This window comes from Coregonus lavaretus (genome assembly GCF_964263955.1).
Source record: "Coregonus lavaretus genome assembly, chromosome: 39".
Taxonomy (NCBI): domain Eukaryota; kingdom Metazoa; phylum Chordata; class Actinopteri; order Salmoniformes; family Salmonidae; genus Coregonus; species Coregonus lavaretus.
This window is the reverse complement of record NC_140026.1, coordinates 4,484,814-4,556,902: the sequence shown is the minus strand read 5'-3', so window position 1 is coordinate 4,556,902 and position 72,089 is coordinate 4,484,814. Positions and strand designations below refer to the sequence as shown.

The following is a 72,089-nucleotide window of genomic DNA, read 5'->3' as shown; positions in this document are numbered from 1 at the left end:
CTGGTCGATGAAATTCCCCACGGAACCGGAGTCCACTAGAGCCATAGAGACAACACCTGAGGGACAGCCAACCAGTGAAATATAAACCAGGAAGGGATTGGCGGAAAACGATGATGAAGGAATACTCACGCCTACCCTGGGAGACAGATGATCACCTCTACATTGGTTCAGGCTCTGCCTCAGGAAGGCCAAGGGGGGAGGGGCGAGGGGTGCGCCGACGCTCCTGAAGAAGGTTGTCCAGGCGGATGGCCATCACGATGAGCGCGTCCAGGTAAAGGTTGTTATCCCGGCGCGCCAACTCCGTCTGGACCTCCTCGCGCAGTCCTCCTTGCGGAGCGCCGGCTCATTCTATCTGCTGGAGGCTGCCACAGTCCGGAAGGCGAGGGCGTACTCCGCAGGGCTCTGGGCACCCTGCCGGAGTTGGAGTAGTCGCTCACCTCCCGCATTACCCTCCGGTGGATGGTCGAAGACCGCTCTGAACAGAGCCATAAACCCCTTGAAGGAATCCAGCTATTCCTTTCCTCTCTCCCAGACGGCCGTAGCCCATTCCAAAGCCCGGTCAGCAGGGAAATGACCATGGCAACCCTGGACCTCTCGGTGGTCTGCGCTCCCGTCTGATGGGCGAAATAGAGGGAGCACTGGAGTAGGAAGCCACGGCATTTGGATGGAGTCCTGTTATTCTTGTCCGGGAGGGACAGTTGGGCATCGCTGACCTGGGCGGACTGCTGGGTAGGATGGGGGACTGGCTCGCTGGGACAACTCATGGTAGAAGGCCCTCCGCTATTTGAAGGTGAATTCTGTAACAGAGACGCAGGGAGTCAGGAAGCAGGTGCAGTTGGTGAGTTTCATAATAATGCAACAAAACAAGAGAAGCATCTGGACATGAAAGCAGAACCAATACTGCCTGATGAGTGAGGCTACAGAGTGCTAGATAAAGGGGAAGTAATCAAGGTGTTGATGAAGTACAGGTGTGCATTATGATGGGGCGCAGGTGTGTGTAATGATGGTTGCCAGGTGTGCGTAAAACTGCTGACGTTGAGCACCAGAGTGGGAGAGCGGGAGTAGGCGTGACAGCAGGGCTTAGGGGCCGTCCCGTAAGGGAGGTACACAGATACGCGGCGACAGTCCTGTGCCACCCCATAGAACACCATGCGGGTGGGGGAAGGCCCTCTAACTCAGCTGGTGCAGGGCAGCTGAGCCCCATCCTTAGCCGCTGAGTGCAATGCCGGAGGCTGGCCACGGCTGAAGCAGGTGGCTCGCTTACTGCAGCGGAGGAATGTGGCATGCTGGCCACAGCTGTCGTTGGCAACTCACTGGCTGTGGCTGAGGCTGGGGACTCTTTCACCACTGCTGAAAGCAATGGCTCCCATGGTGGAACACGGGATCCCTGGGGATCATCAGGGATCTGGAGGCAGGGGCCGGCTGGGCAACAGAGACGAGGTCAGGTGGGAAGGGCTGAGGGTCATCTAAGGCAGGAGGTGGGCGGCCCCCCCAGAACTAGAGACAGCAGGCCCCCCGGTAAAGGGAACGGTGGTTCCCCCAGGTCAGGGAGCTGAGGGCCTAGCAGATCAGAGAGCTGAGGGCCTAGCAGGGCAGGGGACTTGGAACCCACTACTAAATCTGACGACTGCAAATTAGGTATGGTGGGAGGCTGCAAACCTAGCCGAGCAGGGAACGTATAGTCCAGCGCTAGTATAGATGACTGGGTGCAGGCTGAGGGCTGTGAACTGTCTAACTGCACACCTAGAGGAGCAGATAACTCTGGGTCTAGCGGGATGGGAGACCCATGACCTAGAACTAGGGCAGGTGGTTTGGCAGGTAGCACTGAGGGAGCTGACTGCTTGCCAACTGAGGCTGGGGGCTGCAGACCAACTGAGGGCAGATGCTGCAGACCTAGTGGGGCAGAGAACCTATAGCCTGGCGGAGCAGTGGACTGAGGGCAGAGTAGAGCTGGAGACAGATAAACTAGAACGGCTGAAGGCTGGGAGCCTAGTGTTGATAAATGTAAGCTTAACAGGGAGAACGTCTCTGGACTTGACAGGGAAACTGACTCTGGACCTGACAGGGAAACCGACTCTGGACCTGACAGGGAGAACAACTCTGGACCTGACAGGGAAACTGACTGTGAACCTGACAGGGAGAACGAATCTGAACCTGACAGGGAAAACGACTCTGAACCTGACAGGGTGAACGACTCTGAACCTGACAGGGAGAACGACTCTGGACCTGCCAGGGAAACTGACACTGGACTTAGAATAGAATAGTAGAGCTCTGGGCCTACTAGAGAAACTGGTACCTTTAAGCCTAGAGAGGCAGGAGCCTGATGACCCACCTGGGCTTGGGACTGAGGGCCGACAAATGCTGGAGACAACAGACCTAGTGCAGCTGGAGACTGAGGACCTAGTGCTAGGGACTGAGGGCAGACGAGGGCTGAGGACGGAGAACGTAGCACAGGTAACTTGTGGCCAACTAAGGCAGGGGGCTGCGATCTGAGCAGGGCATGAAACTGCAGACCTGTAGACGGGGCAGCTAGAGCCTAGCATGGCAGAGGGCTATAAGCCTGGTGGGCTAGGACGCTGCGTACACAATAAGGAGAGGGTTTACGGTTCATGCAGGGCAGGATACACTGGACCTACTTGAGGGTTAAGACATACTTGGTCTACTGGGAAGACAGGGAACTCTAAACCTGACCCTACGAGGAAGGAGGAGAACTCCAACCCTACCGGGTGGAAAAGGAACTCTAACCCTACCGGGAAGGAAGGGAATTGTAACCCTACCGGGAAGGAAGGGAATTCTGACCCAACAGGAAGAAAGGGAACTGGACAACTAGTACAGGGGAGAGCTCAGGTGTGACTTCTGGCAGGTCCCCTGAGATGAGGTCTGGAGGTAGCAGGACCCTCGGGCGGGAAATAGCACAGTGCTAGCAGGTGGGGCCAGGAGGGACTCCAGGCCTGGGACCGGAAGGTCCCACCAGGCTGTGACTGGAGAGGCCCCAATGTCTGGGCTGTACTTGACCTCTGCAGTAGCTTCAGGCTGTGGCTCCATCGAAGGACCAGGCGACAAATTCAGCGTGGGCTTGGGCTCTGGGCCAGGAGCAGTGAGGGACTCCTGAGGGAGAGCAGGTGGAGTCTTTGTGGCCGAAGGTTCCAGGGTAGCAGAAAGTCAAACCTCGGGCACCCAAGCATCTGCCTCGACTAGCAGGGGATCCCCACTGGGAGGAGAGGACGACTCCGCAACAGCAACCAGAACAGGCCCCATGGCAATGGCACGCTGTGGCTCCATGACTGGATGTGGCTCCATGACTGTGGCTAGTCGAGGAGCTGGCTGATGAGGGTGCAGACCTTGGTGTTGTGGACTGTGCACTCTGGAGTTGTCTTCATCTGCTTGGGAGATAGGCCAATCTGGGGAGCAGAAGTGGACCCGACGCTCCCGTGCCTCTGGCCGGGGGGGCCTATAGGGACGTGAGTCGGGAGAGCAGCTGGACCACCTCGGGGGAGGGGGTGGGGGGTGCTCCCAACACTCTGGCAGATATGACATAGGCTCCAGCTGGGGGGGCCTGGAGCTACAAAGATCTGTTGAATAGCTGGGCCACCTCGGGACGTAGTGGTGGTTCCAATGGTCCCGTGGAGGTGGTGAACAATCAGGCCTGGAGGGCCTGGAGTAGTGCCTCTCAGGGGAGAAGCCGGTCCAACTTGAGTACCGGCAGTGCTGGCGCTCCCGTGACGGTGACGGTGACGATGTCTCTAGCCGGGGAGGCCTAGAGCGGTGGTGGTCAGGAGAGTAGTGGAGGTACCTGTGCTCCTGCGGCGGTGACTCAGGCCGGGAGGGCATAGAGTACGCCCTCCTGATCTCTTGCTGCTCGTGACGCAGGTACTCGTATTCCCTCATCAGCTCCCAACTGGTAAGGGTGTGGTCACTCCCTGACCACTTAGGATGCCTGGAGCTGGGCTGGTAGTCTATTAAATGAGAGAGGTGTGTAGGGCCTCGCAACTCATCTTCCTCAGGTGTATGACGGCTTCGTGGTGCGGTGTGGGCTGAGGTGGGTGGTGACAGGCGTTTAATACGTCTTAGGGATGCAGGAAAACTCGTCTGCATCTTGGGGCGTGGAAACAACTCCTTTTCTGGGTACTCCAGCATCTCAACTATAGCAGATCAGAATCCGGCAATACGAAGGACCATGTAAAGACTATTGGTCGCTAAATCCGGAGAAATGATGGACCATGTAAAAAACTGTTGGTCACTAAATCCGGCTAGAAGCCTGGTATGCCCTCACCGGTCTAAGCGATTGGCTGTGAATGCCCTCACCCGCTATATTCTTATAACTGATTGGTTTGGTTCTGTCCTCTATAGTGCTCTCCGATTAGAACATGATGTTAAGGCCTATCACTGTACTCTTGATAGTCACCACCACACACACACAGACACATCTGTTTCCATGATTTTGGTAATTCCGAATGACTTGAAATCTTATTGTTGTGGTTCTATGAGACAAAGATAAGCACACATGTAAACAGTATTAGTTAAGGGTTATAACTATGCAATATACATATACAGTGAGGGAAAATAGTATTTGATCCCCTGCTGATTTTGTACGTTTGCCAACTGACAAAGACATGATCAGTCAATAATTTTAATGGTAGGTTTATTTTGAACAGTGAGAGACAGAATAACAACAAAAAAATCCAGATAAACGCATGTCAAAAATGTTATGAATTGATTTGCATTTTAATTAGGGAAATAAGTATTTGACCCTTCTGCAAAACATGACTTAGTACTTGGTGGCAAAACCCTTGTTGGCAATCACAGAAGTCAGACGTCTTTTATACAGGTAATGAGCTGAGATTAGGAGCACACTCTTAAAGGGAGTGCTCCTAATCTTAGCTTGTTACCTGTATAAAAGACACCTGTCCACAGAAGCAATCAATCAATCAGATTCCAAACTCTCCACCATGGCCTAGACCAAAGAGCTCTCCAAGGATGTCAGGGACAAGATTGTAGACCTACCCAAGGCTGGAATGGGCTACAAGACCATCGCCAAGCAGCTTGGTGAGAAGGTGACAACAGTTGGTGCGATTATTCGCAAATGGAAGAAACACAAAAGAACTGTCAATCTCCCTCGGCCTGGGGCTCCATGCAAGATCTCACCTCGTGGAGTTGCAATGATCATGAGAATTGTGAGGAATCAGCCCAGAACTACACGGGAGGATCTTGTCAATGATCTCAAGGCAGCTGGGACCATAGTCACCAAGAAAACAATTGGTAACACACTACGCCGTGAAGGACTGAAATCCTGCAGCGCCCGCAAGGTCCCCCTGCTCAAGAAAGCACATATACATGCCCGTCTGAAGTTTGCCAATGAACATCTGAATGATTCAGAGGAGAACTGGGTGAAAGTGTTGTGGTCAAATGAGACCAAAATGGAGCTCTTTGGCATCAACTCAACTCGCCGTGTTTGGAGGAGGAGGAATGCTGCCTATGACACCAATTTCACCATCCCCACCATCAAACATGGAGGTGGAAACATTATGCTTTGGGGCTGTTTTTCTGCTAAGGGGACAGGACAACTTCACCGCATCAAAGGGACGATGGACGGGCCATGTACCGTCAAATCTTGGGTGAGAACCTACTTCCCTCAGCCAGGGCATTGAAAATGGGTCATGGATGGGTATTCCAGCATGACAATGACCCAAAACACACGGCCAAGGCAACAAAGGAGTGGCTCAAGAAGAAGCACATTAAGGTCCTGGAGTGGCCTAGCCAGTCTCCAGACCTTAATCCCATAGAAAATCTGTGGAGGGAGCTGAAGGTTCGAGTTGCCAAACGTCAGCCTCGAAACCTTAATGACTTGGAGAAGATCTGCAAAGAGGAGTGGAACAAAATCCCTCCTGAGATGTGTGCAAACCTGGTGGCCAACTACAAGAAACGTCTGACCTCTGTGATTGCCAACAAGGGTTTTGCCACCAAGTACTAAGTCATGTTTTGCAGAGGGGTCAAATACTTATTTCCCTCATTAAAATGCAAATCAATTAATAACATTTTTGACATGCGTTTTTCTAGATTTTTTTTTTGTTATTCTGTCTCTCACTGTTCAAATAAACCTACCATTAAAATTATAGACTGATCATGTCTTTGTCAGTGGGCAAACGTACAAAATCAGCAGGGGATCAAATACTTTTTTCCCTCACTGTACAAATGGCATTACACTTAAAACATGTCTATAAAAGGCTATAAACAAAGCATCAATTTAAACGTAAACTTAAGCATTCACCTCTTGGAGAGAGAGAGAGAGAGAGAGAGAGAGAGAGAGAAACTAATTACTTGGATTGATAAAGGGTCAAGATTTATGGCACTCTCCAGCCTTGTGTGAGAATCTGCCAGACTCTTAGAACTGTCTGGGATAACTCTAGAAGCTCGCCCATGGCAGCGCAATAAAACACCTTAATAAAGGCTACTATGTAAAACTCTGTGGTAGCGTGTGCATGCAAAAGACTATGTTTACCAATACAACAATTGAAGTGAGGGATAACTGAGGTAGGCTGAGCAGCCAAACTAACGGGACTTAAGGGAAAATGAAGGGACTGTGAGGGGAAGTTAGGTACAGAGGAGTGGAGCAGGACAGACTTTTTTACAGTCCCTAAACAAGATCAATAGGGGAGCTTTTGAGCTGCATGTCTCAATGTCTTCACTGTTCTTTTATGTGCAATGATGCACCTGGCCTTTCCGCTGGCCTATCAGCTATTCCTATTTGTTCTTGTGTTTCATATTAAAAATGTATGCAGCTTTGAATGCTTTTATGTGTGGTATGATTGCTAATTAGCCTATTATAAAACAAGGTTTCTTCAATTTTAGATTGATAAAGTACTATAGAATTAATCAATATAATGAAAATGCATTCGTGCATGTCTGTCTGTGTACATGTAGCTGGCTATGTGAAAGTGAAACTCAAGCTTATACCATATTTAATTGTTGCATATGTCTGACATACATTCTGATTGAACAGATCTTCTTAGAAAGTTTAAATATTATTGTATTATCCAAGTGTAGGCCTATTCAAATAATAAATATTAATCAAAAAGTCCATAGACTAAAAATATATATTTAAAAAATCAACTTTCAATTATGAGCAGACTTTCACTTAAGAACCGAGTAGGCTATGGTAAAAAGAAAAGGCACTCAATATCCGATCACTTAACCTAAACATTTTCATACCTTTTTGGTCTATGTAACCCATAACAATTAGCATATTGCAGATCTGGATAGAAGGCAGGATAGACAGTTAGACTGCATGTAAACCAGGGAAAAAACGCACTAACCTCCCCTGTGCCCTTTAAAAACCACACAACCCGCCCCAAAGCAAATAAAAACGTTTGACAACGCTCCCCTATTTCTTTGTTTCCTTATTCTCCTCGATCGACTTACTTGTCTTTCTAAACGACAAGTAATAGTCAGGCTACTTTATAATATGGAATACCCTGTTTTCTTCGAGTGCCAGACTCTGGACACATCACAGAAAGAGAAGATAAAAAAGTACTTTGAAATTCGCCGTAAATCCGGTGGCGGAAATTGTGGACCAGTAGAATCAGTTGGTGATAACGTTTACAAGATTGCGTTTATTGACCAGAAAGGTATGAAAATGTTTCGGCGAAGTGATCGGATATTGAGTGCCTTTTTTACCATATAGCCTACTCGAAATTTGGTTCATAAGTGAAAGCCGGTACACAATTTCATTTCATAATTGTTTTATTTATTCTATGGCCTATTTGATTAATATGTATTCTTTGAATAGCGCTACACTTGGATAAAACAATAATATTTAAACTTTCTATGAGGATATGTTAAATCATTATGTTATGCAACAAATAAATATGGTGTAGTCTTAAGTTTAACTTTCACATAGACAGGTTGCACACATGCAGACAGACATGCACAAATGCATTCCTTAGGCATTTCATTAGGCTATATTGATTAATTCAGCAGTACTTTATCAATCAAAAAATTAAGACGTTTTAATAACTTCTAAGATTAATTAAGAACGTTATAGATGTACATACAGTATATGACTTTATAGATCATATCACAACTCCTCTAGTTTATGCCGTAGATGCCTGACTTTGTAGGTGCAAATTGTTTTAGAATTTTAAAAACCATTTATTGCAATTCTATTCACAGGGGGAATCCATATTTATGAACAGAACACACAACTATTTTTCTTAGGTTTTGCCACAATATATGATATTCAAAATGTGTTTTAATGACTAGATCACCATTCTACTCCCTTCCCTGAAAACCCCACCCATAGTGGTTAAATGTCAGGTCTGAAACCCTACCAACTCTGTAACACACAAATATCCTGCTTCTCTCCTGACAATCCCACCCACAGTGATCGATTGACAGGCCAAACTGTTAAGAATGTGGCCAGAATAACCCATGACAATGAGTAAATTAAATCGACATACACACACACACAGGTCCCATAAATTACTGCAAATGTTTTATGGGCTACACACTCTCTCTCTCTCTCTCTCTCTCTCTCTCTCTCTCTCTCTCTCTCTCTCTCTCTCTCTCTCTCTCTCACAGTTTCACCATGAACATTTTTTAAACTTGGCTCAGCAGCATACATATTTGATGCCTTGGCAGCAGCTAATGGGGATCCATAATAAACACACACATACAGGTCCTATAAGTTAAAAGCTAGATAGGTTGCTTGGGCTACACATCCCCCACTTTTCTCTTTCTCTCTTTTCCCCATACCACACATTCACTCACTCTCACACACACTCAGACACACCCTCAGACACACACAGACACACACACACACACTTGGCTTTAATACACTAGCTAGCTAGCTAGTCAGTCAATCTACTTGTGACTCATCACACAGACACACACACACACACACACACACACACACACACACACACACGCACATAACTCACTCACTGCCAACTAAACTTGACTAAATAGTTGAATGGCAAGCACTTAACAGTGTTGAGTTAATTAATCTTGTCATGTCTCTTGACCATCTCCTCAGGGGTAAAAAACATTTAGCAGGGCTTCCCTTCGTTGGACTTGCAAGTGCACCTGAACTCACAAGCCTTTTACATTTCTTGCCCAGCATCACTGACATATTCCCCCTCGACCGACTGAAGTACCGTAATTGACGGATCCACCATTAATGGATGGTCTTCCTCAGTTGCCTCCTCAAGGGGCTCGGTCTCGACTGCGTCTGAGTCGGTGTCTGTGCTGTCTGTGGAGTCGCTGAGGGAGACTGTCACACCCTGGCTCTGGGACTCTATATGTTGAGCCAGGGTGTGTTCATTCTGTTGTGTTTATTTCTATGTTGGCTGGAGTGACTCCCAATCAGAGGCAACGAGTGTCAGCTGTCGTTGGTTGTCTCTGATTGGGAGCCATATTTAAACTGTCTGTTTTCCCTTTGTGTTTGTGGGTTTTTGTTCCAGTTGGTTTGGTCATTGTTACCGAGGACGTTACGAGTCGTTTGTTGTTTTGTTGATTGTTGTTTCTATTATCACTAAAGATAATAAAGTTAACCATGTTCGTTCATCACGCTGCGCCTTGGTCTATTCCCTACGACGATCGTGACAGAAAAACCCACCATACAAGGACCAAGCAGCGTGTCCGGGGGCAGATCTTGGACTGGACATGGGAGGAAGCGCCGGGAAAGGAGATGGAGAGGTTGGCGATGGCCCAGGTGGGCAAAGTGTGGTCCTGGGAGGACATGCTCGGGGGAAAAGGGCCATGGGCTAGGATTAAGGCCCTGGCAAGAGAGGAGCAGCGGCGTCAGCAGTGTCAACGTCGGACAGGCGAGAGGCAACCCCAGAATTTTTTTAGGGGGGGGCACACGGCATGGACGACGGGGCTGACGGAGGCAGAAAAGGGGCGGATTCAGAAGGCCACCAGGTTACGGGGGCCACTGGTCAAAGTCGGGAAGGAAGGTGTAGATGCACGGCGAGAGGTACTGGGGTGTGTTACCAGTCCGGTCCGGCCCGTTCCAGATCCCGAGGTAGAGCCAGTGGTGTGTGTCCCCAGTACGGTCCGGCCTGTTCCGGCCCCTCGCACCAAGTGTACGGTGCGCGTCACCAGCCCGGTCCGGCCTGTCCCTGCTCCTCGCACCAAGCCTACGGTGTGCGTCGCCAGCCCGGTCCGGCCTGTCCCTGCTCCACGCACCAAGCCTACGGTGTGCGTCGCCAGCCCAGTTCGGCCTGTCCCTGCTCCACGCACCAAGCCTACGGTGTGCGTCGCCAGCCCGGTCCGGCCTGTCCCTGCTCCACGCACCAAGCCTACGGTGTGCGTCGCCAGCCCGGTCCGGCCTGTCCCTGCTCTACGCACCAAGCCTACGGTGTGCGTCGCCAGCCCAGTCCGGCCTGTCCCTGCTCCACGCACCAAGCCTACGGTGTGCGTCGCCAGCCCGGTCCGGCCTGTCCCTGCTCCACGCACCAAGCCTACGGTGTGCGTCGCCAGCCTGGTCCGGCCTGTCCCTGCTCCACGCACCAAGCCTACGGTGTGCGTCGCCAGCCCAGTTCGGCCTGTCCCTGCTCCACGCACCAAGCCTACGGTGTGCGTCGCCAGCCCAGTCCGGCCTGTCCCTGCTCTACGCACCAAGCCTACGGTGTGCGTCTCCAGCCCAGTCCGGCCTGTCCCTGCTCCACGCACCAAGCCTACGGTGTGCGTCGCCAGCCCGGTCCGGCCTGTCCCTGCTCCACGCACCAAGCCTACGGTGTGCGTCGCCAGCCCAGGCCGGCCTGTCCCTGCTCCACGCACCAAGCCTACGGGGTGCGTCGCCAGCCCAGCCCGGCCTGTCCCTGCTCCACGCACCAAGCCTACGGTGTGCGTCGTCAGCCTGGTAATGCCCGTTCCTCCTCCACGCACCAAGCCAGGGTTGTGAGTCGTCAGCCTGGTAAGGCCCGTTCCTCCTCCACGCACCAAGCCAGGGGTGCGCGTCGTCAGCCTGGTAAGGCCCGTTCCTCCTCCACGCACCAAGCCAGGGGTGCGCGTCGTCAGTCCAGCACAACCCGTGCCTGGGTCACCGGTGCCTGGTAAGGTACCGGTCAACTGCTCCACTACGGAGCTGAAGCTAACCGCTCCTGCTAAGTCCAGTTCAGCTCCAGCCAGCGGGGCCAGACTGGACCAGGGGCGCAATGGGGGGTTTATTGGAGGGTGGTGGGCAAGGCCGGAGCCAGAACCGCCGCCGAGGAGGTATGCCCACCCAGCCCTCCCCTGTTTTGTTCAAGTTGAGGCGCGGTCGCAGTCCGCGCCTTTAGGGGGGGGGGGGGGGTACTGTCACACCCTGGCTCTGGGACTCTATATGTTGAGCCAGGGTGTGTTCATTCTGTTGTGTTTATTTCTATGTTGGGTAGAGTGACTCCCAATCAGAGGCAACGAGTGTCAGCTGTCGTTGGTTGTCTCTGATTGGGAGCCATATTTAAATTGTCTGTTTTCCCTTTGTGTTTGTGGGTTCTTGTTCCGTGTTGGTCATTGTTACCGTGGACTTAACGAGTCGTTTCTTGTTTTGTTTATTGTGGTCTATTATCACTAAAGATAATAAAGTTTAACCATGTTCGTTCATCACGCTGCGCCTTGGTCTATTCCCTACGACGATCGTGACAGAGACGCTCTCCAGCTCAGGTGTCAAAAAGTAGTCGCCAGTAAGTTGACGCCACTGATTGTCTGAAGCAGCTCCCAGCACAATATTACTATCTAGCGATGTATCTCTCCCGGGAATCCATCGATGAAGTAGCAAGCTAAGCTACCTAGTGAGCTAAGGTATGGGAAGTAGTGAGAGTGTGACTATTTATGGTGTTTTTTTGACAGTAGAGCGAGAGACAATGTAGCCTGAGGTAAACTTTTTGTTTTCCCGCGGATTCTATGCTACAGTAGCTTTGATTGGGCGAACAGGAAAACCATCCAAATGAATTAATATATATGATCAAATATAGCTAGCAAGGTTGTAATTCATTCATGATTTCAAAATAGGGGAGGGATTTGAAGTTAAGATAGTGCCGCAAAAGCCTGATGTGTTACAAGCTAGCATCCACCGAACCGATGTGAAAGTGCTCCGTTGCTATGTTTCGTCCTACATTTATAAGATAAAAAACTATATTTATACTTTGGCAATAAGACAAAGATTATGAACGCAAATACATTGTTTTGTAAAACCAGATAAAAAACCCAAACAGCGAAAAATCTACATTTAGATTTTTTTTAAAATGTATATGCAAATTAGCCATAGTGACTTCTGACTGATTATGATAGATTATGATATTTGACAACAAATGGTGAAAAAACAGAAATATCATCAAAAGTATTAGGAATAACAAAAGTGTCTTAGCAAGCACTTTACTTGACCGTTATGCTTTTCCTCCAACATTTACTTTTTTACGGCACAATTGTTTGAAGCACTGTCACAGTTTCCCCATGAATTTTAATTACGTGGCTCAGCAGCACAGTACAGTACCTTCGGAAAGTATTCAGACCCCTTGACCTTTTCCACATTTTCTTACGTTACAGCCTTATTCTAATATGGATTAAATAAATAAAACATCCTCAGCAATCTACACACAATACCACATCATGACAAAGCAAAAAAAGGTTTTTAGAAATGTTTGCACAATTATTAAAAATAAAAAACAGAAATACCTTCTTTACATAAGTATTCAGACCCTTTGCTATGAGACTCGAAATTGAGCTCAGGTGCATCCTGTTTCCATTGATCCTCCTTGAGACGTTTCTACAACTTGATTGGAGTCCACCTGTGGTAAATTAAATTGATTGGACATGATTTGGAAAGGCACACACCTGTCTATATAAGGTCCTACAGTTGACAGTGCATGTCAGAGCAAAAAACAAGCTATGAGGTCAAAGGAAATGTCAATAGAGCTCAGTGTCTAGGCACAGATCTTGGGAAGGGTACCAAAATATTTCTGCAGCATTGAAGGTCACCAAGAACCACCAAGACTCTTCCTACAACTGGCTGCCCGGCCAAACTGAGCAATCGGGGGAGAAGGGCCTTGGTCAGGTAGGTGACCAAGAACCTGATGGTCACTCTGACAGAGCTCTAGAGTTCCTCTTTGGGGAATGGGAGAACATTCCAGATGGACAACCATCTCTGCAGCACTCCACAAATCAGGCCTTTATTGTAGAGTGGCCAGACGGAAGCCACTCCTCGGTAAAAGGCACATGATAGGCCGCTTGGAGTTTGCCAAAAGGCACCAAAAGGACTCTCAGACCATGAGAAACCAGATTCTCTGGTCTGAAGAAATCAAGATTGAACTCTTTGGCCTGAACGCCAAGCGTCACATCTGGAGTAAACCTGGCACCATTCCTACGGTGAAGCATGGTGGTGGCAGCATAATGCTGTGGGAATGTTTTTCAGCGGCAGGGAGTGGGAGACTAGTCAGGATCGAGTGAAAGATGAACGGAGCAAAGTACAGAGAGATCCTTGATGGAAACCTGCTCCAGAGCACTCAGGACCTCAGACTGGGGCGAAGGTTCACCTTCCAACAGGACAATGACCCTAAGCACACAGCCAAGACAACACAGGAGTGGCTTCGGGACAAGTCTCTGAATGGCCAGCCACAGCCCGGACTTGAACATGATCGAACATCTCTGGAGAGACCTGTTTTTGCTTTGTCATTATGGTGTATTGTATGTAGATTGATGAGGGGGAAAAAAAACAATTTAATCAATTTTAGAATAAGGCTGTAACGTAACAAATTGTGGAAAAAGTCAAGGGGTCTGAATACTTTCCGAAGGTACTGTATTATTAAGCCTAGTGATTATTTCTTATTATCTACTTGATAGCTACTCATAGAGCTCAACAGCTTGTAGTCCCAAAACCCGGAAATGAGTTACTTCTGGTTCTTTCAACCATTCCTATGGGGAAAATAAATTGAGAAAGAATAGGGTTTTGGTATGAATGCTGAAAATAAGGTCTGAGGTTAACACAGGCTTAAGAGGCCTTATACGTTTTGTTCTATAGTATGAGATAATATCAGTCAGTTAACATGACCATTATGAACTCTTTAGTGTGCTTTATGAGCTTTTTTTGATTACATAAATGCTTCAAGATTCACAAAAACTCAATTAATTTCCCCATAGGCTTTGTCCAACGAACTATGGTGGATTTAGTGCCTACCTGCAGTTTTCTGCAAAGGTGCAACCTTTGGTAGGCTGATGGAAGGCTACTCAGACTTATTGGGAGAATCTCAATTGCATACTCCTCGCGTCCTCTCTCCCCACCTAATTTTAAAAAACTCACTGGACGAGAAAGCCAGAGATCCCTCCCCTCTGACCGTCTCCTCCAATGGTTTCTGAGAAGGAGGCGAGGAGAGAGGATGCAAGCAATTGAGATTCTCCCAGAGGCTGCATACAGCAAAGCCTAATCAGACATTTCGTGCTCATCATGGTTCTTACAGGCTTGTGGTGCACGTCGCTCAAATGATATTGAACAACACCCTGCGTGCATCAGACATAAAATAACAATACAAATGTAACAACAAAATAGGTAAAACAAATATTTTGCAGGTGCCTTTTCATTTTAAACACCAGCGGTGCAACCAATGATATTGGAAGATATAGAAATGCATTTAGTATTGTCTACATTTGTTTTTGACACTTTTATTCTATTATATAAATAAATAATGCATACTTTTAAATTATATTATGTGAGCTAAAAAGAAAAAAAAAGAAGAAGAAGTATATAAAAACAGTTTCCTTAAAGTATATTTTTAGAGAGTACTAATGTTCCTGTCCCCACTACAACAACATCAATACTTAAATACATGTAATTTTGTCCTTGAAACATTTAATTGAAATACTGTAGAATTCCATGTATTCCTATGGAGGACTGCTCGTACTGGGGAATGCCAATATGGCCGACTGGTGGCTTCAAAGCCTCTCAATGGCCAACACATAGGATCAGTAATCCAGGGGTTATATACATCATTGTGTGCAACTAGTACAGAAAGCACTGAACCAAAACAGTGGTGTGGGAGCAAAGCAAAACTTTCCAGTGGGTAAAACTATTCACCTTGAGGCGATGTGGGGAGGGGGTGCAAAATGCAATCTGTTAGTTATTATATAATATATAAAATTGACATATATATTTTAATACAGACTAGCTCAAAACATGACTAATCATTGAAAAGGACAAATTACCCAATGGATCATAATACTTTTCTGTTAAGAAAGTGGGGGTGCAAAAACATATGTTTGCAACCTATTTTGCTCCATTGCTCAGGCGTCTATGGCCTATGCCTCTAACTCTTCAAGTTCTGGACTAAATGCAAAATGATTCATAAATACAGTTAAAACATTTTTTTGTTATTATTGTTATTATTGTTGTTGTTATTACTACTACAGAAAAATACCACCCCAGTCACTACAATGGAGAATCATCAGATATCCCAGAAAGCAGCTGGATGCAATAATATATCCATAAACATATTTAAGTAGAAAAATAATGACGTATTGTAATCAGTATCACAGTGGAATTACCCTGCAAATAACCTGCAATTGTTTTCCATCTCTAGATTCGCCACTCCCTCCCGGTGGAGACATTGCCACCTGGTGGTCAAGAACATGTACTTCATTGTCTGAGCTTATGTAAGCAAAAGATCAACACCATCTGTCGTCCGGGACAGGCCAAGCTCCGTCTTCTAGGGGAAGTGATAGAGAAGGATCTAGGTAAGGTTGTTCCAGGGGTGAGGGTGACGCGCCTTGACTCAGCTCAGATGGTGCTGGAGGGCTTCTCAAGTGAAGTCCGGATAGCCAGACAGTTGGTTCAAGATAAAATCTCTACGGTGATGGAGCGGGTGGTGCCTGAGGTGTCCCTCCACCTCCTGTTCTTTCTGAGGAAGGAGTATGGGAGGCCTGAGCACCTGAGCAGCCTGCTGGGGTTTGAAGGCCAGGTGGAGGTAGAGCTGGGGGACACAGAGCTCCGTCTATTCGCCCTCTCCTCTGGGAAACTGGACCAGGCTGAGAAGGATCTGCTGGGTGAGTTTGGGGAGGAGAAGATTGACCTGCCCAACGGTGTCCTCCCAGCTGAACTGAAGTCCAAACTTGAGAAGAAGGTGAAGGAGATGAACCAGAGAAGCCGCCGGGTGGTGGCCAGGTACGGTCCTGGGTGTAGAGTGCAGCTGCTGGGCCACCTGAAGCAGGTTCAGGAGCTGAGGGAGGAGATCGGGGACTTTCTGATAGGCCAGTCCATTGGAAGAGTTGTGGGACGCCCTCAACAGAACCATGGTGGCGTAGTCGGTGAAGCAGGCGCCGGACCAAGATGTGAGGAGACGGTCGCAGCCACCAGCTATTGCCTCCAGGGAGGGGTGTGGGTAGTAGTTTGTCAGGGTGACATCACCAAGGAACAGGCGGACGCACTGGTGAACGCAGCCAATAAGGATCTGGATCACGCTGGAGGTGTGGCTGCAGCTCTGAGCCGGGCGGGGGGACCTGAGGTACAGCGGGCCAGCAGGGATCTGGTTAGGCAGATAGGGAGAGTACCCACAGGTACAGTGGTAGAGACCACAGGAGGGAAGCTGCCTTGTAAGATGCTGCTGCATGCGGTGGGACCAGTAGGGGGAAGCTTAGGTGGGAATGAGCGCCCTCTGCTGGAGAAGACAGTAAAGGCAGCCCTGGATCTGGCAGAGACCATGGAGCTCCAGACCCTGGCCATGCCCTGCATCAGCTCAGGGATTTTCGGCGTTCCTCTGAAGGTGTGCTCTGAGGCCATAGTCTCTGCAGTGAGGGACTTTGGGAGGGAACAGCACATCCTTACCAAGGTCACTCTGATTGATGTGAGTGGAGAGGCAGTGAAAGCCATGCAGGAGGCCTGTGATAGGCTGTTTCAGGGGAAGAGGGAGTTTTCTGGGTGGGAGGGAGAGTCTAGCACCACCAACACTACCACTACACATGCTCCTCAGAGAGACACCACTTCTGCCTCCGCAAGGGAAGCAGCCACTCCAGAGGTCTGTGTCCAGGTGGAGATCATCCAGGGAAGCATAGAGAAGCAGCAGGTGAGAGAGAGACACTGACATGGCCACATTCTTGATTCAACAACATTCTGTGAATTATGTTGACTTCATACTGACTCAATGTTCCCGTTCTCTTTTACACTTTCTCTTCCTTTTTCTGTTACCCTTTTTCTTTATTTCTTTATCTCTTTCTTTCCTCTTATTTGTCTCTCTGTCTGTCTCTCTGAAGGTGGATGCCCTGGTGTCCCCCATGGTTGGTAGTGACCCTCTCTCCTCCCGTGTTGGTAATGTCTTGCTGGAAGCAGCTGGACAGGCGCTGATGACAGCGTTTCTGAGGGAATCAGGGGGACAGACTGCACCTGGTGACAACGTCCTGGTGGATGGACTGTCTGGTCTCGGCTCTGGCCGTGTCTTCTTCCTCAGCTGTGCACACTGGGACAACAACCCCCAAGGACAAGCAGTACAGGTGTGTGTGTGTGTGTGTGTGTGTGTGTGTGTGTTATGACCTTGAACCTCCATTAACACTTGATCTCTGGTCCTCTCTCAGGCTCTGAGGCAGGGTGTGAGGAAAGTCCTGACCTCTTGTGAGAAGCAGGGCTTCCGTTCCGTTGCCTTCCCTGTAGTTGGAACTGGTGAGGTTCTCCAGTTCCCTCACAACGTGGCAACGCAGGTTCTGCTAGAAGAGATCCGTCGGTACGAGCAGAACCGAGCGAGCAGAACCCCCTTCCTTATCCGCATTGTCGTCCATCCCAATGACAGAGATTCTACCAAGGTGAGGAGGGACGTTTAAAGAAGGTCTCAAACAATTACACAAAATGCCCATTAACTTAAATTAGTGTTGCACAGTATACCGGTACCACGGTAATATCACGGTTCCAAAATGTCATGATTCTTATTATACTAACATTTTAGAATACCTTAGTTATATAATACTACTGACCTTTTCAGCCCTACCAATCTAAAGAACCTTCTGGCGCCTGTTATAAAATGTTTATAAAGTCTGTTTTGTTCATAAATTCAGTTGAATTTAAGCTAAAGCCACTAGTCTCTTGTATGTGCTGGTCCAATAATATCCACTTCTCTTTCATGCACGTATCACCTTTGTTAGCTGTAATCAGCCAGCCGCTTCCCCTAACAGCCCTCACTCACCTGCTTCTCTCCGTCCGCTCTTCATGCGCGTCTAGTCCTCCGTCAGTTAAAAAATATATAATTTAGCCCTGATGGCGAGCGGGGATGCAGACCCAGACCCTGATGAGTCTTCTGTTGTTAGATATGTACACTTATTACATTGGAGCAGCGTGCAAAGCGAGCAATGTTGTTACATTGTATAATTTCATCGCCTGTTATAACCAAGAGCAACGTTGTTCCGTCGTGTTACCTAGCTAGCTAACAACCTGTAAGCCTCAACTATATCAAAATCCATTTATTTCTGGTGCTCCTTCAATTCTGTTTGGTGCCTAATGTTGTAAAAGTTGGGAGCAGTGTGTGTATGTGTGTTTGTGGGAGAGAGCGAGAGAGTGGTGTGTATGTGTGTTTGTGGGAGAGAGCGAGAGAGTGGTGTGTATGTGTGTTTGTGGGAGAGAGCGAGAGAGTGGTGTGTATGTGTGTTTGTGGGAGAGAGCGAGAGAGTGGTGTGTATGTGTGTTTGTGGGAGAGAGAGAGAGAGTGGTGTGCTGTGTTTCTGAGAGTGAGGGTGACAGAGAGAGTGTGTAAGGAATGGAGAGAGAGTGTGTGTGTGTCTGTGTTAATTGAAGAGTAAAGAAGGTTTCATGCAGTGTTTTCTCTTTACTGATACAATGACATGCAGATCATTATGCATGTACATTCCTTCCTCCCATTCCTCCAGCCATATCACAGTTAGGTCTTTGGAAATATGAGCAAATCAGCCATTCTATGCAGTATTCTATTATACACTGAACAGTGTGAAGTAAAATGTAATGTATTGTATTGAGTACAGAGTGAATTTTAGTGACAGAAAACGTCAACAAGCATCCGGGGGACGGGGCGAACAGGATGCTATGCCACTGATTGTCCACCGTGGTATCGCGATACTACTTGGTATCGTGATACTTGGCCTGGTATCGTATCGTTTGTACAATGTTGGTATCGTGACAATAGGTTTAATATGTTTCAGCCAATCACATTTCAGATTCTCTGAAGCCATTATATAATACTGTGTAAAACATCCATAATTGCAGATTTGTTTAATAATAACAGTCACAATCCTTCATTGCAGTTGTATTGTTTGTTCTAATCTACAGGCTTTTCAGACTGCCCAGAATGCTTTGCATCTCAGAGGGTTCGTATTGGGTGCTCGACCAGAGCAAGGTGAGTTACAACACTTCACCCCCACCTTTAAATCATATACATTATTTCTATATGATTGATCCAGTTCAAGTTATAATTATGAACCGTCCCTATAGACATCAGGATTGTGCTGCTGGGTAAAACCGGAGGAGGTAAAAGCAGTGCTGGAAACACCATCTTCGGACAAGATGATGTATTTCTCGTAGACAGTTCCTCCACCTCCGCAACACAAATATGTGAAGCGCAGACCAAGAACATCAAAGGAAGAAACATCACCCTGATTGACACACCTGGATTCTTTGACACTGACATCCCTAAAGAGGAGCTGAAACCTAAAATAGTCAAATGTATGACAGAGTGTGCTCCGGGGCCGCATGCCTTTCTCATTGTACTGAAAGTGGAACGGTATACAGTTCACGAAAAAGAAGCTGTAGCGAAAATCGAGAAATATTTTTCACCAGAGGCCTTCAAATATGCCACAGTCCTCTTCACTCATGGTGAACAACTCAATGGTTTGACCATTGAGAAGTTTGTCCAACAGAATTATGAACTGAACAAGCTTGTGGAGAAATGTGGAGGCCGCTGTCACGTCATTGACAACAAATACTGGAACACCAATCAGCAGGGTCAGCACAGCAACCAGTACCAAGTAGCAGAGCTACTCAACACCATAGAGAAGATGGTGAGAGAGAACGGAGGAGGATGCTACACCAACGAGATGCTCCAAGAGGCAGAGAGATTAATACAAGCAGAGATGGAGAGTCTTAGGAAGGAGTTAAAAGGCCAGATGTCAGAGGAAGAGATGAGAAAACAGGCTAAAGAAAGAGCGAGAAAGAAGCTCCTGATCAAATTATCAGGGATTGTAACAGGTGCAGTGGTAGGAGCTCTACTTGGGGTGTCAATGCTGATAATGCTCCCGCTCACACTCGCTACACAACCATTGCTCAATTTAGTCAAAAGTCAGATAGCAGCTTCAATGACAGGGCCAGCAGTCGTGGCGGAGGTAGCAGGACCAGCACTTGCAGCAGAGACAGGGGCGACCATGGGAGTGGGTTCAGGGATAGGCATAGGAGCAGGGATAGGCATAGCTGTAGGAGTTGTTGCTGGAACCGCCGCAACAGCAGGAGCGGTAATAGGAGGGATAGTAGGTGCAACTGCAGCAGAGGAGGCAGAGACAGTACAGGAGGCAGCAGAGAAAGCAGCTAGTGCTGTCTACAAGGAAGCTAAGGGTCTTTATGAAAAAGCAGAAAACCTTTTGACAGGGTGCAGTAAGTCTAAGTAGATGAGATATACCTGAAACCATTGCATGATGGCAACATGTGTTTCAATATCCAATAACTATGTAGACAACAGTCAGTTCTGTAGCTCAGCTGGTAGAGCATGGCGCTGGTAATGCCAAGGTAGTGGGTTCGATCCCCGGGACCACCCATACACAAAAAAATGTATGCACGCATGACTGTAAGTCGCTTTGGATAAAAGCGTCTGCTAAATGGCATATTATTATTATTTTTACCACTGTAGAATAGCTGCTTGTCCAATATATGTAGCTGCTTGTCCAAATATATATATATATATATATATATACAGTGAGGGAAAAAAGTATTTGATCCCCTGCTGATTTTGTACGTTTGCCCACTGACAAAGACATGATCAGTCTATAATTTTATTGATAGGTTTATTTGAACAGTGAGAGACAGAATAACAACAAAAAATCCAGAAAAACTCATGTCAAAAATGTTATAAATTGATTTGCATTTTAATGAGGGAAATAAGTATTTGACCCCTCTGCAAAACATGACTTAGTACTTGGTGGCAAAACCCTTGTTGGCAATCACAGAAGTCAGACGTTTCTTGTAGTTGGCCACCAGGTTTGCACACATCTCAGGAGGGATTTTCTTCCACTCCTCTTTGCAGATCTTCTCCAAGTCATTAAGGTTTCGAGGCTGACGTTTGGCAACTCGAAACTTCAGCTCCCTCCACAGATTTTCTATGGGATTAAGATCTGGAGACTGGCTAGGCCACTCCAGGAGCTTAATGTGCTTCTTCTTGAGCTACTCCTTTGTTGCCTTGGCCGTGTGTTTTGGGTCATTGTCATGCTGGAATACCCATCCATGACCCATTTTCAATGCCCTGGCTGAGGGAAGGAGGTTCTCTCCCAAGATTTGACAGTACATGGCCCCGTCCATCGTCCCTTTGATGCGGTGAAGTTATCCTGTCCCCTTAGCAGAAAAACACCCCCAAAGCATAATGTTTCCACCTCCATGTTTGACGGTGGGGATGGTGTTCTTGGGGTGATAAGCAGCATTCCTCCTCCTCCAAACACGGCGAGTTGAGTTGATGCCAAAGAGCTCGATTTTGGTCTCATCTGACCACAACACTTTCACCCAGTTCTCCTCTGAATCATTCAGATGTTCATTGGCAAACTTCAGACGGCCCTGTATATGTGCTTTCTTGAACAGTGGGACCTTGCGGGCGATGCAGGATTTCAGTCCTTCACGGCGTAGTGTGTTACCAATTGTTTTCTTGGTGACTATGGTCCCAGCTGCCTTGAGATCATTGACAAGATCCTCCCGTGTAGTTCTGGGCTGATTCCTCACCGTTCTCATGATCATTGCAACTCCACGAGGTGAGATCTTGCATGGAGCCCCAGGCCGAGGGAGATTGACAGGTCTTTTGTGTTTCTTCCATTTGCGAATAATCGCACCAACTGTTGTCACTCACCAAGCTGCTTGGCGATGGTCTTGTAGCCCATTCCAGCCTTGTGTAGGTCTACAATCTTGTCCCTGACATCCTTGGAGAACTCTTTGGTCTTGGCCATGGTGGAGAGTTTGGAATCTGATTGATTGATTGCTTCTGTGGACAGGTGTCTTTTATACAGGTAACAAGCTGAGATTAGGAGCACTCCCTTTAAGAGTGTGCTCCTAATCTCAGCTCGTAACCTGTATAAAAGACACCTGGGAGCCAGAAATCTTTCTGATTGAGAGGGGGTCAAATACGTATTTTCCCTCATTAAAATGCAAATCAATTTATAACATTTTTGACATGCGTTTTTCTGGATTTTTTTGTTGTTATTCTGTCTCTCACTATTCAAATAAACCTACCATTAAAATTATAGACTGATAATTTCTTTGTCAGTGGGCAAACGTACAAAATCAGCAGGGGATCAAATACTTTTTTCCCTCACTGTATATATAAACAAATATTTAGTATATATATTTTTTCTTTTTTCATCGTTTTGTAAAAAATCAAGGGATATTGTGACAAATAGGGCTGTGGCAGTCATGAAATTTTGTCAGCCGGTTATTGTCATGCAAAAGACTGCTGGTCTCACTGTAATTGACCATTTATTAACGTAAAATTGTTTAGCATCTGGAGGCCTCCACTCTTACAAGCTGTATATAAGCCACTGATGTGCACTTTTGGAACATCTACATTTAAAAAGTCGAATAAATCAATTGAATATACACCGTAACAATAAACCTATTATTCATTTTAGGAAGGTCTAAATCAACATTATTATGTGAAGAGAATGTATTTCAGAAGAACAGTATATGAGTTGGCCCACTGTATGTTATCTGGCTATTTATTTATTTAACCTTTATTTAAACAGGGAGTCAAATTAAAGATTACAAATCTATTTTACAAGAGAGCCCTGTATACATTACAATTAAAACAGAATAATACAACAGCATACACATACACTACCATTCAAAAGTTTGGGGTCACTTAGAAATGTCCTTGTTTTTGAAAGAAGATCCATTTTTTTGTCCATTAAAATAACATCAAATTGATCAGAAATACAGTGTAGACATTGTTAATGTTGTAAATGGCTATTGTAGCTGGAAACGGCTGATTTTTAATGGAATATCTACATAGGTGTACAGAGGCCCATTATCAGCAACCATTAGTCCTGTGTTCCAATGGCACGTTGTGTTTGCTAATCCAAGTTAATCATTTTAAAAGGCTAATTGATCATTAGAAAACCCTTTTGCAATTATGTTAGCACAGCTTAAAATTGTTGTGCTGATTAAAGAAGCAATAAAACTGAGGGGGTGGGGGGTGCTCCCAACACTCTGGCAGATACGACGTAGGCTCCAGCTGGGGGGGCCTGGAGCTACAAAGATCTGTTGAATAGCTGGGCCACCTCGGGACGTAGTGGTGGGTCCAATGGTCCCGTGGAGGTGGTGAACAATCAGGCCTGGAGGGCCTGGAGTAGTGCCTCTCAGGGGAGTACCGGCAGTGCTGGCGCTCCCGTGATGGTGACGATGTCTCTAGCCGGGGAGGCCTAGAGCGGTGGTGGTCAGGAGAGTAGTGGAGGTACCGGTGCTCCCGCGGCGGTGACTCAGGCCGGGAGGACATAGAGTACGCCCTTCTGATCTCTTGCTGCTCATGATGCAGGTACTCGTATTCCCTCATCAGCTCCCAACTGGTAAGGGTGTGGTCACTCCCTGACCACTTAAGATGCCTGGAGCTGGGCTGGTAGTCTATTAGATGAGAGAGGTGTGTAGGGCCTCGCAACTCATCTTCCTCAGGTGTATGACGGCTTCGTGGTGCGGTGTGGGCTGAGGTGGGTGGTGACAGGCGTTTCATATGTCTTAGGGATGCAGGATAACTCGTCTGCATCTTGGGGCGTGGAAACAACTCCTTTTCTGGGTACTCCAGCATCTCAACTATAGCAAATCAGATTCCGGCAATACGAAGGACCATGTAAAAACTGTTGGTCACTAAATCCGGCTAGAAGCCTGGTATGCCCTCACCGGTCTAAGCGATTGGCTGTGAATGCCCTCACCCGCTATATTCTTATAACTGATTGGTTTCGTTCTGTCCTCTATAGTGCTTTCCGGTAAGAACATGATGTTGAAGCCTATCATTGTACTCTTGATAGTCACCACCACACACACACAGACACAGCTGTTTCCATTTGAAGATGTTTACATGATTTTGGTAATTCCGAATGACTTGGAATCTTATTGTTGTGGTTCTATGAGACAAAGATAAGCACACATGTAAACAGTATTAGTTAAGGGTTATAACTATGCAATATACATATATGTACATGAATAAATGGCAAATGGCATTACACTTACAACATGTCTATAAAAGGCTATAAACACAGCATCAATTTAAACGTAAACTTAAGCATTCACCTCTTGGAGAGAGAGAGAGAAACGAATTACTTGGATTGATAAAGGGTCAAGATTTATGGCACTCTCCAGCCTAGTGTGAGAATCTGCCAGACTCCTAGAACTGTCTGGGATAACTCTAGAAGCTCGCCCATGGCAGCGCAATAAAACACCTTAATAAAGGCTACTATATAAAACTCTGTGGTAGCGTGTGCATGCAAAAGATTATGTTTACCAATACAACAATTGAGGTGAGGGATAACTGAGGTAGGCTGAGCAGCCAAACTAACGGGACTTAAGGGGAAATGAAGGGACTGTGAGGGGAAGTTAGGTACAGAGGAGTGGAGCAGGACAGACTTTTTTACAGTCCCTAAACAAGATCAATAGGGGAGCTTTTGAGCTGCATGTCTCAATGTCTTCACTGTTCTTTTATGTGCAATGATGCACCTGGCCTTTCCGCTGGCCTATCAGCTATTCCTATTTGTTCTTGTGTTTCATATAAAAAAATGTATGCAGCTTTGAATGCTTTTATGTGTGGTATGATTGCTAGTTAGCCTATTATAAAACAAGGTTTCTTCAATTTTAGATTGATAAAGTACTATAGAATTAATCAATATAATGAAAATGCATTCGTGCATGTCTGTCTGTGTACATGTAGCTGGCTATGTGAAAGTGAAACTTAAGCTTATACCATATTTCATTGTTGCATATGTCTGACATACATTCTGATTGAATAGAAAGTTTAAATATTATTGTATTATCCAAGTGTAGGCCTATTCAAATAATAAATATTAATCAAAAAGTCCATAGACTAAAAATATATATTTAAAAAATCAACTTTCAATTATGAGCAGACTTTCACTTAAGAACCGAGTAGGCTATGGTAAAAAGAAAAGGCACTCAATATCCGATCACTTAACCTAAACATTTTCATACCTTTTTGGTCTATGTAACCCATAACAATTAGCATATTGCAGATCTGGATAGAGGGCAGGATAGACAGTTAGACTGCATGTAAACCAGGGAAAAAACGCACTAACCTCCCCTGTGCCCTTTAAAAACCACACACCCCGCCCCAAAGCAAATAAAAACGTTTGACAACGCTCCCCTATTTCTTTGTTTCCTTATTCTCCTCGATCGACTTACTTGTCTTTCTAAACGACAAGTAATAGTCAGGCTACTTTATAATATGGAATACCCTGTTTTCTTCGAGTGCCAGACTCTGGACACATCACAGAAAGAGAAGATAAAAAAGTACTTTGAAATTCGCCGTAAATCCGGTGGCGGAGATTGTGGACCAGTAGAATCAGTTGGTGACAACGTTTACAAGATCGCGTTTATTGACCAGAAAGGTATGAAAATGTTTCGTCGAAGTGATCGGATATTGAGTGCCTTTTTTACCATATAGCCTACTCGAAATTTGGTTTACAGTGAAAGCCGGTTCACAATTTCATTTCATAATTGTTTTATTTATTCTATGTCCTATTTGATTAATATGTATTCTTTGAATAGGCCTACACTTGGATAAAACAATAATATTCAAGCTTTCTATGAGGATATGTTAAATCATTATGTTATGCAACAAATATATATGGTGTAGTCTTAAGTTTCACTTTCACATAGACAGGATGCAGACAGACATGTATAAATACATTCCTTAGGCATTTCATTAGGCTATATTGATTAATTCAGCAGTACTTTATCAATCAAAGACGTTTTAATAACTTTTAAGATTAATTAAGAACGTTATAGATGTACATACAGTATATGACTTTATAGATCATATCACAACTCCTCTAGTTTATGCCGTAGGCGCCTGACTTTGTAGGTGCAAATTGTTTTAGAATTTTAAAAACCATTTATTGCAATTCTATTCACAGGGGGAATCCATATTAATGAACAGAACACACAACTATTTTTCTTAGGTTTTGCCACAATATATGATATTCAAAATGTGTTTTAATGACTAGATCACCATTCTACTCCCTTCCCTGAAAACCCCACCCATAGTGGTTAAATGTCAGGTCTGAAACCCTACCAACTCTGTAACACACAAATATCCTGCTTCTCTCCTGACAATCCCACACACAGTGATCGATTGACAGGCCAAACTGCTATGAATATGGCCAGAATAACCCATGACAATTAGTAAATTAAATCGACATACACACACATAACAGTTTGGACTGTCAATCGATTAGCCATAGTGACTTCCGACTAATTATGATTGATTAAGATATTTGACAACAAATGGTGAAAAAACAGAAATATCATCAAAAGTATTAGGAATAACAAAAGTGTCTTAGCAAGCACTTTACTTGACCGTTATGCTTTTCCTCCAACATTTACTTTTTTACGGCACAATTGTTTGAAGCACTGTCACAGTTTCCCCATGAATTTTAATTACGTGGCTCAGCAGCACAGTACAGTACCTTTGGAAAGTATTCAGACCCCTTGACCTTTTCCACATTTTGTTACGTTACAGCCTTATTCTAATATGGATTAAATACATAAAACATCCTCAGCAATCTACACACAATACCCCATCATGACAAAGCAAAAAAAGGTTTTTAGAAATGTTTGCACAATTATTAAAAATAACTTTACATAAGTATTCAGAACCTTTGCTATGAGACTCGAAATTGAGCTCAGGTGCATCCTGTTTCCATTGATCCTCCTTGAGATGTTTCTACAACTTGATTGGAGTCCACCTGTGGTAAATTAAATTGATTGGACATGATTTGGAAAGGCACACACCTGTCTATATAAGGTCCTACAGTTGACAGTGCATGTCAGAGCAAAAAACAAGCCATGAGGTCAAAGGAATTGTTAATAGAGCTCAGTGTCTAGGCACAGATCTGGGGAAGGGTACCAAAAAATTTCTGCAGCATTGAAGGTCACCAAGAACCACCAAGACTCTTCCTAGAGCTCGCTGCCCGGCCAAACTGAGCAATCGGGGGAGAAGGGCCTTGGTCAGGTAGGTGACCAAGAACCTGATGGTCACTCTGACAGAGCTCTAGAGTTCCTCTTTGGGGTATGGGAGAACATTCCAGATGGATAACCATCTCTGCAGCACTCCACCAATCAGGCCTTTATTGTAGAGTGGCCAGACGGAAGCCACTCCTCGGTAAAAGGCACATGACAGCCCGCTTGGAGTTTGCCAAAAGGCACCAAAAGGACTCTCAGACCATGAGAAACCAGATTCTCTGGTCTGAAGAAACCAAGATTGAACTCTTTGGCCTGAACGCCAAGCATCACTTCTGGAGGAAACCTGGCACCATTCCTACAGTGAAGCATGGTGGTGGCAGCATCATGCTGTGGGGATGTTTTTCAGCGGCAGGGAGTGGGATACACTCAGGATCGAGTGAAAGATGAACAGAGCAAAGTACAGAGAGATCCTTGATGGAAACCTGCTCCAGAGCACTCAGGACCTCAGACTGGGGCGAAGGTTCACCTTCCAACAGGACAATGACCCTAAGCACACAGCCAAGACAACACAGGAGTGGCTTCGGGACAAGTCTCTGAATGGCCAGCCACAGCCCGGACTTGAACATGATCGAACATCTCTGGAGAGACCTGTTTTTGCTTTGTCATTATGGTGTATTGTATGTAGATTGATGAGGGGGAAAAAAACAATTTAATCAATTTTAGAATAAGGCTGTAACGTAACAAATTGTGGAAAAAGTCAAGGGGTCTGAATACTTTCCGAAGGCACTGTATTATTAAGCCTAGTGATTATTTCTTATTATCTACTTGATAGCTAATCATAGAGCTCAACAGCTTGTAGTCCCAAAACCCGGAAATGAGTTACCTCTGGTTCTTTCAACCATTCCTATGGGGAAAATAAATTGAGAAAGAATAGGGTTTTGGTATGAATGCTGAAAATAAGGTCTGAGGTTAACACAGGCTTAAGAGGCCTTATACGTTTTGTTCTATAGTATGAGATAATATCAGTCAGTTAACATGACCATTTTGAATTATGAACTCTTTAGTGTGCTTTATGAGCTTTTTTTGATGACATAAATGCTTCAAGATTCACAAAAACTCAATTAATTTCCCCATAGGCTTTGTCCAACGAACTATGGTGGATTTAGTGCCTACCTGCAGTTTTCTGCAAAGGTGCAACCTTTGGTAGGCTGATGGAAGGCTACTCAGACTTATTGGGAGAATCTCAATTGCATACTCCTCGCGTCCTCTCTCCCCACCTAATTTAAAAAAACTCATAAGACATAAAATAACAATACAAATGTAACAACAAAATAGATAAAACAAATATTTTGCAGGTGCCTTTTCATTTTAAACACCAGCGGTGCAACCAATGATATTGGAAGATATAGAAATGAATTTAGTATTGTCTACATTCGTTTTTGACACTTTTATTCTATTATATAAATAAATAATGCATACTTTTAAATTATATTATGTGAGCTAAAAAGAAAAAAAAGAAGAAGAAGTATATAAAAACAGTTTCCTTAAAGTATATTTTTAGAGAGTACTAATGTTCCTGTCCCCACTACAACAACAACAATACTTAAATACATGTAATTTTGTCCTTGAAACATTTAATTGAAATACTGTAGAATTCCATGTATTCCTATGGAGGACTGCTCGTACTGGGGAATGCCAATATGGCCGACTGGTGGCTTCAAAGCCTCTCAATGGCCAACACATAGGATCAGTAATCCAGGGGTTATATACATCATTGTGTGCAACTAGTACAGAAAGCACTGAACCAAAACAGTGGTGTGGGAGCAAAGCAAAACTTTCCAGTGGGTAAAACTATTCACCTTGAGGAGACGTGGGGAGGGGGTGCAAAATGCAATCTGTTAATTATTATATAATATATAAAATGGACATATATATTTTAATACAGACTAGCTCAAAACATGACTAATAATTGAAAACGACAAATTACCCAATGGATCATAATACTTTTCTGTTAAGAAAGTGGGGGTGCAGAAACATATGTTTGCAACCTATTTTGAAAGTGGGGAAGCAGCTGCTACGTTTGCTCCATTGCTCAGGCGTCTATGGCCTATGCCTCTAACTCTTCAAGTTCTGGACTAAATGCAAAATGATTCATAAATACAGTAAAACGTATAATTATTGTTATTATTGTTGTTATTGTTGTTATTATTACTACTACTACTACTACTACTACTACTACATTACAACTACAAAAACAACAACAACTTATTATGACTCTGTAATTATTCCAGTACAGGAGAGGGTACTTCAGAAACCTAATCATGAGTTGGAGATGCCTGGAGGACCTCTCTCCCTCACTCTGAGAGGCAGCCTGGAGCCTCCACCCACAACAACCTCTCCAGTCAGCAGTCAGGAGGTGAGGCCAGACTAAACAGACACACCTACACAGTACACGCTGAGTCCCATATCCTGTTAGAAATGACATTTATCTTCCATAGTAAGAGGTTGTTACGTGAATTATTTAACAAACTATTTTAGTGTCTCTGTGCGTCTCCCAAAAGGTTGTAAGTCTTTTGGGATTTAAGTAACGGCCAGAGTCCCGGTCTGCATAGTCAGAGATATTTATTCATTGAGAATTCTGCCATCACAATTTCAGAGTCCATCTTTTATACTCATACGTCATACAAAAAAATCCCTCCCCTCTGTAGGCGGGCTGTAGTTTTCCACTCTAAAACTGCTCTACTGACCATCAGTTCACACACACACACATATACACACATGCATGCACACATACACACACACACACACACACACATACCCTACTCCCTGCATTACTCAGTTATTGCCATTCTCACAATATTCTGCACCATGTTTTCATAACAGTTTCTCCCCTCCCTAAATTGGGAGGCCTCTTTATCTTAGTTTATCAGTTGTCTTTGTTGTCTGGCCTAACTCTTACTCACATTGCTAAATAGTGGCTCAATGCCATAGCCTTTACTGGTCCTACACTCACACATTTCTAACACATTATACACAGTTTCAGGGTGTAATAATTAGTCATTAATAATTAATCTATCAATTCCACCCTTTGACTAAATATTACACACATACAAAATATATGTTGTTATAGAAATGAATCACACTCATTGAAGTATATAAGTTGGTTTGCATATAAAAACATTACAGGTTCATCAGGGTTACCCCATGATTAAAAGCGTAACGTTACTTTTTAGCAATGGTAACTAGTACATCATACTTAAAACGAGACTTTAATACACAAAAGATCATTACAATAACTTTTAAACTAGAGATTTATAGTTCTAGGAAAACATCCAGTCTCAAACTGGATCGTCGTCGTCCTCCACCAAGGCTGGTAGGTCATATCCTTCATTCCTTAGGTCAGAGTCCGGGATTGGGCCGTATCTCACCATCTGTTGGGAAACCGCCTTCTCCATCGCCTTGCTCACCAACCCTCGGACACAGGGAATAAGACAACATCCACAAAGAACAAGTATACCCATAGAAGCTATAACTTCACCCAGAATAGTTACAACAATAGTTTTCCATTTACCAAATATGTTATCAAACCAACCGTTCAGTTAACTATCAATACTAGAGTTCTCAGCCAGTTCGTTCGCCAGCGTGGTTAGTCCCTGAAGCGCTTTGGTCACGGACCCGTCCGGTGCTGTATTGTTTGGGGATGAAAGTACAGCACATAGATCCAAACAGAACACAAACTCCGCCCCGCTCAGCCAAAAGCATATCTAAAGCTATTCTATTCTGCCATGCCATTAAGCTAGTTGCCGCTGTCTGCTCAGCTAATCCCTTTATTGCATCACGAGTGTGGTTTATAAATCTTTGCTGGTTATAGTTGTCACGATCGTCGAAAGGAGTGGACCAATGCGCAGCGTGGAATGCGAACATCTTTTATTTATATTTCACCACACAAACAAAAACAACAAAACGATACGTGAAGTCCTTGGGTACATACACAAACCAACACGGAACAAGATCCCACAATACACTGTGCCAAACAGGCTGCCTAAGTATGGTTCCCAATCAGAGACAACAAGCAACAGCTGATTCTCGTTGCCTCTGATTGAGAACCACCCCGGCCAACATAGATACACATGAACTAGAAACTGAAACAAGGAACACAAAACATAGACTCTACACACTCTGGCTCAACATAAAAGAGTCCCTAGAGCCAGGGCGTGACAATAGTACATATAATTTATCCAATCTACGCTTTTATTAATTGTTGACCACCAGAAAAGACTTGATTCAAACCCAGCTGCGATCTGATTCCTAGCTTTGAATTCTTCTGGAACCCCTCGAGGTACTCCTATCCCATCAATATATATCCTTTCATCAAAGGATCCCGGGAGGAGGTCCTACTTTCTACGTGACAACTCACCATTGTTTGCGTATGTAGGTGAGTTCACAATCTGTTATCACCACACAACCACCAGATGTCAGCACGGGCCTGGTTTTGGTTCCTAAAAGCCTTCTTGCTGCAACAAAGAGGAGAGATTAGTCATGGTCTCTTTAGTTGTGACATTCTCTGTGTGGGAGCAGGAGCTAAGATGCCCTACCCTGTATCCTATCTTACTAGTCCTAGAAAAACAATAAGAATCCCCTGACTTCAAACGGAGGCAACCTAGGTCGGGGTGACTTTGTTATCGGGGGATACAGATAGTGCAAGTTACTACAAGACTCCATCACCACATTCCCAGGTGGCTTGAACAATTTAATCATGGAGGATAAACCTGACAGAGAGTTAAAGCCTGTCAAGGGGAACGGAGTAGTTGTTAACCTTGGTTTGGCTGTCCCACAGGCATAACAGTCCTCTTTAGACATAGTTCTTGCCATATACTGAATCCATTCCAACCACAGGTCAAGATTTCTACACCCCGTCTCCACCTGTACTACTTCCTTCAGGTCTATAGTTTGCACTACCCCCCCCCCCCCCCCCGCTTGGTATGAGCAACTACATAGTCCCAGGATGTACATGGTGACATACATATGGTGATGTCCTTCCCTAAAGTCCCTAGTACTTCCCCTTTCCCTACGTCTAGCTGTCTCCTATGCCTTCGTAGACTGTGCTCAGGTATTATTTTATCAACTTGTGTTAGGTTAACTACTACTTCTGGCTGATCAGGAGGGCCTGAGTGTGTTAGGAATATGGCCCCCACAATCAGACAGCTACCTACCGTCAGGAGACCTGTGAATCCCCACCCTCGCCCTGAGAACATGTCAGACGCCAGAGGCCAACCCATTGCTTCACCTTCTATCGAACTCACACAGGGATGATCAGACAGGGTAAGGGAATCTTCGTTAAGGAGCCAACCCCCGAGCCCTAATGGTGATCGGTTCTTTCTCCTAACTCTGTGTTTGTTCGTCAGGTGTAACTGGGTTTACCTTTTTGCAGTGTGTGACATGCACCCAGATGGATCTCTCAGCTATTCTGCTGGCAAAGGCAGTAACCAATAGGACTTGGTAGGGCCCTTCCCAACAGGTCTGCTTCCAGTTTTTCTTCTTTTAGGGACTGGATGCTCACCAGTCTCCTGGTTAGATAGAGTGGGTCACCTTCTCCTTTAGTTCACCTGTGGGGAACAAAACCTCTGACATACGGGTGTGGTTAATAAATTATCTTCTCACGTGTTCTGCTAGGGTGCTCTCTAGTTCTATGTCTGCCTGTCTGGTCCTGCCAACTGTGGCATTCTGTAAGGTCTTCCAAACACTTTCTCAAAGGGGGATAACCCATCTTTATCTGGGGTTACTCTAAATTTCTTTCCTTCACTCCGTGATAACTCTATAAAATCCATTTCCAATTGTTGGAAACGGTACTTAGCCGGAGGATACTCACCCTGAGGTGCCCTTTGTCTGCCCTGGTGATTATTTTGAGCACAGATAACACATCTTGAACAAAAGTCTTTTTTTGTTATTATTATTATTTTTTAATAATTAGTAATCCCATGTGCAACAAAGTGTTGTCTAATCTGTTCTACCATCCATCCCTCCTTTTGACACATGTCACTGCCCATGTGTCAATATTACCACCTACCTAAACAATCACTTAGGTAATATTGGTAATTTATCATCCAATTGCCATCCCTTATTTTTATTTATTGGTAAAATAAACTATCTTAAAGTCCTCCTCTCATGCCTTTAGAAATTACCAGTGTGGATGATTAATTAACACCAGAAAGTTAAAACAGAGTTCAGAGGCAATTGAAATTCCATCCCATAGTATACCAAACATTACCATTATTCTAAATATTTACAGTAACTACACGGTTCCTCACATTCTCTAGCAAAATGTCCCGTTTTGTCACAATTGTAACACTTCCACTCACTCCTGTCTCCACTATTACCATTTCCTTCTTGTCTGTCTTTGCTACCGTAACCTCTCTTCTCTCCTAGGTATTGACTAATAGTCTCACTGTCTCTAATTCAACACAAAACCCCATCATCAAATGTACTCCCAGCAGAACTGAAAAAAACAAAAACAGACTGTGATTTCCAGGACACTGCACCTTTGTTTCTGGCCTCACTATCTCCCCGGGAATTGGCCCTCCCTCAAGGTCCCTCCCAATCTGCTCTTGGTAAACTGCAAACCTTTTATTGCTTCTGGTTTCATAGGGTATTGCTTCTGATATGGCCTATGATTAGATTTGGGTATCACCTGTACTGGAATTACCCCTTTTATTAATCCTATGTCTGCTGGACCCCGGGACCACAAATGCTCTGGAACTTCTTTTAAGTCTGACTCCTGTTGTTCTGTCAACAGGTATTCCTCTCCTCAGCATCTGCTATTCTCATCTAAATGTACTATCTGTGGATGGGCTGTGTTGATTGCCACTCACAATATTGACCCAATCAGTGATCCTCTTACCCTTGGATACCCACTGGCCCATGTCTTTCCAGTCCTCTGCTGGCTCCTTTGCTAGGGACACATGTGGGCTCCATCTTTCCCTGAACTTTGGGGCCCTAGTTCCACCTCCACTGCTGCGTGGGTGTTGTCATAGTGAAACCATTTCAAGGCTATAGTCCTTTCTGTGGTTTTAAATAATGCTTCCTCATAGATTGCATCTGGACCTGGGTGTTTGTTATACCAGAGAGTACAGTGTAGGTCATCGGGGGACATTTTAGTGGGGCCTGGTACTACATCATCAGCAAGTTCCATCAAGGTTCGGGGAATATCAGTTATTCCCCCCCTTAACAAATATTGCCTATACCAATAACATGGCTCCCCTTCCCCACAGACCACCATATTGTCTCTGACTATGTGTACTTTCATTCCCCTCTCATTCGGACACAGCTTAGATATCAGGATGGGAATGGTTGCCTCTCATCCTGATTGGTCATGTTTTAGGGTTATTGGGCTGATAACCTTTCAATAAATTGATGACCAGAGGCAGATCGCACTATGATTTTCTCCCCATCAATCCTGACTCCATCTGGCTTGTCTGTTGCACAGATTGCTGTCCTGCAGGCTCCCGTATCACAAAGGAATTTAATTGTCTTACCCATTACTCTCAATGTCAAATAAGGTTTCTGTTCCTGTTGAAGTGCTAAGTCAATAGTAGCCAATTCAAACACCTCACAATTTGGATCAAAGGGTTCCTTAGTCTTCCCCTCACTAGAGTCTACTATTTCTCCCTCAAGGACTAGTCACGCCTTATCTTCCTCTTCCTCACGCTCAAAGCTGGGGGATGGACTTCTCTCTCGCTCTTCTCTCTTTTCTTGTCACGGACAGAAGAGGACCCAAGAGCGCAAGTTCAAATTCAGAGTTCTTTATTGAAGGTTTCAGGCGGGAAGAGGAGTGCCAGGGGTGTCAGGGGTTCCAGGGGTGCTTGGGGCTCTGGGGTTTTTCAGGGTCCTGTGGGTACCTGTGCTCCGGGGGTCACCAAATGTCCGGGGGTGTCCAGTCCAAATGCTTAGTGTGTGTGTTCCCCAGTGATGGAGCGGCGTATCGGGCTGAGGGTGGTGAAGCGTCTGGGCACGCTCATCTGGTGGTCGGAGACCTGGGGGAACACACACACAACAGCAATATGAATGGCAGGCAGAGGTACAGATCAGGGCTGGGCAAATATCGTGGTGAGAGACAGAAGGCAGAATCGAGTTACCGGAGGGGCTGAAGATCGGAGAGTAGTCGAGGTCCAGAAGGCAGGTCGGGATAGACGGGGCAGTAGAACAAGGAGGCAGTCAAGAAAGGATCGGTATCACAAACAGGAGTCAGAGCGCAGACAGGCAGGTTACTGGTCCGGGTTTGAAGACGATCTGACAGGGCTTGGCTGAAAAACAGGGCTTGATATACTGGGAGAGGTTAGTGGGGAAATGCAGTTCAGCTGGCAGAGTAATTAGAACAGAGTGAGGCAAGGTGAGGATGGTGAGTGGGAAATGCAGTGCAGCTGGCCAGGTAACAAGAGCAGAGCAGGGCGGAGCCAGGTGGAGCTCGTTAGGCAGAGTAGGGAGAGAGTGAGCAGAGTGGCAGAGAATTGAATGCAATTAATGTTGCTACCAGGGAGAGAGAGTGCTCATGACAGGACCCCCCCTCCAAGGGACGGCCCCAGAAGTCCCAAGAACAACATCATGCCGGGAGGGTGGAGGGGAGCAGGCGGCGGGTCAGAACTCCTCCGAGCGGTCCGAGTGAATCTCCTCATCCTCAGAAGGAGCTGGAGGGTCACGGTCGGGAGACAGGACAGGCACTGCGACAGGAGCAGGGTCAGGCACAGGACAGGAAGCAGGGCGGGCAGGACGGCTAGGAACCCCTCTTGGACGGCCCCTACGGATTGCAGGCTGATCAGGATGTAGTCGGTGGAAGTCAGTGATAAGGGTCCGGTCCACTATCCTCCTGGCCGGGATCCAGGTCCTCTCCTCTGGACCATATCCCTCCCAGTCAACGAGGTACTGGAGACCCCTACCCCTTCGCCTAGAGCGGAGCAGCCGCCGGACGGTGAAGACAGGACCGCCATCTACGAGGCGCGGAGGAGGTGGCGCCGGAGCTGCAGGGACCAGGGGACTTTCATGGACCGGCTTGACCTTGGAGACGTGGAAGGTGGGGTGGACCCGCATGGAAGCGGGCAACTGAAGTCGGACCGCCGTTGGACTGATGACTTTCTGCACAGGAAAAGGACCAATGAAGCGAGGGGCCAGCTTTCGTGATTCAACCCGCAGCGGCAGATCCCGGGCAGACAGCCAGACCTTCTGACCAACCCGGTAAGTAGGTGCTGGGGTCCTCCGTCGGTTGGCACCGACGGCGTAGCTGGTTCCAGACTTCAGGAGCACAGTGCGAGCCTGGGCCCAAGTGCGGCGGCAGCGGCGGGCATACGCAAGAGCAGACGGACAGGTGGCATCCGCCTCCTGGCTGGCAAACAGTGGAGGTTGATACCCGTAGACACACTGAAAGGGGGAGAGCCCGGTGGAGGAACTGGTGAGTGAATTATGGGCATATTCCACCCAGAGCAGGTGTTGAGCCCAGGCCCGGGGATTTTGGGAAGCCACACACCTCAGTGCCTTCTCCAGCTCCTGGTTCATGCGTTCAGTCTGGCCGTTTGACTGCGGGTGGAATCCAGACGATAGGCTGGCGGTGGCCCCAAGGAGATGACAGAACTCCTTCCAAAAGGTTGCTGAGAATTGCGGGCCCCGGTCTGACACTATATCCTGGGGTAGGCCATGGATACGAAACACATGTTCCAGGACCACCTGGGAGGTCTCTTTAGCAGAGGGTAGTTTGGGAAGGGGCACGAAGTGGGTCATCTTACTAAAGCGGTCAACAATGGTAAGGATGACTGTGTGTCCGTCAGAGGGCGGAAGGCCCGTAACAAAGTCCAGTGAAACGTGGGACCAGGGCCTCTTGGGTATGAGTAGGGGTTGCAGCAACCCAGCAGGAGGCTGGTTGGGGGTCTTGTTTCGGTTACAAGTGGGACAAGCTCGGATGAATTCTCGGACATCCCGTCTCATCCGCCGCCACCAGAACCGCTGGCGGACCAGATGAAGGGTGCGAGTGATGCCGGGATGACAGGCCAGACGGGATTCGTGCCCCCACTGAATCACAGGTGACCTGAGATTTGCTGGAACAAACAGACGGTTGGGGGCGCTGGTGCTTGGACCTGGCTGGTCCCGAAGAGCCTCCATGACCTGCTTCTCGATCTCCCAGGTGAGGGCCGCTACGACCAAGTGGCTGGGAAGAATGGGGGCTGTCATGGCGGTGGTCTCGTCCTTCTGAAACATCCGGGAAAGAGCATCAGGTTTGATGTTGCGAGATCCCGGGCGGTAGGAGAGCGTGAAATTGAAGCGCGTAAAGAACAGAGACCACCGCTGTTGACGGGAGTTCAGCCTCCTGGCTGTTTGGATATACTCCAGGTTCTTGTGGTCTGTCCACACTACGAATGGTTCCTTTGACCCCTCTAACCAGTGCCGCCATTCTTCAAGGGCGAGCTTGACAGCCAACAGCTCGCGGTTCCCAATGTCGTAGTTGCATTCGGCAGGGGTTAGCCGACGGGAGTAGAAGGCACAGGGGTGCATCTTGCCATCCTCAGCTGCTCTTTGAGAAAGCACTGCACCCACTCCCACGTCCGAAGCATCCACCTCCACCACAAACTGCCTAGCTGCATCTGGCATCTGGAGGATGGGAGCAGAAGTGAAACATGTCTTGAGGATATTGAAGGCCTTATCAGCAGCTGATGTCCATTGGTACGGTTGTTTAGTGCTGGTTAGCGCCGTGAGGGGTGCAGCCACTGTGCTATAGTTTCTGATGAATCTCCTATAAAAGTTGGCAAAGCCCAGGAACTGTTGCAACTTTTTCCGAGACTCAGGAACTGGCCAGGAAGTGACAGCCGACACCTTCGTGAGATCCATCTGAATGCTGCCCTCGGTCACCACATACCCCAGGAATGAAACGGTCTTGGCATGGAACTCGCACTTCTCTGCCTTCACGAAAAGAGAGTTCTCCAGCAGGCGGCGCAGGACCAACTGGACGTGGTGCGTGTGTTCTGACAGAGTCTTTGAGAATATTAAAATATCGTCAAGGTACACAAATACGAACGTATTTAGCATGTCCCTGAGGATATCATTCACTAGGGCTTGAAAAACTGCTGGGGCATTGGTGAGGCCGAAGGGCATGACGAGATATTCATAGTGGCCGGTTGGTGTGTTGAACGCTGTCTTCCATTCGTCTCCCTCCCTCATCCGCACCAGATGGTAGGCATTGCGAAGGTCCAGCTTTGTGAATACAGTGGCTCCCTGCAGCAGTTCGAAGGCAGACGAAAGTAAGGGCAGTGGGTAGCGATTCTTAACCGTGATGTCGTTCAGACCCCGGTAATCTATGCATGGACGAAGAGAACCGTCCTTCTTGCCGACAAAGAAGAATCCCGCTCCTGCGGGGGAAGATGACGGTCTAATTATCCCGGCGGCAAGAGAGTCATTAATGTAGTCCTCCATGGCCTTTCTTTCCGGGGCTGACAGTGAATACAGACGACCCTTGGGAGGTGCTGTGCCAGGCAGGAGATCAATCGCGCAGTCATAGGGTCTGTGTGGGGGTAGAGATGTCGCCTTGGATTTGTTGAACACCTCTTTCAGGCTGTGGTAACAGGCCGGAACATTGGATATGTCGGGGGTAGCGCTAGATCTTTCCCGGTGAACGGGCAGGGTGGCCCCCCTTAAACAGGTCTGGTGACAACTCCTTCCCCACTCACGGACTGTTCCTGTCTCCCAGTCGATGTGGGGGTTGTGCTGACGGAGCCACGGGTATCCAAGAATGAGTGGTTGGCCAGGTGAGTGTAGGAGGTGAAACTGGATGGACTCCTGGTGGTTTCCTGACAGCAGGATTGTCACAGGGGCGGAGATATGAGTGACAGTGCCAAGATGATGCCCATCCAGGGCTCGTGCAGGAATGGGTTGTGTCAGTTGATGATGGTTCACGCCCAGTTGCTGTGCAAGCTCAGGGTCCATGATGTTTGCTTCGGCTCCGGAATCCACAAGGGCGGCCAATGTATGAGTCTTGTCAGAAAGCTGAAGGCGGAGATGAAGCAGGGTCTTTCGGATGGAGGGAGACTGAAGGCTTGTTGAGCTCACCCGGATCTCCCCTACACCTGGTGAGCTGCGGCTTTTGCCGGACAAGTGGCGACACGGTGATTCTCGCCACCACAGTAGAGGCAAAGGTTGGAGCTTAGACGGCGCCGACGCTCCTCGGGAGTCAGAGAGGCACGGCCAATCTCCATGGGCTCAGGCTGATTGAGTTGGCTATGGGACTTGACAGGCAGGGGCTGGACAGAAGCGGTATCGACCCGAGTGCGGATGGCAGGTTGACTGAGACGGCCCTTCTCCCTCCTCCGGGTCTGTATACGGCGGTCAATGCGGACGGCAAGGTCAATGGCGGCATCAAGCGTTGAGGGCGGGTCATGGGAAACAAGCTCGTCTTTGATATAGTCCGCCAGGCTATGGAGGAAGGCTTGCACCAGTGCCTCTGGGTTAAACGAGCTTTGACTGGCCAGGGTACGAAAGTCAATGGAGAAGTCTGCCACTGTCCGATTGCCCTGACGGATGGTGAGCAGAGCTTGTGACGCTTCGGCTGTTGGCGAGCCTAGGTCAAAGACCTTTAACATCTCCTCCTCAAAGGCACTGAAGGAGGCACAGGCTGGGGTTTGCCGGTCGAATTCCGCCGTTCCCCACAACCGAGCTCGACCGGTGAGATGTGTGATGACATACCCCACCTTGGCTCCCTCTGTTGAGAAAGTCCTGGGCTGTAGTGCAAACTGGATTCGGCAGCTGCTCAAGAATGGTCTTACTTGCTTCTGGTTGCCATCAAAACGTTCCGGGTTCCCAATCTTTGGTTCAGGAGCGTGGGGATCTGGTGGCAGCACTGCCGGGCCTGCAGCATTGGGACCTCCAGCGGAGGGATGAAGGAGTGTCGGTGGTACAGGAACAGAAGGACCAGGGGGGGGTGCAGGTGGAGTAGCCGGGTTTGAGAGTAGTTGCAGGGCTTGGGCTAGCTGTTGTTGCTGCAGTTGGAACTGTTGTTGCTGCTGTTGGAACTGTTGTTGCTGCTGGTTGAATAGCTGGAGAAGGGAAGCGATGTCGCCAGCCATCCGATTTATGTCTCCCTCAGAGCGTTCCAGCCGCTGTAGGGCAGTCATCTCTGGCTCTTCTTCCATCGTGGTCAGGGAGTGCGCTGGGTCCATGATGGTCAGATCGTTCTGTCACGGACAGAAGAGGACCCAAGAGCGCAAGTTCAAATTCAGAGTTCTTTATTGAAGGTTTCAGGCGGGAAGAGGAGTGCCAGGGGTGTCAGGGGTTCCAGGGGTGCTTGGGGCTCTGGGGTTTTTCAGGGTCCTGTGGGTACCTGTGCTCCGGGGGTCACCAAATGTCCGGGGGTGTCCAGTCCAAATGCTTAGTGTGTGTGTTCCCCAGTGATGGAGCGGCGTATCGGGCTGAGGGTGGTGAAGCGTCTGGGCACGCTCATCTGGTGGTCGGAGACCTGGGGGAACACACACACAACAGCAATATGAATGGCAGGCAGAGGTACAGATCAGGGCTGGGCAAATATCGTGGTGAGAGACAGAAGGCAGAATCGAGTTACCGGAGGGGCTGAAGATCGGAGAGTAGTCGAGGTCCAGAAGGCAGGTCGGGATAGACGGGGCAGTAGAACAAGGAGGCAGTCAAGAAAGGATCGGTATCACAAACAGGAGTCAGAGCGCAGACAGGCAGGTTACTGGTCCGGGTTTGAAGACGATCTGACAGGGCTTGGCTGAAAAACAGGGCTTGATATACTGGGAGAGGTTAGTGGGGAAATGCAGTTCAGCTGGCAGAGTAATTAGAACAGAGTGAGGCAAGGTGAGGATGGTGAGTGGGAAATGCAGTGCAGCTGGCCAGGTAACAAGAGCAGAGCAGGGCGGAGCCAGGTGGAGCTCGTTAGGCAGAGTAGGGAGAGAGTGAGCAGAGTGGCAGAGAATTGAATGCAATTAATGTTGCTACCAGGGAGAGAGAGTGCTCATGACATTTCTCTCTTTTCTCTCCCCGGTTTCCCTTCTTGCCCTCTCCTTTATGTTTGCAGCGGGAAAAGTTATGGCCTATCTTGCCACAGTATTTACACGGGGCCTCACATTCTTTGGCGAAGTGCCCTCCCTTGTTACAGTTAAAGCCCCCCCCCCCCCCGTGGCCTTCACTCTTTCCTGCCTTATCTCCTCTCTCTCCTAAGTTTCTAGTTCTACCCGCCATCTCTCCCAGAGTGGCAATTAGGTACTCTGCATCTTCCTCTTCTTTCTTGGCTCTGTCCTGTCTGTCACTGCCTTATTGCCTGCGTCCGTAACGGGTCCGCGGTCAAACGACCACCCCTCATCACTGTCAAACGCTCCCTAAAACACTTTAGCGAGCAGGCCTTCCTAATTGACCTGGCCCAGGTATCCTGGATGGATATAGATCTCATTCCGTCAGTAGAGGATGCCTGGTTGTTCCTTAAAAGTAATTTCCTCTCAATCTTAAATAAACATGCCCCATTCAAAAAATACAGAACTAAGAACCGATATAGCCCCTGGTTCTCCTCAGACTTGACTGCCCTTGACCAGCACAAAAACATCCTGTGGCGTACAGCATTAGCATCAAATAGCCCCCGCGATATGCAACTTTTCAGGGAAGTTAGGAACCAATATACACAAGCAGTCAGGAAAGCAAAGGCTAACTTTTTCAAACAGAAATTTGCATCCTGTAGCACTAACTCCAAAAAGTTTTGGGACACTGTAAAGTCCATGGAGAATAAGAGCACTTCCTCCCAGCTGCCCACTGCACTGAGGCTAGGAAACACTATCACCACCGATAAATCTACAATAATCGAGAATTTCAACAAGCATTTTGCTACAGCTGGCCATGCTTTCCATCTGGCTACCACTAACCCGGCCACCAACTCTGCACCCTCTGCTGCAACTTGCCCATGCCCCCCCCGCTTCTCCTTCACACAAATTCAGACAGCTGATGTTTTGAAAGCGCTGCAAAATCTGGACCCCTACAAATCAGCTGGGCTAGACAATCTGGACCCTTTCTTTCTAAAACTAGCCACCGAAATTGTCGCAACCCCTATTACTAGTCTGTTCAACCTCTCTTTCATAACGTCTGTGATCCCCAGAGATTGGAAAGCTGCCGCGGTCATCCCCCTCTTCAAAGGGGGTGACACTCTAGATCCAAACTGCTACAGACCTATATCCATCCTGCCCTGCCTTTCGAAAGTATTTGAAAGCCAAGTTAACAAACAGATCACCGACCATTTCGAATACCACCGTACCTTCTCCGCTATGCAATCCGGTTTCCGAGCTGGTCACGGGTGCACTCCAGCCACGCTCAAGGTCCTAAACGATATTATAACCGCGATTGATAATAGACAGTACTGTGCAGCCGTCTTCATCGACCTGTCCAAGGCTTTCGACTCTGTCAACCACCGCATTCTTATTGGCAGACTAAATAGCCTTGGTTTCTCAAATGACTGCCTCGCCTGGTTCACCAACTACTTCTCAGATAGAGTTCAGTGTGTCAAATCGGAGGGCCTGTTGTCTGGACCTATGGAAGTCTCTATGGGGGTGCCACAGGGTTCAATTCTTGGGCCGACACTTTTCTCTGTGTATATCAATGATGTCGCTCTTGCTGCTGGTGACTCTCAGATCCACCTCTACGCAGACGACACCATTTTGTATACATCTGGCCCTTCATTGGACACTGTTAACAAACCTCCAAACGAGCTTCAATGCCATACAACAATCCTTCAGTAGCCTCCAACTGCTCTTAAACACTAGTAAAACTAAATGCATGCTTTTCAATCGAACGCTGCTGGCACCCGCCCACCCGACTAGAATCACCACTCTCGACGGGTCTGACCTAGAGTATGTGGACAACTACAAATACCTAGGTGTCTGGTTAGACTGTAAACTCAACTTCCAGACTCACATAAAGAATCTCCAATCCAAAGTTAAATCTAGAATCGGCTTCCTATTTCGCAACAAAGCCTCCTTCACTCATGCTGCCAAACATGCCCTCGTAAAACTGACTATCCTACCGATCCTTGACTTTGGCGATGTCATTTACAAAATAGCCTCCAACACTCTACTCAGCAAATTGGATGTAGTCTATCACAGTGCCATCCGTTTTGTCTCCAAAGCCCCATACACTACCCACCACTGTGACCTGTACGCTCTTGTTGGCTGGTCCTCACTACATGTTCGTCGTCAAACCCACTGGCTCCAGGCCATCTATAAATCACTGCTAGGCAAATCCCCGCCTTATCTTAGCTCATTGGTCACCATAGCAGCACCCACCCGTAGTCTGCGCTCCAGCAGGTATATCTCACTGGTCATTCCCAAAGCCAACACCTCCTTTGGCCGCCATTCCTTCCAGTTCTCTGCTGCCAATGACTGGAACGAATTGCAAAAATCTCTGAAGCTGGAGACTCTTATCTCCCTCAATAACTTTAAGCATCAGTTGTCAGAGCACCTTACCGATCACTGCACCTGTACACAGCCCATCTGAAATTAGCCCACCCAACTACCTCATCCCTATATTGTTATTTATTTTGCTCTTTTGCACCCCAGTATCTCTATTTGCACATAATCTCTTGCACATCTAGCATTCCAGTGTTAATACTATTGTAATTATTCTGCACTATAGCCTATTTATTGCCTTACCTCCATAACTTGCTACATTTGCACACACTGTATATATATTTTCTGTTGTATTTTTGACTTTATGTTTTTTACCCCATATGTAACTCTGTGTTGTTTTTATTGCACTGCTTTGCTTTATCTTGGCCAGGTCGCAGTTGTAAATGAGAACCTGTTCTCAACTGGCTTACCTGGTTAAATAAAGGTGAAATAAAAAAATAAAAAAAATAAAAAATTCTGCTCATGATGGATTGCATGTCTCTCTTTTTTTAAAAATTTTTATTTCACCTTTATTTAACCAGGTAAACCAGTTGAGAACATCATTGATATACACGGAGAAAAGTGTCGGCCCAAGAATTGAACCCTGAGGCTATTACACAATTCAGTTATTTTCCCAACATACTCTCCGTGATCGGCCCATGGCAAAAGTGTCCTCTGGGCATCCCCTGAAACCCACTGCCCTCTAACGGCAGCCCAAACCTTACTATTCCTGTTTTGGGGTGGGTCATTCCTTCTACCGCTCTGGCCACGTCCTCTGTGTTCATGGCCTGTCTGCTAAATGGCATATTATTATTATTACTGTATACATCTAAGGTTGCTGGGGCCCCTTTCATTCCCCGCCAATAGATTAGGGAAGGCTATCAGTGGGTACTGGCCCCCTCCTACTCTCTCTCTCTCTCTCACTGCTTATTTCTCCTTTACACACCTTATGTATCTGTTTAAGCATGGATTCGAGTTTATCTGCGTCTAGACATCCCTCAAAACCATACCTCTCCCTCCACCTGGTTACATAATGGAGATTTCTTCTATCCCTGGATTCCATTTTAATTACATCAAGTATTTCTCGTCCCCAGTAAATTCTGGGACCTCTTGTGAGGATTTGCCCCCCATGGTTGGTACTGTTAAAAATCCCTTAGCCACCTCTTCTATATAACAAGTCAATTTAACAAGTAATTCAAAATAGCTTCAAACAACAACACCTTGAATCACCCCTTCCTGTATATGTAATCTTGACTAGTCCCCCAGAATTATCTCATACTTTTACAGAGGGATTTATCCCCACAATGCAATCTTGATAATTCCTGACAGTCTCATACAACAGGAATGGGTTCTCCCTCCTCTATACAACCACCTGGAATTATTCATAGATGTGACTTTTGAGCAAACATTAGGTCTCACACGTAAACAACCTTACATGATTATTGGTGTTATATCGGTAACCTGGAGTTTATAAGGCTCCAGAACGGATAGAGATACAGCAAAATCTACAGTTGTTTGTGACTTTTGACTTTACTAATATTCTATTTCTCACACATGCTATTTTAATTCCTTCTGGTGTACTTTTTGTATTTGTTTAACCCAGATTATTTGTTGACTGTTCAATAATCTCTTACAGGTTACATCCCATAGGTGTACTTTTAATAGTTCCTTCTATTTCAACACCGGGTAGTTTCTTTTGGTAATGGCCTATTACCGTGAATCATTACGGACCCACCAACAGGTTGACTAGTCCCCCAGAATTATCTCCTACTCTACGGAGGAGTCTATCCTCACAATGTAATCTTGATAATTCCTGACAGTCCCCTACATTTCACTTAAAATGGCTACGCATTGATCAATTTGCTACTTTTCAATATTTTAGCAAGTTCTCAAATCAATTTCACCAAGTAATGAATAAAGACTACTGACCTTATCCTTGCAGCCGAGATTCAATGTAGGTTTGGATTCCGTCACCGTCTCTGTCATTAATCAGGTGTCCTCTGGCCTGTTTTAACCCTTAATGTCAAAGGGCAGGACTTTCTATTTACGAATGTATAATTCGTCCGTCGACGGTTTTCAGAGTTACCTGGAATGACAGAAACAGGGTATTGGAGTCCGGCTCAGAAGGACCAAGCTGTTACGTGAATTATTTAACAAACTATTTTAGTGTCTCTGTGCGTCTCCCAAAAGGTTGTAAGTCTTTTGGGATTTAAGTAACGGCCAGAGTCCCGGTCTGCATAGTCAGAGATATTTATTCATTGAGAATTCTGCCATCACAATTTCAGAGTCCATCTTTTATACTCATACGTCATACAAAAAAATCCCTCCCCTCTGTAGGCGGGCTGTAGTTTTCCACTCTAAAACTGCTCTACTGACCATCAGTTCACACACACACACACATATACACACATGCATACACACAAACACACACACACACACACACACACACATACCCTACTCCCTGCATTACTCAGTTATTGCTGTTCTCACAATATTCTGCACCATGTTTTCATAACAGTTTCTCCCCTCCCTAAATTGGGAGGCCTCTTTATCTTAGTTTCTCAGTTGTCTTTGTTGTCTGGCCTAATTCTTACTCACATTGCTAAATAGTGGCTCAATGCCATAGCCTTTACTGGTCCTACACTCACACATTTCTAACACATTATACACAGTTTCAGGGTGTAATAATTAGTCATTAATAATTAATCTATCAGAGGTCAAAATACACAGACGTCAATGCACTGTTGTTGTATTTGTACTGTTATCCCACACATGAATGTTTGCCAGTCTGTGAGTTATAAATGTGTGGTTTTGTAATATTGAGGAAAAAGTAGTTTTAACTAAATAAAATCATGTTTAACTAAATAAAATCATGGGAATCTTATTTATTATTATTTATTTATATGTTAAAGTAAACAGAAAAATACCACCCCAGTCACTACAATGGAGAATCATCAGATATCCCAGAAAGCAGCTGGATTCAATAATATATCCATAAACCTATTTGAATAGAAAAATAATGACGTATGGTAATCAGTATCACAGTGGAATTACCCTGCAAATAACCTGCAATTGTTTTCCATCTCTAGATTCGCCACTCCCTCCCGGTGGAGACATTGCCACCTGGTGGTCAAGAACATGTACTTCATTGTCTGAGCTTATGTAAGCAGAAGATCAACACCATCTGTCGTCCGGGACAGGCCAAGCTCCGTCTTCTAGGGGAAGTGATAGAGAAGGATCTAGGTAAGGTTGTTCCAGGGGTGAGGGTGACGCGCCTTGACTCAGCTCAGATGGTGCTGGAGGGTTTCTCAAGTGAAGTCTGGATAGCCAGACAGTTGGTTCAAGATAAAATATCTACGGTGATGGAGCGGGTGGTGCCTGAGGTGTCCCTCCACCTCCTGTTCTTTCTGAGGAAGGAGTATGGGAGGCCTGAGCACCTGAGCAGCCTGCTGGGGTTTGAAGGCCAGGTGGAGGTAGAGCTGGGGGACACAGAGCTCCGTCTATTCGCCCTCTCCTCTGGGAAACTGGACCAGGCTGAGAAGGATCTGCTGGGTGAGTTTGGGGAGGAGAAGATTGACCTGCCCAACGGTGTCCTCCCAGCTGAACTGAAGTCCAAACTTGAGAAGAAGGTGAAGGAGATGAACCAGAGCAGCTGCCGGGTGGTGGCCAGGTATGGTCCTGGGTGTAGAGTGCAGCTGCTGGGCCACCTGAAGCAGGTTCAGGAGCTGAGGGAGGAGATCGGGGACTTTCTGATAGACCAGTCCAGTGGAAGAGTTGTGGGACGCCCTCAACAGAACCATGGTGGCGTAGTCGGTGAAGCGGGCGCCGGACCAAGATGTGAGGAGACGGTCGCAGCCACCAGCTATTGCCTCCAGGGAGGGCTGTGGGTAGTGGTTTGTCAGGGTGACATCACCAAGGAACAGGCGGACGCACTGGTGAACGCAGCCAATAAGGATCTGGATCACGCTGGAGGTGTGGCTGCAGCTCTGAGCCAGGCTGGGGGACCTGAGGTACAGCGGGCCAGCAGGGATCTGGTTAGGCAGATAGGGAGAGTACCCACAGGTACAGTGGTAGAGACTACAGGAGGGAATCTGCCTTGTAAGATGCTGCTGCATGCGGTGGGACCAGTAGGGGGAAGCGTAGGTGGGAATGAGCGCCCTCTGCTGGAGAAGACAGTAATGGCAGCCCTGGATCTGGCAGAGACCCTGGAGCTCCAGACCCTGGCCATGCCCTGCATCAGCTCAGGGATATTCGGCGTTCCTCTGAAGGTGTGCTCTGAGGCCATAGTCTCTGCAGTGAGGGACTTTGGGAGGGAACAGCACATCCTTACCAAGGTCACTCTGATTGATGTGAGTGGAGAGGCAGTGAAAGCCATGCAGGAGGCCTGTGATAGGCTGTTACAGGGTAAGAGGGAGTTTTCTGGTTGGGAGGGAGAGTCCAGCACCACCACTACCACTACACATGCTCCTCAGAGAGACACCACTTCTGCCTCCGCAAGGGAAGCAGCCGCTCCAGAGGTCTGTGTCCAGGTGGAGATCATCCAGGGAACCATAGAGAAGCAGCAGGTGAGAGAGAGACACTGACATGGCCACATTCTTGATTCAACAACATTCTGTGAATTATGTTGACTTCATACTGACTCAATGTTACCATTCTCTTTTACACTTTCTCTTCCTTTTTCTGTTACCCTTTTTCTTTATTTCTTTATCTCTTTCTTTCCTCTTCTCTGTGTGTCTCTCTGAAGGTGGATGCCCTGGTGTCCCCCATGGTTGGTAGTGACCCTCTCTCCTCCCGTGTTGGTAATGTCTTGTTGGAGGCAAATGGACCGGCGCTGATGACAGCGTTTCTGAGGGAATCAGGGGGACAGACTGCACCTGGTGACAACGTCCTGGTGGATGTACTGTCTGGTCTCGGCTCTGGCCGTGTCTTCTTCCTCAGCTGTGCACACTGGGACAACAACTCCCAGGGACCAGCAGTACAGGTGTGTCCCCTTGTGTGTGTGTGTGTTATGACATTTGAACCTCCATTAACCCTTAACCTTTGGTCCTCTCTCAGGCTCTGAGGCAGGGTGTGAGGAAAATCCTGACCTCTTGTGAGAACCGGGGCTTCCGTTCCGTTGCCTTCCCTGTAGTTGGAACTGGTGAGGTTCTCCAGTTCCCTCACAACGTGGCAACGCAGGTTCTGCTAGAAGAGATCCGTCGGTACGAGCAGAACCGAGCGAGCAGAACCCCCTTCCTTATCCGCATTGTCGTCCATCCCAATGACAGAGATTCTACCAAGGTGAGGAGGGACGTTTAAAGAAGGTCTCAAAGAATTACACAAAATGTCCATTAACTTAAATTAGTGTTGCACGGTATACCGGTACCACGGTAATATCACGGTTCCAAAATGTCATGATTCTTATTATTCTAACATTTTAGAATACCTTAGTTATATAATACTACTGACCTTTTCAGCCCTACCAATCTAAAGAACCTGCTGGCGCCTGTTATAAAATGTTGATAAAGTCTGTTTTGTTCATAAATTCAGTTGAATTGAAGCTAAAGCCACTAGTCTCTTGTAAGCACTGGTCCAATAATATCCACTTCTCTTTCATGCACGTATCACCTTTGTTAGCTGTAATCAGCCAGCTGCATCCCCTAACAGCCCTCACTCACCTGCTTCTCTCCGTCCGCTCTTCATGCGCGTCTATTCCTCCGTCAGTTAAAAAATATATAATTTAGCCGTGATGGCGAGCGGGGATGCAGACCCAGACCCTGATGAGTCTTCTGTTGTTAGATATGTACACTTATTACATTGGAGCAGCGTGCAAAGCGAGCAATGTTGTTACATTGTATAATTTCATCGCCTGTTATAACCAAGAGCACAGACCAGTCTGAGTAGACTTTGCAAGTTCACTGTCATGCAGCCTCTGAGTGTCAGAGAGGGATAATGGACAGGCATGCTTGCAGCTTTACAGCAAAGAAAATGGCTTATCTCCAGCCTAAACGGTTAAAAAAATATGACCCATATTACCGGAGATTTCTTTCTATTGGGAGTCACACACAATTTATATAATTTCTAAAACCATGTCGCGGGCCATTTTAAACTAATCCCGGGTCGCTAATTATTGGTTTGATAACAAACAACGTTGTTCCGTCGTGTTACCTAGCTAGCTAACAACCTGTAAGCCTCAACTATATCAAAATCAATTTATTTCTGGTGCTCCTTCAATTCTGTTTGGTGCCTAATGTTGTAAAAGTTGGGAGCAGTGTGTGTATGTGTGTTTGTGGGAGAGAGCGAGAGAGTGGTGTGTATGTGTGTTTGTGGGAGAGAGAGAGAGAGTGGTGTGCTGTGTTTCTGAGAGTGAGGGTGACAGAGAGAGTGTGTAAGGAATGGAGGGAGAGTGTGTGTGTGTCTGTGTTAATTGAAGAGTAAAGAAGGTTTCATGCAGTGTTTTCTCCTTACTGATACAATGACATGCAGATCATTATGCATGTACATTCCTTCCTCCCATTCCTCCAGCCAAATCACAGGTAGGCCTTTGGAAATATGAGCAAATTAGCCATTATATGCAGTATTCTATTATACACTGAACAGTGTAAAGTAAAATGTAATTGAGTACAGTGTGAATTTTAGTGACAGGTTTTTGGAGAACGTATAGAAAACGTTAACAAGTGTCCGGGGGACGGGGCGAACAGGATGCTATGCCACTGATTTTCCACCGTGGTATCGCGATACTACTTGGTATCGTGATACTTGGCCTAATATCGTATCGTTTGTACAATGTTGGTATCGTGACAATAGGTTTCATATGTTTCAGCCAATCACATTTCAGATTCTCTGAAGCCATTATATAATACTGTGTAAAACATCCATAACTACAGATTTGTTTAATAATAACAGTCACAATCCTTCATTGCAGTTGTATTGTTTGTTCTAATCGACAGGCTTTTCAGACTGCCCAGAATGCTTTGCATCTCAGAGGGTTCGTATTGGGTGCTCGACCAGAGCAAGGTGAGTTACAACACTTCACCCCCACCTTTAAATCATATACATTATTTCTATATGATTGATCCATTTCAAGTTATAATTATGAACCCTCCCTATAGACATCAGGATTGTGCTGCTGGGGAAAACCGGAGGAGGTAAAAGCAGTGCTGGAAACACAATCTTCGGACAAGATGATGTGTTTTTCGCAGACAGTTCCTCCACCTCCGCAACACAAATATGTGAAGTGCAGACCAAGAACATCAAAGGAAGAAACATCACCCTGATTGACACACCTGGATTCTTTGACACTGACATAACTGAAGAGGAGCTGAAACCTAAAATAATCAAATGTATAACAGAGTGTGCTCCGGGGCCGCATGCCTTTCTCATTGCACTGAAAGTGGAACGGTATACAGTCCACGAGAATGAAGCGGTAGCAAAAATCGAGACATATTTTTCTCCAGAGGCCTTCAAATATGCCACAGTCCTCTTCACTCATGGTGACCAGCTCAATGGTTTGACCATTGAGAAGTTTGTCCAACAGAATGATGAACTGAACAAGCTTGTGGAGAAATGTGGTGGCCGTTGTCACGTCATCGACAACAAATACTGGAACACCAATCAGCAGGGTCAGCACAGCAACCAGTACCAAGTAGCAGAGCTACTCAACACCATAGAGAAGATGGTGAGAGAGAACAGAGGAGGATGCTACACCAACGAGATGCTGCATGAGGCAGAGAGATTAATACAAGCAGAGATAGAGAGTCTTAGGAAGGAGTTAAAAGGCCAGATGTCAGAGGAAGAGATGAGAAAACAGGCTAAAGAAAGAGCGAGAAAGAAGCTCCTGATCAAACTCTCAGGGATAACAACAGGTGTAGTGGTAGGAGCGTTCCTTGGGGTGGCACTGGTGACAGGGATCCCACTCACACTCGCTACAAAACCCCTGGTTCATTTAGTCAAACGTCAGATGGCAGCTTCAATGAAAACAGTGCCAACAGTCGCGGCGGAGGTAGCAGGACCAGCACTTGCAGCAGAGACAGGGGCGACCATGGGAGTGGGTTCAGGGATAGGCATAGCTGTAGGAGTTGTTGCTGGAACCGCCGCAACAGCAGGAGCGGTAAGAGGAGGGATAGTAGGAGCTACTGCAGCAGAGGAGGCAGAGACAGTACAGGAGGCAGCAGAGAAAGCAGCTAGTGCTGTCTACAATGAAGCTAAGGGTCTTTATGGCCAAGCAGAAAACCTTTTGAAAGATTACAGTGAAAGATCAGATACACCTGGAATCATACGTGAGAATTATACATGGAATAATTGAAAGAGTGATGGCAAAGTGTGTTTCAGCATATGTCTCTGTGTAGACAGCAGTCAGTTCTATTCCACTGTTGAATAGCCTCTTGTCCAAATATATCATACAATTACAATATAGCCAGTTTTAACTTCGCGGCTGGCCCATCTAGGGGAAACCCCTCAGCATTGCCTCGAGGACAAGATTCATCCCAATAAATGTCAATCTGCGTCAAGGGACATGGGTTTTTGACTTTTTGACTTCATTGATGATTATTACAACAAAGCAATCATTGGACACATAGAATAAGTGTTCTTAATATTTATTTATATTTGCAGTATTGTCTTTTCTCTAAAACATGCATGATATTTTTAATTAGATGTATTGATTGTTTGAACTGAAACTATATAAGCTACTGAATGTGCTAGAGCTCCTGCGAAGAATTCCAATATATTTATCTTTAGAATCTGCAAAAGGCAAATACATTTATATCTTCAATGTTTAGATAAAAAATAAAAGAAAAAACTTGCTTATAACCAACTGAGTGACAGTGAGTCAGTATATATATATTTATATAAGCAACATGGTCTAATTACAATATGTCAAAATAGTGACATTTAACAAGTGACATCAATAAGGGATCATAGCTTTTACCAAGATTCACCTGGTCAGTCTATGACATGGAAAGAGCAGGTGTTGTTAATGTTTTGTATACTCAGTGTATGTCACCTAACAGTAAGGAGGGAAATAACTTAGGGTTGGTTAGTATTTTTTAAAATAAATATTACAAGTACGCATTTTAAAAGAAAAAAACATTTCTTAACATTTCCTTAACATTCCTATTTGTAGAAATGGAAAACGTCAAATATCTGTCATTAGGATGTTGATCTATTTTGTAAAATGATAAAAATACGATGAAAATAAGGTTAAGTGAGCTGTTATTGGTACGACTTACACGCAATAATTATGTAATTCATGTGCTAGTTATTAGGTCTACCAAATCAACAAACAACCAACAAACATAATGATCAATACACATTAACTATTACTTACAGAAAAAAACATCTGTAAAAAAAAAACATGCATTTTATAATACATACAAAGATCAACACAAACATCATACTTGTAATTATAGAATTACCAGACTTAAAGACTGACCCAATTAATTACACATAATTACTGTAGTTTACCACATGATTAACCATATTTATCAAATATCTACTGTAATTTACCTACGGAAAATAATCTAACCATATTTATCAAATATATACTGTAATTTACTTACGGAAAATAATCAAACCAGTATGGGAAATCATCCAATTACAACAGAGTTAGGTGTTTGGATTTTAAAAGTGGAGTGAGACTTACTTGATGTGTTGATATTTTACTACATCATTTGTATACTCAAAGACTGTTGCACCTGTATGATGACAAGATGTTACGTTCCAGGGTTAGAAGGTGGTCAGGGTGGTACAGTCCAGGGTTTGAAAGTCATCAGGATGGTACGGTCCAGGATTAGAAGGTCATTAGGATGGTACGGTTCAGTGTTAGAAGGACGTCAGGCTGGTACGGTCCAGGGTTAGACGGTTGTCTTTCGGATAGTACGGTCCAGGGTTAGAAGATGGTCAGGATGGTATGGTCCAGGGTTAAAAGGTCGTCTTTGGGATGGGTGTACTATGTTGTAGATTTGTGTATGTGAGATCATCTGTGGATCTGTTGGGGCAGTATGTGAATAGGAGTGGTCCAGGGTTTCTGGGATGATGGTGTTGATGTGAGCCATGACCAGCCTTTCAAAGCATTTCATGGCTACAGATGTGAGTGCTATGGAACGGTAGACATTTAGGCAGGTTACCTAGACGTTCTTGAGCACATGGACTATGGTGGTCTGCTTGAAACATGTAGATATTACAGACTGGGTCAGGAAGAGGTTGAACATGTCAGTGAAGACACTTGCCAGCTGGTCAGCACATGCTTTGAGTATGCGTCCTGGTAATCTGTCTGGCCCTGCAGTCTTGTGAATGTTAACCTGTCTTACTCACATCGGCTACGGAGAGCGTGATTACACAGTCGTCCGGAATAGCTGGTGCTGTGTTACTTGCCTCGAAGCGAGCATAGAAGGCATTTAGCTTGTTTGGTTGGCTCGCGTCACTGGGCAGCTCATGACTGGATTTCCCTTTGTAATCCGTGATAGTTTGCAAGCCCTGCCACATCCAAAAAGTGTCAAAGCCAGAGTAGTAGGATTCGATCTTAGTCCTGTATGGGCATAGTGGGATTTATTATAAGCGTCTGGATTAGTGTCCCGCTCCTTGAAAGTGGCAGCTTTAGCCTTTAGCTCAGTGCAGATGTTGCCTGTGCGGCTGGACTTCTGGTTGGGATCCGTACACTACCGTTCAAAAGTTTGGGGTCACTTAGAAATGTCCTTGTTATCGAAAGAAAAGCAAATTTTTTGTCCATTAAAATAACATCAAATTGATCAGAAATACAGTGTAGACATTGTTAATGTTGTAAATGGCTATTGTAGCTGGAAACGTTTGATTTTTAATGGAATATCTACATAGGCGTACAGAGGCCCATTATCAGCAACCATCAGTCCTGTGTTCCAATGGCACGTTGTGTATCATTTTAAAAGGCTAATTGATCATTAGAGAACCCTTTTGCAATTATGTTAGCACAGCTGAAAACTGTTGTGCTGATTAAAGAAGCAATAAAACGGGCCTTCTTGAGACTAGTTGAGTTCTGGAGCATCAGCAATTGTGGGTTTGATTAAAGGCTCAAAATGGCCAGAAACAAATAACTTTCTTCTGAAACTCGTCAGTCTATTCTTGTTCTGAGAAATGAAGGCTATTCCATGCGAGAAATTGCCAAGAAACTAAAGATCTCGTACAATGCTGTGTACTACTCCCTTCACAGAACAACGCAAACTGGCTCTAACCAGAATAGAAAGAGGAGTGGGAGGGCCCAGTGCACAACTGAGCAAGATGACAAATACATTAGAGTGTCTAGTTTGAGAAACAGACGCCTCACAGGTCCTCAACTGGCAGCTTCATTAAATTGTACCCCCAAAACACCAGTCTCAATGTCAACAGTGAAGAGGCGACTCCGGGATGCTGACCATCTAGGCAGTTGCAAAGAAAAAGCCATATCTCAGACTGGCCAATAAAAATAAAAGATTAAGATGGCCAAAAGAACACAGACACTGGACAGAGGAAGATTAGAAAAAAGTGTTATGGACAGACGAATCGATGTTTGAGGTGTTCGGATCACAAAGAAGAACATTTGTGAGACGCAGACCAAATGAAAAGATGCTGGAGGAGTGATTGATGCCATCTGTCAAGCATGGTGGAGGCAATGCGATGGTCTGGGGGTGCTTTGGTGGTGGTAAAGTGGGAGATTTGTACAGGGTAAAAGGGATCTTGAAGACGGAAGGCTATCACTCCATTTTGCAACGCCATGCCATACCCTGTGGACAGCGTTTGATTGGAGCCAATTTCCTCCTACAACAGGACAATGACCCAAAGCACAGCTCCAAACTATGCAATAACTATTTAGAAAGAAGCAGTCAGCTGGTATTCTGTCTATAATGGAGTGGCCAGCACAGTCACCGGATCTCAACCCTATTGAGCTGTTGTGGGAACAGCTTGACCGTATGGTACGTAAGAAGTGCTTCAGGAAGCATGGGGTGAAATCTCTTCAGATTACCTCAACAAATTGACAACTAGAATGCCAAAGGTCTGCAAGGCTGTAATTGCTGCAAATGGAGGATTCTTTGACGAAAGCACAGTTTGAAGGACACAATTATTATTTCCTTTAAAAATCATTATTTCCAACCTTGTCAATGACTACATTTCCTATGCATTTTGCTATATGTCCTATTCAAACTCATTAAATGTTTTTTTCATGGAAAACAAGGACATTTCTAAGTGACCCCTGTAGGATCTGAGGAATTTATGACTTTGTTAATGTTTGGAAATGGTAGCTTAGAGAATGTTGATTTGGCCCAGGGAGACATCTGGAGAGCAGTTCTATAGGAGTACCCTAAGGCAGAGGAAGTCTGTTAGGTGACCTCCTGGGATTGGTCTGTAGGGGAAAACACCCATATCAGATTACATAGGATATATACTATGGTTTGGGACAAAGGACGGTGAGAATAGCATATTTTAATTTAGGTCGGCTGTTCTCCGGGTGCCTGCAGGTATCTGTAAATTGAAGCTGTAACCCTTTGATATAAATAAACCTTTATGATCAAAGTACAGCGTCAGCGGATTTCCTTGGTCTCACAGCATAATTAGCAACGTTTTCTCGACACAACACCCCAAACTTTTGAACGGTAGTGTACGTACGGTCACTGTGAAGACGATGTCGTCGATGCACTTATTAATGAAGCCGGTGACTGATGTGTTTAACTCCTCAATGCCATCGGATGAATCCCGGAAGATATGCGTGTGTGTGTTTGTTCCAGTCTGTGCTTGCAAAATAGTCCTGTAACTTAGAATCGGCTTCATCTGACCACTTCCGTATTGAGCGTGTCACTGGTACTTCCTGTTGAAGTTTTTGCTGGTAAGCAGGAATCAGGATAGAGTTATGGTATGATTTGCCAAATGGTGCTTTGTATGAGTCTCTGTGTAAAGGTGATCTAGAGTTCTTTTTCCTCAAGTTTCGCACTGGTAGAAATAAGGTAAAACCGATTTCAGTTTTCTTGCATTAAAATCCCCAGCCACTATGGGATTAGTGCCAGCATCGATTTGTGGTGGTAAATAGACAGCTAATATAGATGAAAACTCTCTTTCGGTAAATAGTGTGGTCTACAGCTTATCATGAGGTACTCTATCTCAGGCGAGCAAAACCTTGAGACTTCCATAATATTAGAGATTGCGCACTAGCTGCTGTTGACAAAGAGACACACCCCACCCCCCGATCTTACCAGAGGCGGCTGTTCTGTCTTGCCGCTGCACGGAAAACCCAGCTAACTATATATTATCCATGTTATTGTTCAGCCTCGACTCGGTGAAACATATTATATTACAGTTTTTAATGTCCCATTTTATAGAATAGTCTCGAATGGAGCTCATCCAGTTAATTATGTTAATGTGATTGCACATTTGCCAGTAGAACAGAGGGTAAAGGCGGATTATCCACTCGTCAGGTATCCCGCTCGCCAGCCTCTTCTTACTAATGACAGGGATTTGGGCCTGGTCCGGGAAGAGCAGAATGTCCTTCGCATCAGACTCATTGAAGAAAAAATCGTTGTTATTTTTGGTCATAGGAAACGATGGCGTAAACATTACATGTACAAAAATAGTTCAAATCAAAGTAAAAAATAAACACAAAATAGCACAATTAGTCAGGATCCCGTAAAACGGCAGCTATCCCCTCCAGCTCCATCCAGTGATAACATTGTTTAATGTCAATGTTCTAAAAAGAGTGCCCCAAAGGACACTGTTAAGGTCCTAACTTATTTGCAAGACAACTACCGGTATTCTTTCGTTACGGTCCACGTGTTTCACTCAAAACCCTGTATTGCCTCTTCTCCCTGTCTGTCTGTTGGTCTGTCTGTCAATCTCTCTTTTCCTCTCTCATAGCTCATGGGACACAGAGAGCATAGTGACCTGGCAAGCAGCCTGTTGAGAACCAGCTGAGCTTCAGTCTCAAGCCTACAGAGGACACTGGGAAAAAAACAACTCTGTTTACAATCTTTACACTGTGCAGGCCTTGGTCAGATGCATTAAGGGAATGTGCCACAGGCAAGACTGCCATGACGCTACATTTAGTAGGTACCGTACCCCCATCCCATCATCGACCCTCCTCTCCACCACTCCACCATCGAAACCTCTCTCTCCCCCATCCTACCCTCTACCTCTCCCTTACTCCATATTCATCCCCTCTCTTTCTCCTCTCCCCCACCCTACTCTCTATCTCACTCCCACTCCCCCACTCCACCTTCAACCTCTCTCTCTCTCTATCTCTCCTTTCTCCTACTCTACCCTCTACCTCTCCCCCACCTCTTCTCTCTATTCCAGTGTTTATCCATAAATGTGTTCTGTGCATGTACCTTTATGTTTGTAACCAAAGCTTTTTTCCCTTCTTTCTCACAGTGTTGTATGGCAACCCCATGCCCAGGATGATGTCATGTTGTATGGCTATGCCCAGGTCTACGAGCAGTGTTAATTTCGTAAACAGAAACAGTGACTCAAATATTCGTCAATGGCAATTGACAAGACTATAAAAGACTAAATAGACCCAGAAAAACCTAGAACTAAACTAAAATCATTTTTCCTTTCAGTTGATTAAAACTGGAGGAGACAAAATTATCTCTGTGAATAAAATCTGACTACTGAGTGGACTGGACAAGGGTTTTTGGAGAGATTGAGAGCTTTTCAGTGATAAGCACAATTAAAAACGCAGTTCTGTTCAGCAGTGGGAAGGATGCGCCACACCCGGCACACACAGTTTAACCTACATCAGCTGGCGAGCTGCGGGGGAGCAAGCGATGAGAGTGAGCAGACGCCTCCGAGTATACACATCGCATATAGGCGACTCTCTTGCTTCCCCGTAGCTAACCAGTCAACAGCAGCCTGCGTAAGAAACACAAGATGCTTTACGAAATTAAAAACAATAGCAGCATTACGTTTAATAGTAAAACAACAGTCTAGCTATGTTTCTCTCCCTTGAGTGTAGAAACTTTTTGAATTTGTAGTCTCTATCAACCTTCGCACTTTCCTGCTTTTCATAGCCAGGTTCTGTAGCCAACGAACTAGCCAAGTCTCCCTCTTTTCCTCTGAGAAAACGTTGTGATTCTATGACCCATAATACCAGTGCTACGTTTTTTTTATTTTATATCGTGCATTGGCGGATCGCATTTTACATTCATAAGGCATATCGCCGGCCGTTCTAAAACTAGGCTACTTGCAGACCGCACCGTTAACCAGTAGTGTAGGCTACACCTTGTTCAGGCATGTTACCTCATTAGCTAACAACCTGGGGTGCGTTCAGGAGGACGCAACGTTTTGGAACATTTAGATATAAATATTCTATGTAGAACAAACATGCCTCTGACATGTTGAATAAGGAATAACGTTGGCTCTATTCATGGAATTTCTATCAACAACATTCAAGAAGGTTTTGCAACTGAACGTGGCCCTGGTAACATTACCAGTAGCCTATATGCAAACATTTGGTGCCACAGAAAGAAAGGAAAAGGGATAGTAAACAATTTGAGTAAATCCCTCTTGCCACTACACTATATCTTTATTTTGTGGTAATGTGGACCCAGTGACTCAGACTGGAGCACTTGGACCAGGACTCGAGCACGGGGACTTCATTCATAGGGACTCATAACTCAACTCGGTGAGTCGACCATTGGTGACTCCAACTTGTACTCTTGACTCGAGCACAGGGGACTACATCACTGGGCGAAACATTCATTAGCTCCCGTTCAAAGTCATTAGAACCCCTTCTACTCAGTGGTATAAAGTACTTAAGTAAAAATATTTAAAAGTACTACTTAGGTAGTTTTTGGTGTATCTGTACTTTACCATTTATATTTTTGCCAACTTTTACTTTTACTTCACTACATTCCTAAAGAAAATAATGTACTTTATACTCCTTACATTTTTCCTGACACCCAAAAGTACTCGGTACATTTTGACAGGAAATGGTCCAATTCACACACTTATCAAGAGAACATCCCTGGTCATCCCCACTGCCTCTGGCGGACTCACTAAACACAAATGCTTCATTTGTAAATTGTGTCTGAGTGTTGGAGTGTGCCCCTGGCTATCCTTCAATAAAAAATATAAGGAATTTGAAATGGTTTATACTTTTACTTTTGATACTTAAGTATATTTAAAACCAAATACTTTTAGACTTTTACTCAAGTAGTATGTTACTGGGTGGCATTCACTTTTACTTGAGTCATTGTCTATTAAGGTATCTTTACTTTTACTCAAGTATGACAATTGGGAACTTTTTCCACCACTGCTTCTACTTCTGGACATTAATGTGGCTGCGACATCTGTGGAACGTCGCTAGTCCAGCATCACTTTGTTATTGTGCAGTCCCGGTCACTTAAAATATCTTTGTACTCATTAATCATTATTTATTTGTATTTTTTAAAGATTTTATGTAATTTTTAAAGACAAAACATACACATACAAACGACATCACACACACATCAACTGCCTCACACCTGCCCAGACTCACAAGCTCACCCCCCTATCTCCAGCGCTGCATCAACCTCCGCTGCATGGCCTCATGTTTCCCTCAGTCGCCCACACACTTTCAAAATGTAGATAATAAAGCATTTGACCTTTCCATTGTATTAAAAATATACTCCAAGAGACAGAGGAAGACAGAGGACTGGTTGATTTCCAGTTTTTAAGTATACGTTTTTTTCAAGATGGTTGACAAGAAAGGGGTCTTCCAACCCATCTGGGTATCTCACTACACCCTTATATGCCATGTCTTGAAATATGCAGACAGAAGGATTAAAAGTACATTTACATTGTAATACTTCTGACAGACAACTTTCTAACTCCGCACATAATTGTTTGACTTTATAACATTCACATGAGGCATGGATTAATAACTCATTGTTAGTTTTACACTTAACCCAGCACAATGCCATTGTGCTATGGAATTTGTGAATTTTGTATCTTGTATAATTAAGCAATAATGCACGAGGGGATGTGGTATATGGCCAATATACCACAGCTAAGGGCTGTTCTTAAGCATGACGCATTGCGGAGTGCCTGGACACAGCCCTTAGCCGTGGTATATTGGCCATATACCACAAACCCCAGAGGTGCCTTATTGCTAATATAAATTGGTTACCAACGTAATTAGAGCAGTAAAAATGTTGATTTTTTCATACCCGTAGTATACGGTCTGATATACCACGGCTGTCAGCCAATCAGCATTCAGGGCTGGAACCACCCAGTTTATAATAAATTCTATACATTAGATAATACTGGATTAAGCATACATTTTCATTATCTGTAATTTTGTTAAGTATGTTCCAACATTCCCTCCAACTTGTGCCAATATCAATTCTTTTTAAGTCTTGCTTCCAATAGTTAATACTTTTTCTAAGAGATTGTCAGTTGGATAAGCTCTCTGCAAGGATTTGTATAGCTTACCTATCATATGAATATCATTTTCTGATTCAAATAAGATTCCCTCAAGACTGCCCTGATGTCCAGAAGATTTCAAATCAAAATTTCGTGAAATAAAACTTTTAAGTTGCATGTATTTGAAAATATTGGTCAATCCAAAATTGCATTTCAATTTTGTGAAGCAAATACATTTATTTCCTATGTCGTGACATGACTTTCATTAATAGGGTGACTGTTATTTATCGAATCAACTAACTATGGTTAATTGTCACTCGATTAAATTAATCATGTAACAATTAACTCATTAGGAATTTGGGGCACCACGGAATATAAGTTGTTTAACGAGTTACCATCTTCCGAATTAAACTCTTAGAAGATATATATGTTATATATCGATAACAGTCACTTATTAAATAATTACCTCTTATCAGTCTCATTCTGAACGTCACATAATCCTTGAACCTGCAATAACCCTAACCTTATTTATGAATCAGCAATACACAAATTGGCTTAATTATTTATTTACTAACTAACTAGATAATAACACAGAATACAAACACACACACACACACACAGGTTATTGATTACTAACGTAATAATGAGAACAGGTCCCTAGTGGACTGGATGAACAATAGCATGAATGCTTGCATAGAAGGAGGGTCAGAGTGGAAGAGAGAGACAGAGATTCAAAATATCATTGTTACTTTGGAAACTACGCTCACAGAAATACAAATGCTTAGAACCCAATAGCCGCTCATTCTGATTGGAAATGCAACATGTATTTACGTGTAGCTGTCCCCGATAGTTGAGTTGATGATGTAGGACTGGCTTGCCCACCAGAGATCCCAATGTCCTTGGTAGAGTTTCTGGTCGTAGTGGTGGTTAGATGGATACCTCTGATGTACCAACGGTTGTCGGAGAGGGATTGTCCTTCCCAACTCGTGTCTTTAGTGAAAGTTCTCTAGACGACTATACATGCCAGCTGCAGACTGAAATGATAAGGTCTAGTGCATTGTCTTCTTCTTCACCTCGTGTAGAGGTTGAGCGTTTCAGAGTTTCACCATTTTGCCATATTCAGCTCACGCTGCATGTCGGCTGGTCTGTAGAGTTTAACCATTTTGTAACATTTAGCTCACGCTTCACCTCTGCTGGTCTGGTAGAAATTCAACCATTTTAAGCTGTGGGGCTTCCTGGTCTAATGTTAATTTGTTTTTCAAGGCTTTTTATGCCCTCGGGGTAAAATGTTACGTTCCATCATGTTTGTGCTCATCTGGGCGTGGCCACTGACTGAGAACAAACCAATATGGAAAACAATCATCTCATCTGGAATGCTAAAATCACATTGTTATCTTCACAAAAGTATTATTATACTTAATCATTCATTTTATACAACAATTAGATGCAAACCTCATAACTGGGAAGTGTACACCCCCAGAGATACAGTTATGTTGTTCCACTGTCATTAATGACATCACAACATATAAACAAATTTGACATGATTGTTCTTTAAGTCCCCACCGACCATTTCCCACATTCTTTGAAGTAGGAATATTGTTTCATTATCCACTTTTGGATGTTGGAGTCTTGGCGGGAAGACCCTCTCCCAATTCTAAAAAGCTATCCAAGGATTGTTCCATAGGGTTGTGTTTCTAAGCAGTTATATTGGTTCTTGTAGAATACGTTTCATTATATTCCATGTTGTTATAGTGTTCTTAACTATGAGTTGTTCATGTTCTTAGCTTCATCCTTTGAAAATAGGCACATGAAAAGATTCTGGGGATGAGGATGCGCATCTTCAATATGTACCCATTGTTCCTCTTTAGTGCATTTAACTATATGTCGCAAGTAAAAGCCTTGGGTGGCGAGTTGATACAATTCCAAGTCTGGAAGGTTAAAACCACCCTCAGACTTATGAAGAAGTAAAACTTTCCTTTTTATTCTATGAGTTTTATTTGCCCATACTAAGTCTGTTATGACCAAGTATACTTTTTTAAAGAATATCTTCGGTGGGGTAATTGATAGGCCTATTACCAATAATAAGTGTACACTTCTACCTGTTAGATTCCTGGGAATATTGTTCCATTTAACTAGGTCTGCTTTCATATTGTTGAGTAATGGATATTTTTATATATTTGTTGTTTGTTGTCACTTATTAAGCATCCTAAGTATTTTTATTTTTTTTGTAGTCCACTTAAAGGATTGCTATAGATCAGGGGTCTCCAACTGATGTGTATTTTTTTATGGATTATCAGATAAAATTGGGTTAATCACGAACATAGAGTTAGAATTATTTGTTACTGGGCCAGGAATGTAATTGGGTCATTTCACTGTGTGTGTGGTGGTAAAGAGGGAATCTGACCTAGGGTCAGATTGCTTGCTCTTACTTAGATCCATGGTTGTCTTATCATATCAAAGACTGAAACTGGCTTGGGCCTTTTGTTTCTGTCTTCAAACACAGTGAAAAGAGCCTGGGTTGAACAGATTTTAAACTAAACATGAGTGTTTTTGCAAGATAAGGATTGATTGATTGTAGTACTCTGAACTTAATGAAAGTGGGAAGTGGGCGGAGCAATACAAGGGGGGTGCCATTCTGCAGACTGGTATCAGCTTTGTTGAAACTTTAATAAAGTCATTTCTTGATGCAACAAAAACTCTGTAAGACCTTATTTGTAATAAAGTATAGTGGTTATTTCCCACAACATAATATGTCAATTGCCAGATCCCAGCCCACCTATGAGTAGCTCGCCAAACAATTCTGAAAGAACATGCAATTTTCATGTGTTCCACCGCAAACTGTCATATACAAATCTCACAAGTGTCAAACACCACAAGCTCCCAGCTACTATCTAATCAACGCAACATTGACATTATCCCACCCCTGGTTAGCCACTATTGGCTTACAAAGCCAAACCTAACACAATATGTGCCAGTGAATTTCCAACAATATTGCCCCTGTCTGTTTGTGTGGTGCGCGCGTTTGTTTATCACTCCATGTATAGCCAGTTGATGTGATAACCCTCTTGTGGGTTGATAGAAATACTTTACCCAAAACCTTCTCAATCACATGTTTACTTTTATTTATTTATTTTATTTAACCAGGTAAGTTGACTGAGAACACATTCTCATTTACAGCAACGACCTGGGGAATAGTTACAGGGGAGATGAATGAGCTAATTGGAAGCTGGGGATGATTAGGTGGCCATGATGGTATGAGGGCCATATTGGGAATTTAGCCAGGACACCGGGTTAACACCCCTACTCTTACGATAGGTGCCATGGGATCTTTAATGACCACAAAGAGTCAGGACACCTGTTTAACGTCCCATCCGAAAAACAGCACCTTACACAGGGCAATGTCCCAAATCACAGCTCTGGGGCATTAGTATATATAATTTTTTAGACCAGAGGAAACAGTGCCTCCTACTGGCCCTCCAACATCACTTCCAACAGCATCTGGTCTCCCATCCAGGAACTGACCCTGCTTAGCTTCAGAGGCAAGCCTGCTTACCTGGCAGAAGTATCATTTGTATCTATTATTTGCTAATTTTGCCATGAAATGAGCAGCAGCAATGGGCCTACAGATCCATCTCTAGACCGGCACATTCCTCATTTGCCAGATGCACAATTAAAGGGGAATTACACAAAAAACTTTAAATGTGTTAGTTTTCTTCCAGAACAAAAATATATATATATTTGATGTGATTTAACCATTGACATGGACTCAGAACATCCAATTTTGTTGTGTCTCTTTGAACAATTGTAATTTTAACATACTTTTTTTGGGGGGGGGAATCACATATTTTATAGGTCCCCCCTTAGAGTTGTTTATTAACCCTGATTTACCAGGTATATTGACAAAAACATAATATTTGTAACTTGGGAGAGGGAGGGTGCACTTTTTTTTCTAGACACCTTGAGAAGACTGTAAGGTGTATGTTTAAGCTAATGGCTGAGATATAATAATATGCCATTTAGCAGACGCTTTTATCCAAAGCGACTTACAGTCATGCGTGCATACATATTTTGTGTATGGGTGGTCCCGGGGATCGAACCCACTACCTTGGCGTTACAAGCGCCGTGCTCTACCAGCTGAGCTACAGAGGAGATCATACAAAATATACACTAACGGCTGAGAACCTTTGAACGCATAAATGTGTATAGCCATGCTAGCTAGCAAGCAGGCTAGGTAGTGCTAGGTATCAACAGCCAATCCAGTAAGGTCTGGAAACTACAGTGAGTTTCAATTGGTCAATAGCAATGTAATGTCGCGGAGTACACAACAGAAGTTCAGCTTTCCCCAACTTCAGCGTTCCCCAACTTTGGTCCCGCCCTGTTCACGCTCCCTCGCCCAACATCACATCATTGAAAATGAATGGGGCTCCGTTGTTTCATCACCCGCAACATGTTCAAATTATCTCTGCCTTAAGTGATTTGCTATAGAGTGCCTTTTTACCATAAGGTAACAAGGGGTAATTAGACCCCCAGGTAACTGCCCCCAACTGTAATTCTCAAAGAAACATATATAGTACTAGTCAAAAGTTTGGACACACCTACTCATTCAAGGGTTTTTCTTTAATTTTTTAAAACTATTTTCTACATTATAGAATAATAGTGAAGACATGTAGCAACCAAAAAACAAATCAAAATATATTTTTTATTTTAGATTCTTCAAAGTAGCCACCCTTTGCCTTGATGACAGCTTTGCACACTCTTGGCATTCTCTCAACCAGCTTCATGAGGTAGTCACCGGGAATGCATTTCAATTAACACGTGTGCCTTGTTAAAAGGCCATTTGTGGAACTTTCCTTCTTAACGCGTTTGAGCCAATCAGTTGTGTTGTGAAATGGTAGGGTTGGTATACAGAAGATAGCCCTATTTGGTAAAAGACCAAGTCCATATTATGGCAAGAACAGCTCAAATAAACAAAGAGAAACGACAGTCCATCATTACTTTAATACATGAAGGTCAGTCAGTCAAATTTCAAGAACTTTGAACGTTTCTTCAAGTGCAGTCGCAAAAACCATCAAGCGTTATGATGAAACTGGCTCTCATGAGGATAGCCACAAGAAAGGAAGACCCAGAGTTACCTCTGCTGCAGAGGATAAGTTCATTAGAGTTACCAGCCTCAGAAATAGGCAATTAACTGCACCTCAGATTGCAGCCCAAATAAATGCTTCACAGAGTTCAAGTAACATACACATCTCAACATCAACTGTTCAGAGGAGACTGTGTGAATCGGGCCTTCATGGTCGAATTGCTGCAAAGAAACCACTACTAAAGAACACCAATAAGAAGAAGAGACTTGCTTGGGCCAAGAAACACGAGCAATGGACATTAGACCGGTGGAAATCTGTCCTTTGGTCTGATGAGTCCAAATTTTATTTTTATTTTCACCTGCTGTGTCTTTATGAGACACAGAGTAGGTGAACGGATGATCTCTGCATGTGTGGTTCCCACCATGAAGCACGGAGGAGGAGGTTTGATGGTGTGGGGGTGCTTTGCTGGTGACACTGTCAGTGATTTATTTAGAATTCAAGCCACACTTAACCAGCATGGCTACCACAGCATTCTGCAGCGATACACCATCCCATCTGGTTTGCGCTTAGTGGGACTATCATTTGTTTTTCAACAAGACAATGACCCAAAACACACCCCCAGGCTGTGTAAGGGCTATTTGACCAAGAAGGAGAGTGATGGAGTGCTGCATCAGATGACCTGGCCTCCACAATCACCCGACCTCAACCCAATTGTGATGGTTTAGGATGAGTTGGACCGCATAGTGAAGGAAAAGCAGCCAACAAGTGCTCAGCATAGGTGGGAACTCCTTCAAGATTGTTGGAAAAGCATTCCAGGTGACTACCTCATGAAGCTGGTTGATAGAATGCCAATAGTTTGCAAAGCTGTCATCAATGCAAAGGGTGGCTACTTTGAAGAATCTAAAATCTAAAATATATTTTGATTTGTTTAATACTTTTTGGGTTAATACATGATTCCATATGTGTTATTTCATAGTTCTGATGTCTTCACTATTATTCTACAACGTAGAAAATAGCAAAAATAAAGAAAAAGCCTGGAATTAGTATTCTGTATATACAGCACAGGAGGCTGCTGAGCAGTGATGCCAACTCAGCAATTTTGTTGCTAGATTTAGCAACTTTTCAGACTACCCTGTTTTCAAAAAGCACCTAGAAACAAATTTAGCTACTTTTAAAAATTAATTTGGAACTTTTAGCACACGTTTCCCCTCTAAATGACACAAATAAAATTATCTCTGTCACAACACACATGCCTGGCTGCAAAAGTGCATTGTGAGTGACGTCAGCAGCAGGCACTCAGCTCGTGCACAGGCACCTATAATTGTTGATCAGTTAGGTAGCATGTTAACTAACTACCAATACACTGCTTAAAACTATAATTGTTCAGAATGTGTAGATTTACTAGTTAAAAAGAAAATAAATCAAATGTAATTGTTCAATAATGTGTAATATGTAATTTTTCAATAATTCAATGTGTTGTGTTTAAAAATAAAAATATCTGATCATATAAAATGTGTTGTGTTTATATTAAAAATCTGTGATAATAAATTAACACATCTAAACTAACAAATGTCAAATTATATTTTTCGCCGAGATGGCCAGTCAGTTTGAGTAACGTTATTGTGTATTCTACATAATGACGCAGTTTTACGTTATTACGTAATGACGTAATGACGTCATCACGCAATGACATCCCAACATCATTTAGCAACACGTTGACCTGCCTCTAGCAACTTCCCCTGAAAATTAGTTGGCAGCACTGCTGCTGAGGGGAGGACGGTTCAAACCATGTGTTTGATGTATTCAAAACCATTCCACTGATTGCTCTCCAGCCGTTACCACGAGACCGTCCTCCCCAATTAAGGTGCCACCAGCCACCAATTGTGCAAGTTCTCCCACTTAAAAAGATGAGAGAGGCCTGTAATTTTCATCATAGGTACACGTCAACTATGACAGACAAATTGAGAAGAAAAAAATCCAGAAAATCACATTGTAGGATTTTTAATGAATTTATTTGCAAATTATGGTGGAAAATCAGTATTTGGTCACCTACAAACAAGCAAGATTTCTGGCTCTCACAGACCTGTAACTTCTTCTTTAAGAGGCTCCTCTGTCCTCCACTCGTTACCTGCATTAATGGCACCTGTTTGAACTTGTTATCAGTATAAAAGACACCTGTCCACAACCTCAAACAGTCACACTCCAAACTCCACTATGGCCAAGACCAAAGAGCTGCCAAAGGACACCAGAAACAAAATTGTAGACCTGCACCAGGCTGGGAAGACTGAATCTGCAATAGGTAAGCAGCTTGGTTTGAAGAAATCAACTGTGGGAGCAATTATTAGGAAATGGAAGACATACAAGACCACTGATAATCTCCCTCGATCTGGGGCTCCACGCAAGATCTCACCCCGTGGGGTCAAAATGATCACAAGAACGGTGAGCAAAAATCCCAGAACCACACAGGGGGACCTAGTGAATGACCTGCAGAGAGCTGGGACCAAAGTAACAAAGCCTACCATCAGTAACACACTACGCCGCCAGGGACTCAAAACCTGCAGTGCCAGACGTGTCCCCCTGCTTAAGCCAGTACATGTCCAGGCCCGTCTGAAGTTTGCTAGAGTGCATTTGGATGATCCAGAAGAGGATTGGGAGAATGTCATATGGTCAGATGAAGCCAAAATAGAACTTTTTGGTAAAAACTCAACTCGTCGTGTTCGGAGGACAAAGAATGCTGAGTTGCATCCAAAGAACACCATACCTACTGTGAAGCATGGGGGTGGAAACATCATGCTTTGAGGCTGTTTTTCTGCAAAGGGACCAGGACGACTGATCCGTGTAAAGGAAAGAATGAATGGGGCCATGTATCGTGAGATTTTGAGTGAAAACCTCCTTCCATCAGCAAGGGCATTGAAGATGAAACGTGGCTGGGTCTTTCAGCATGACAATGATCCCAAACACACCGCCCGGGCAATGAAGGAGTGGCTTCGTAAGAAGCATTTCAAGGTCCTGGAGTGGCCTAGCCAGTCTCCAGATCTCAACCCCATAGAAAATCTTTGGAGGGAGTTGAAAGTCCGTGTTGCCCAGCGACAGCCCTAAAACATCACTGCTCTAGAGGAGATCTGCATGGAGGAATGGGCCAAAATACCAGCAACAGTGTGTGAAAACCTTGTGAAGACTTACGGAAAACGTTTGACCTGTGTCATTGCCAACAAAGGGTATATAACAAAGTATTGAGAAACTTTTGTTATTGACCAAATACTGATTTTCCACCATAATTTGCAAATAAATTCATTAAAAATCCTACAATGTGATTTTCTGGATTTTTTTTCCTCATTTTGTCTGTCATAGTTGACGTGTACCTATGATGAAAATTACAGGCCTCTCTCATCTTTTTAAGTGGGAGAACTTGCACAATTGGTGGCTGACTAAATACTTTTTTTCCCCACTGTACATACACACTGAGTGTACATTAGGAACATTAAGGACACCTGCTCTTTCCATGACATAGACTGACCAGGTGAATCCAGCTGAAGCTATGATCCCTTATTGATGTCACCTGTTGAATCCACTTCAATCAGTGTAGATGAAGGGGAGGAGACAGGTTAAAGAAGGATGAAGAGGAGAAGACAGGTTTTTAAGCCTTGAGACATGGATTGTCTATGTGTGCCATTCAGAGGGTGAATGGCCAAAACAAAATATTGAAGTGCCTTTGAACCGAGTATGGTACTAGGTGCCAGGTGCACCAGTTTGAGTGTGTCAAGAACTGCAACGCTTCTGGGTTTTCACACTCAACAGTTTCCCATGTGTTGAATTGCCTAGCTCAACCTTGAAGACGTAGTATCCCTATGACTGACAAAACACTGAGCCAATCACGGCACAACTAGAGAAAATTACCAACGCCTACGCTCTGTGCTTTCGCTGTCTGCCCCTCCACCTCAGAAAGCACTGAGCTAGGCTGAAACACCTGCATTTTGGAGTTGCCTTACTCAAGAGACCATGTGTGTATGTGGATTTATTAACACAAGGATAATTTTATTTTTTACATTGTTTGCAAACTGATATGTAACACGAATTACTGCCACAATAACATGCTAAATAGGTAAATTATAATTCATGTTTTATATATACGCTACATGACCAAAGGTATGTGGACACCTGCTCATCAAACATCTCATTCCAAAATCATGGGCATTAATATGGAGTTGGCCCCCCCTTTGCAGCTAGAACAGCCTATACTCTTCTGGGAAGGCTTTCTTCTAGATGTTGGAACATTGCTGTGGGGACTTGCTTCCATTCAGTCACAAGAGCATTAGTGAGGTCGGGCACTGATGTTGTGCGATTAGGCCTGGCTCGCAGACGGCATTCCAATTCATCCCAAAGGTGTTCGATGGGGTTGAGGTCAGGGCTCTGTGCAGGCAAGTCAAGTTCTTCCACACAGAAACTGTTGCCACAGTGTTGAAAGCACATAATCGTATAGAATGTCATTGTATGCTGTAGCGTTAAGATTTCCCTTCACTGGAACTAAGGGGCCTAGCCCGAACCATGAATAAGAGCCCCAGACCATTATTCCTCCCCCACCAAACTTTACAGTTGTCAATTTGCATTGGTGCAGAAAGCGTTCTCCTGGCATCCACCAAACTCAGATTTGTCCGTCGGACTGCCAGAGGGTGAAGCGTGATTCATCACTCCAGAGAACGTTTCCACGGCTACAGAGTCCAATGGCAGCGAGCTTTACACCACTCCAGCAGGCCCTTGGCATTGCGCATGGTGATCTTAGGCTTGTGTTTGTGCGGCTGCTCGGCCATGGAAACCCATTTAATGAAGCTCCCTACGAACAGTTCTTAAGCTGACGTTGCTTCCAGAGGCAGTTTGGAACTTGGTAGTGAGTGTTGCCACCGAGGACAGATTATTTTTACGCGCTACACGCTTCAGCACTCGGTAGTCCCATTCTGTGAGCTTGTGTGGCCTACCACTTCGCTGCTGAGCCGTTGTTGCTCCTAGACATTTCCATTTCACAATAACAGCACTTACAGTTGACCGGGGCAGCTCTAGCAGGGCAGAAATTTGACAAACTGACTTGATGGAAAGGTGGCATCCTATGACGTTGCCACGTTGAACGTCACTGAGCTCTTCAATAAGGCCATTCTACTGCCAGTGTTTGTCTATGGAGATTGCATGGCGGTGTGCTCAATTTTATATACACCTGTCAGCAACAGGTGTGGCTGAAATAGCAGAATCAACTAATTTGGAGGGGTGTCCACATACTTTTGTATATATAGTGTATTCAGAAAGTGTTCAGACCCCTTGACTTTTTCCATATTTTGTTACGTTACAGCCTTAGTCTAAAATTGATTAAATAGTTTTTCCCCCCCTCATCAATCTACACACAATAACCCATAATGACAAAGCAAAAATAGATTTTTTTAAATGTTTGCAAATGTATTAAAAATAAAAAACGTAAATATACATTTACATAAGTATTCAGACCCTTTACTCAGTACTTTGTTGAAGCAACTTTGGCAGCGATTACAGCCTCAAATCTTCTTGGCTATGACGCTACAAGCTTGGCACACCTGTATTTGGGGAGTTTCTCCCATTCTTCTCTGCAGATCCTCTCAAGCTCTGTCCGGTTGGATGGGGAGCGTTGCTGCACAGCTATTTTCAGGTCTCTCCAGAGATGTTCGATCGGGTTCAAGTCCGGGCTCTGGCTGGGCCACTCAAGGACATTCAGAGACTTGTCCCGAAGCCAGTCCTGCATTGTGTTGGCAGTGTGCTTAGGGTCGTTTTCCTGTTGGAAGGTGAACCTTCGCCTCAGACTGAGGTCCTGAGCGCTCTGGAACAGGTTTTCATCAAGGGTTTCTCTGTAATTTGCTCCGTTCATTTTTCCCCTCGATCCTGACTAGTCTTCCAGTCCCAGCTGCTGAAAAACAGCCCCAC

General features: G+C 45.0%; 2 protein-coding genes across 2 annotated transcripts; both read left to right on the top strand.

Annotated features, from left to right (window-relative positions):
- Window positions 1-6,569: 6,569 nt before the first annotated feature.
- On the top strand, window positions 6,570-20,574 carry LOC311112657 (uncharacterized protein; the record flags this gene model as incomplete). Its single annotated transcript, XM_084155799.1, has 7 exons — window positions 6,570-6,580; window positions 7,604-7,625; window positions 15,549-17,027; window positions 17,215-17,451; window positions 17,533-17,757; window positions 19,247-19,313; window positions 19,409-20,574. 7 exons carry the CDS (start codon window positions 6,570-6,572, stop codon window positions 20,572-20,574), a joined length of 3,207 nt encoding a protein of 1,068 aa, XP_084011925.1.
- A 4,913-nt stretch (window positions 20,575-25,487) lies between these two features.
- Window positions 25,488-52,533, top strand: LOC311113170 (uncharacterized protein). Its single transcript, XM_084156349.1, has 7 exons — window positions 25,488-25,767; window positions 29,635-29,759; window positions 46,839-48,314; window positions 48,494-48,730; window positions 48,805-49,029; window positions 50,679-50,745; window positions 50,841-52,533. Exons 1-7 carry the CDS (start codon window positions 25,605-25,607, stop codon window positions 52,031-52,033), a joined length of 3,486 nt encoding a protein of 1,161 aa, XP_084012475.1. The 5' UTR covers window positions 25,488-25,604; the 3' UTR covers window positions 52,034-52,533.
- The last annotated feature ends 19,556 nt before the right edge of the window (window positions 52,534-72,089 follow it).

What these genes read in the sequence shown, in the direction of transcription:
- LOC311113170 (XM_084156349.1), top strand. Translation starts at nt 25,605, where the DNA reads ATGGAATACCCTGTTTTCTTCGAGTGCCAGACTCTGGACACATCACAG. An exon ending in CGCGTTTATTGACCAGAAAG is followed by an intron (nt 25,768 to 29,634) that starts GTATGAAAATGT and finishes TAATTATTCCAG; the next exon opens with TACAGGAGAGGGTACTTCAG. An exon ending in GAACCATAGAGAAGCAGCAG is followed by an intron (nt 48,315 to 48,493) that starts GTGAGAGAGAGA and finishes GTCTCTCTGAAG; the next exon opens with GTGGATGCCCTGGTGTCCCC.